General features: G+C 32.9%; 4 protein-coding genes, 1 long non-coding RNA gene and 2 pseudogenes across 13 annotated transcripts; 4 read left to right on the forward strand and 3 right to left on the reverse strand.

The window, feature by feature from the left end:
• Positions 1 to 9,087: 9,087 nt before the first annotated feature.
• On the reverse strand, positions 9,088 to 13,544 carry LOC107646205 (uncharacterized; annotated as a pseudogene). Its single transcript, XR_015886096.1, has 3 exons — positions 13,196 to 13,544; positions 9,450 to 12,070; positions 9,088 to 9,352 (listed from the first exon to the last, which is right to left on the reverse strand). The product of XR_015886096.1 is annotated as an uncharacterized LOC107646205 (transcript).
• Positions 13,545 to 23,469: 9,925 nt separating this feature from the next.
• LOC148554414 (uncharacterized) lies at positions 23,470 to 27,993 on the forward strand. The gene is made up of 3 exons (XR_015885782.1): positions 23,470 to 23,773; positions 23,892 to 24,086; positions 27,867 to 27,993. It is a non-coding gene; the product is annotated as an uncharacterized LOC148554414 (long non-coding RNA).
• Positions 27,994 to 32,328: 4,335 nt separating this feature from the next.
• LOC148554415 (uncharacterized) lies at positions 32,329 to 38,217 on the reverse strand (annotated as a pseudogene).
• A 2,456-nt stretch (positions 38,218 to 40,673) lies between these two features.
• On the forward strand, positions 40,674 to 42,061 carry LOC107645158 (putative aspartic proteinase GIP1). The gene has a single exon (XM_016349121.3). It carries the CDS (start codon positions 40,674 to 40,676, stop codon positions 41,943 to 41,945), a length of 1,272 nt encoding a protein of 423 aa, XP_016204607.1. The 3' UTR covers positions 41,946 to 42,061.
• Positions 42,013 to 44,833, reverse strand: LOC107645159 (uncharacterized). Of its 2 annotated transcripts, none has more exons than XM_088491244.1 (7): positions 44,353 to 44,833; positions 44,060 to 44,142; positions 43,783 to 43,965; positions 43,256 to 43,555; positions 42,875 to 43,036; positions 42,436 to 42,519; positions 42,013 to 42,357 (listed from the first exon to the last, which is right to left on the reverse strand). In XM_088491244.1, exons 1-7 carry the CDS (start codon positions 44,525 to 44,527, stop codon positions 42,250 to 42,252), a joined length of 1,095 nt encoding a protein of 364 aa, XP_088347370.1. In that variant the 5' UTR covers positions 44,528 to 44,833; the 3' UTR covers positions 42,013 to 42,249. The 2 variants fall into 2 exon arrangements, with proteins under 2 accessions (XP_088347370.1, XP_088347371.1); XM_088491245.1 differs by having other exon boundaries at positions 44,389 to 44,661.
• Positions 44,834 to 45,633: 800 nt separating this feature from the next.
• LOC107647868 (transcription factor LRL3-like) lies at positions 45,634 to 48,974 on the forward strand. Of its 7 annotated transcripts, none has more exons than XM_021103715.2 (8): positions 45,634 to 45,706; positions 46,257 to 46,635; positions 46,898 to 46,990; positions 47,082 to 47,216; positions 47,348 to 47,413; positions 47,776 to 47,841; positions 48,220 to 48,279; positions 48,438 to 48,974. In XM_021103715.2, exons 2-8 carry the CDS (start codon positions 46,291 to 46,293, stop codon positions 48,630 to 48,632), a joined length of 960 nt encoding a protein of 319 aa, XP_020959374.1. In that variant the 5' UTR covers positions 45,634 to 45,706; positions 46,257 to 46,290; the 3' UTR covers positions 48,633 to 48,974. The 7 variants fall into 7 exon arrangements, with proteins under 7 accessions (XP_020959374.1, XP_020959375.1, XP_088347774.1 ...); XM_021103716.2 differs by having other exon boundaries at positions 47,082 to 47,207; positions 48,435 to 48,974; XM_088491648.1 differs by having other exon boundaries at positions 47,082 to 47,207.
• Positions 48,975 to 52,466: 3,492 nt separating this feature from the next.
• Positions 52,467 to 53,539, forward strand: LOC107646203 (adenylate isopentenyltransferase 3, chloroplastic-like). Its single transcript, XM_016350407.3, has one exon. It carries the CDS (start codon positions 52,503 to 52,505, stop codon positions 53,454 to 53,456), a length of 954 nt encoding a protein of 317 aa, XP_016205893.1. The 5' UTR covers positions 52,467 to 52,502; the 3' UTR covers positions 53,457 to 53,539.
• The last annotated feature ends 18,550 nt before the right edge of the window (positions 53,540 to 72,089 follow it).

Genomic DNA, 72,089 nt, shown 5'->3' on the forward strand with positions numbered 1-72,089 from the left:
AAAATTTTAATTAATTAAATAATTATATTTTTATTTAATTAATAATTTATATTAATTATTTAATTATATTTCTATTTAATTTGGTCGAAAAGTTTAATTTCCAACGAATTTTAATTATTATTAAATCAATTACTAAACTTATTACATAAATTAATTTTCATGTTAAATTCTGTGACAAATAAACAAATCAACCTCCATTATTATTTAGAGAAATGTTAGAAAGCTATTGTAATTTATTATTTTTTATCATTACTTAATTATTGGCTCAATTCTTTTAATTTAATCTTTTTAATCTAATAATCTAAGAACATACTTTATCCCAAATTTTTAGACATTAATAACTATGTGATGGTCAAAAATAATAAATTCTGATTGTTTTTTAGTATTTTTTATTAAATAATAAACATTTGAATATCTATATAGAACAAATAATTTAATATAAAAATTAATTTCTTTTAACAAAATAAAAGTTTAAACAATGATTTGATAATTAAAATTATTAAAAAACTAAAATAATGTTTCATACAAATTTCCTTAAATATCGATCCAGTCATAAATTAATTAGCAATAACTTACTATGATTAAGACTAGTAATTTTATTCAATCTAAGGCATGATGACGAATAATTTTGCATCCCAAATAAAATCAATTTAATAAAATTTTGTTGAATCAAAGATTATGTTTCAGTAAGGTGAACTTGTTCTATCTATGGTCATCAACATGAACAATATTTACTTGTTTTGTTTTCATCAAAGGCAAGTTTTTAATTTTTTTTGTTATTAGAATCTCTTCCACTGCTAAGTAAAATAGATACCTTGGCCATAATGGTAATGAATTAGTCATGATATTAATGAATAGTAAAAAATTTATAATAGCAATAAATGACATTATAATAATCAGATAAAAATCCGTACGATACGCATAAAAAAAATTATAATATAAATTTAAAAGTGTTATATTATTTATAAATTAATATTAAATTTAAAAATATTGTACAAAGTATTAATTTTGTGATTTGTATATAATTCAATATAGTTATTTAATTAGAAGAGAATATAAAGTGAAATATTATGTATTTTAAAAACAATATATATAGGTATTTAATATTATAATTGTACAAAGTTACATATTTATTTTTTGTTTTTATTTTTATATTATTTGTAGTTAATAGATTTATTAATTTTTTTATGTGATATTTGTTTTATTTTTTTATTTTTTTCTTCCTATCAAAGTTGTTTGTTTGTTCTTTCTCTCGTATGTTTTTGTAGAAATTAGATTTTTTAAAATATTAACTTGTTTGAGTTTTGTATTATATATTCTTTTTATTTTATCTTTGTATATAAATTTTTCATTTGAAGATATCTTTTAGATTTTTTATATTTTTTCTTTTGTAGTATCTTTGATTAATATGAGATTTTCGTCTAAAATTATTAGTATTTGTGTTAGTTTTTATACTTTTTTTTTTAGAAATAGAAACTTTATTTAAATAAATAATATAAATAATATTTTGAATAAGAGAACTTTTTTAGTATTATTTATTTTATTTATCAAAATAAAATAACGGATCTTTTTATTACATAATAAATATAAAAATAGTAACCGATCTTTTTATTTTGTAAAATGAATAAAAAATATTTCAAATAAAAACAGAAGGATTAAAAAATAAGAGTATATATCTATTTTGGTCCTCAAAGAATTTCGGACTAGACACTTTAGTCTCCAACTAAAATTAATTATTTGATTGGTCCCTAACAATTAATTCCGTTAGTCACTTAGGTCCTTAGCTCCGTCAACTCTAACGGAAGACAAAATGGTCCCTGACAACTCTAACAGGGGACAAAATGATCCCTGACAACTCTAACAAGAGACAAAATGATCCATGACCCCTTTATTCGAAAACGACACTATTCTAAAAAATATCGTTTTTGTCCCCAACGTTTGGGGTAAATCCTATTTGTGTCCCCAACATTTAAATCGTCCTATTTGTATCCCTAACATTTGTAAAAGTGATTCAATGTTATCCTGCCGTCAATTACACATCATGAACACTTTAGTTTGAGTTTTAAAAATCTCTTCTTGAAGTTAGAATACAAATATCTGTGATAGAATCGATGATCCACTCTGAAAAATAGCTCATCAATAGTTGAAACTAATTCCTACAATATTTACATAATTCACTTTTCTAGGGACACAATTGAATCTAAACACAAATAGTGGGTATAATATTAAAATCGAATACATCCAAGTGAGACCTAATTGAGAATGAATACATTCAAGTAAAAATAATTAAAAAATATAATCTGATTTGTTAGTATAATTGATAGTAGGATAACATTGAATCACTTTTATAAACGTTAACGATATAAATAGGACGATTTAAACGTTAGGGACACAAATAGGACTTACCCCAAACGTTGAGGACAAAAATGATACTTTACTCGAGTTAAACCCCAAAATGGTCCCTGAGATTGGCGTCGTGTATTAAAATCGTCCCTGAGATTTCAATTGCATCAATTACGTCCCTGAGATTGAAAAAGTGCACCATATTAGTCCCTGACCTATTTTCCATTAACGACGTGATGACATGGCATAATGACGTGGACTGTAAGTGACACGTGTCACTTCATGATTTGGCCACGTGTAATGGTATGATGATGTGGTGTCTGTGACACGTGGCATGCTGACGTGGATGACTGTGCCACGTGTCACAATGTTATTTGACCACGTGTCCGTTTGTGCCACGTGTCGCAACAGTATTCGTTCACGTGTCATCCATTATGTCATCGTTGTATATGCACTAAATTAGTCCCTTACTTTGCATTAAATGACTCATTTTAGTCTCTGAAATTGAATGTTGTGTACCAAATTAGTCCATTCACCAGTTTTTTTCTCATTTTTTTCTATAAATTCAAAATTCTCAATATTTTTGAATGCATTAATTTTAATTCTATTTTTTCACATGTTCTTCAAATAAAATTGTTTTTATAAAATATTTTTTCTCTTGCGAATACCCTAACCGCCGACTTAGAGTTGACATGAAGGCTTCTCAAGCACCTTCACTACCATCTCCGACCTCTTTCAATACTTTTATAAAATATTTTTTCCTTGCAGATACCCCTAATAACCGCTGTATTGGAGTTGACGTGAAGGCATTTCAAGCTTCCCTCATTACCATCTCCGATCTCTTTCGTCTAGACTGCAGAGGTCAAAGATGGTAGTTATGGTACTTGAAGTTCCTTCAATGTAGCTCATTTACACATAACGAAAACGTATATTTCATAAGAAAAAAAATATTTATTTTAGTCATTAATTTATTGTTAAAAACACATATTTTTGTATGAAAAAAATGTGTCTAATCAATCATATAATTATTTTTTTATAATAGCATACTTATATATTACAAAATTTACCAATGTTAAATTATTAAAAAAATTATATAATTAAAACTAAAAAGTAAAATCTTAAAAATTTTTATGAAAGTACTTGTATTTAAACGATATATGAAAAATAGAATTGAAATTAGTGTATCCAAGATATTAAAATTGTATATTTAAAAAATGTAAAAAAATTGGTGAAGGGACTAGTTTGGTGCACGACATTCAATTTCAGGAACTAAAATGAGTCATTTAATGCAAAGTGAGGGAATAATTTGGTGCATATACAACGATGACATAATGGATGACACGTGGACAAATATTGTTGCGACACGTGGCACAAACGGACACGTGGCCAAATAACATTGTGACACGTGGCACAACCATCCACGTAAGCATGCCACGTGTCACTGGTCACCACATCATCATACCATTACACGTGGCCAAATCATGAAGTGACACGTGTCACTTACAGTCCACGTCATCATGCCATGTCATCACATCGTTAATGGAAAATAGGTCAGGGACTAATATAATGCATTTTTTAATCTCAGGGACATAATTGGTACAATTGAAATTTCAAGGACGATTTTAGTGCATGACGCCAATCACAGAGACCATTTTAGGATTTAACTCTACTTTACTCACTAGTGAATTAGTAGATATAAAAATACCTTTTAATTTCTTTTATTTATTAGATATATATAATTATTACAATGCAAGATTAATAAAGATGTTAAGTATATGAATATCTTATTCTTTAATTAAGAAATTTTGGGTTTAAGTTTTGTAAATGGAAAAAAGAATATGTTTTTTATCCATATACATGTGATGAAGACTATTTTAGAAATAAAATAAAAAATATTATGGGTTATCAGAGTTTATTATCTTGGTATTATTTAGTTATCAACTCAATTTTTTAGTTTAATACTCTAACAATATATTTTATCTCATATTTTTAAATATTTATAACTAATTAATAAATAATAAACTCTAATGAGTACTTTTTATAAAAAAATATTAAATCTATCTTTTTCTAATTTCTTTTATTATATCAGATAATACTTTTTATATTATTAAAAATATTATTTGGTTGAATGTCACTTTTCAATTTTATCGATATGATTACTTATTTTTTTTAATCTCAAAACCAAAAATTTTATTTATAATCTATTATATATAATACTTGTGTAATGCTTGAAATAATAATGATAATTTTAATGGTTAATAACATTAGACTAGTCTAATGACAATTATTTTTTTAATTAGACATATATATTTTAACTATTTTCTTAATTTAAACACTAATATATATATATTTCATCACAAAATCTAAATTAAACCACTACACTAGTCTAATGATAAAATCACATCCCTATTTACCGAGGACCATTTTTTTTTCAGAAAAAGAAATCCATAAAAGACCATTAGTTCTAAGTCCTAATATAGCTAAGCTAGCTGAATCAAAAACCATTTATAAGCCATCAACGCTACAATAGTACAACCCATCAAGAAGAGGGACATAAAATTTTTCTGCAACATCCATGTACAACCGACAAAATAGGTCTATTACACACCAAATTCTAAATATTCTAGAAAGCACTTTAGTTATTTCCTCTAACATCTCAACCGTTTCTATTTTTTTATTAGTATCTGGATGGCTATTATTTATTGTATAGCAGTGTACCAGTCAAGTACACTGGCATATGTGAAAGTCTTCCAAATTGTTTATTCTGGAAAAACATATAGATAGTTGTAAATTATAATGTAAAGCTGGCAGATTTGACACATTAATGATATTATATAATTTCCCTAAATGGAAACGTCACATGTGACGCGTTATTCTTATTAGTCTGAGATTGCTTGAAAGAAGAGAAGAAAGCGCCTCTGTTCATAATTTATTTAGTGCAAAGTTCACCGACAGTTTTATAAGATTTCAAGTTTTCAACATATCTTATCCACATCTTATTAGTATGTTCTGGGCTCAATCTCAATCATAAACATCTATAATAAGTTAATAACACAACATAATACTATTAAAACAAATTGTGTGTCAATTAATTATGAAATCTACGTGGCAAATTAAATGAATTGAAGTACATATCATTAATATTTGGTGGGACCACATGATGGGTGTGGAACATTAATACGAACGGTTCCGCTACGTTACCAACAGCATATCTGCCAACTTCTGCCAATTCTTATTTATAATTATGTTTCATGAAAGTGTGTTCGTGGATGTGTCTAATAAAAATATTTTTTTTATAATATTTTCTGGATGTGTCTCTTTATATATGTATTTAAAATAGAGCTGTCAAACGAGCTAGTCCAGCCCATTTAGGCCCAGCCCATTAAGTCCATGGGTTAAACGGGCTAGCCCGTTTAAGCCCACTTTATTCGCGGGCCAGAATTTTCTAACCCAGACCGTTTATGGTCAGCCCGATGGGTTAAACGGGCCAGCCCGTTTATCATTTTATTTTATTTTTTAAAAAATATTTTGACAAAAAATACCACTTTTAGGTCAAAAACTATTAAAAAATAATATATTTTAGTTGATGGGTCAGATTTTCGGGTCGGATCGGGAGAAATATTAGCTAAAAGTGCTACTTTTTTAAAAAAAAAATGTAAAAAAAAATTAAACGGGCCACCCGTTTAGCCCGCGGGCTAGCCCGTTTAACCCGTCATTTTTGTCGGGTTAATCGGGCTCAGCCCGTTTAGCCCGATATTTAAACGGGCTGAATTTTAGAGGCAAAGCCCGCCCATTTAAACGGGTAAACGGGCTGGCCCGATGGGTTTAGCCCATTTTGACGGCCCTAATTTAAAATATATTAATTATTAGACACATCCACAAATACACTTTCATAAAACACAATTATAAATAAGAGTTAACAGAAATTAACAGATAATATGTTGGTACCTATACTTTTCCTAATACGAAACGTCAGTGTGTTAATGAATTCGCATGTGGTCTTACCAATATTGTTAGTTTATACCATAAAGTTTCGTTAGTTCAATAAGATACTTTAGCCATTGAATCCATCAAAATTTATTTTCTATTCGTGTTAAGTAACATCCAAACTGACAAAAAATTGTTTTTTATATAATTACGAAAATATTTAGTAACAAAAAAATATTAAATAAAAATAGTTAAAATTTATTTTATTTAATATTTATTAATTATTGTAATAATTAATAAATATTAAATAAAATAAATTATAGTTATTTTTGGTTAATTTTATTTAATTATCAAATATTTTGAAAATGATTGATGGTGAATCATAATTCATATATAAAGGTACTGATTTTAGTCAAAATGCATGGTGAGCCCATGCTCAACTTAGAGTTTCCACTTTCCAAATAATATATAGAGTGAGACAAATCACTTTATTAATAGCAACATTTAGAAATGAATTTAGAAAATTTTAAATTGGATATTTAGAAATGAAAATGTTTGGTAACTAAAGAAAATCAGTTAAAAACAGCCATAATTTATCTTATTTAGCATTCATTAATTGTTGCGATAATCAATTAATACTAAATAAAGCAAATTTTGGCTGTTTTTTTTATAATTCGACGACTCTGAAAATGCATTTATATCGATTAAAAACATGGCGTAAATTTACAGAATTCTAAAATTGGACAAATTTATAAATTTACTCACAACATGCCTTAATCTTTACCAAATTACAAAAAATCAATGTTACTGTTGTTTGTGCATTATGGACTATTGAACTATTATATATCATCCTTTTTTCCCTAGGTTTCGTCTATTTTATTTGTTTGTAATGCATTAATTTCCATGCTTGTTAATATTTGAACCAATACATATTTGAAGAGAGGCTCCATCATAGCCGTATCAAAAACCCAATATATATTTGAAATTTTGAACCTAATAGTGTCCAAAACAAACATAACGGAGAAAGAAAAAAGATTATGTTATTTCATTTGGAAAAGTATAGGGTACCAACATATTATCTGTCAACTTATTGCCAACAATAATTAATTATTATATTTTAAATACATATATAAAGAGACACATCCAGAAAATATATTTATAAAGACACTTCTATTAAACACAACTATAAAAAAGACATTTTTATTAGATACATCCACGAAGACACTTCTATAAAATATAATTATAAATAAGAGTTGGCAGAAGTTGGCAGAAATTGGCAGATATGCTGTTGGTAACGTAGCGGACCGATTTCATTTATAGAAGAGAATATTACTAGTACAATATAATGCACTGATTCCTTAGTTACTTTCTCAACATATTTCCTCACTTATAAAGTCTGGTATATTAACTCCTTAGCTCATGCAAAATTTAATTAAAACTTAAAAGTAATGTATGCATCACTTTTTCCCTGCGCTACTATTTTCATATGTACCTAGAACGTGTTCAATCACCTATTTTTTCATAACCGATTTCATCAATTTTGGGTTAAAACCATAGAAAACAGTATTTTTATTATTCGGACTTCGTGATGTTATATCCTCTAGTCCTTTTAATAAATAAAAATAAAACATCCCCCTAGCTTTGTTAGAAATTTAACAAAATAAATCCGAATAATTTAGTTATTGAAATTTAAATTGCATAATGACTTGTGATGTTTTAATTCATAAGTCATAAATCGCAGCATAATTTTGCGATTTTTGGACAAATTTTAGCTTTAGCAGGTGTGATCGCAGTAGGTGAGGATATTAATTCTAGTTCTCATTTTTAGTACGGTTTAAGAGTGATTTTAAAAATATTAAGTTGCTCTTATTCAATGCGATTTACATGTATATTGGTAAATTATGGTGCCTCACTGTAATTTACTCTACATAAAAACAAAATATATATGCATAAATAATATTGGATCCAAGAAATTGATTCGTTAATTATTTTTTTTTAATTTATTTAAATAAAAAATCCATAAAATTATAAGGTCTTTCATTCCTAATAATTTGAACCAATAATATTAAGAGGCCAAGGTAATTATCACTCTGACTAATCCATTAGTAAATAGTCTTTCACTTAAATATGGTCATTAATGGCTTTTTGGTAGTAAGCAATAATATTTTGTACAATGATCCAGATGATTTTATGGTTTTTGGTCATGTCAAGAGATCCAACAAAATGTTTACATTAACTTTCATTTTAATACTCCGTTAAACAAAAAGTTAGGCTACTCATTTTAGATATTTTCGAAATCCATAGCTCAATTTGGTTAAGGAGTTTGAACTTTGAACTGTGTTTTCATGGGATTCAAACTTCAATATTAAAGCAAGGAACGAAAAGCATAGGAAGCTGTTACTTGCAAACACACACATATTTATAGGGTGCACAAGGAATCTCTAATTGACAAAGAAAAAGAGTAGATATAATGAAATTAGATAATGCACTAATCTAACTTCCTGTTGAGAAAGCACAACTTTGGCTTTACACTTAATAATAGCAGCAGATACAAGGGGGCCAAACAACTTCTTGAGGTAAACATAAAAATTTTAGAAGTGTAGATGAAAGTTGCCAAGGACTAAACAAGTTAAATGCAATTTTTTTTTCTTTTTTCTTTAAGATTTATATATTCCTAATACTTTCCAATAATCCTGGGTGGAGTGGTAAAGTTTTTGCTAGATCACAAGTTCAAATATCAAAACAGCCTCTCTACTTATGGAGGAAAGTCCATAGTCAATTTATTGTAAAAAAGTAGTACAAAATTCTGTGGTCACTGTAGTTTCGGTTATTAAAGGAGAAACCTTGGTCTCCCAAATGAAAAGTAGACTAATCAATTACCTGAAGAAACACATCTGCATCAGTCTTCACCTGATTCAACTTTGACTGCAACTTTCTTAAGAATTTTCCGTGAAGGATGTACTGCACAAAACACTGTCAATTGTTTCATAATTACATGTCATTCTAACTCATATACAGCAGATCCATACCTATTTACAACAACTTCCTAGTAATCAAATCACAAGGCTTTTCTCTTTCCAACCTGTATAAGCAAACACAATCTCTTGGTCAATAATCAAACAACTATAATTCAGTAAGTCTTCACAAATTACTTAACAGCATATTGGACTGTACTTCACCTTTGGGTATTTACTTGATATACTTTAAGACTTCGGACAAACCCAAACTCAAACCGTCTATACTGATTGATTACTTTTGAAATTGAACCTTTCTAGCTTTCACACGTTCAAAAGCCGAGATGAGATTAGAGTCTGGTGTCATTCCTTTGGAAGACATTTCCTTAAACAGTGGATCAGCTTTCTCCATAGCACTATATGTTACAGTATCTGGTTGTAATCCTCTGTCAACCATTTCATCGAAGAGGCGAACAGCATCTTTAAATTTAGCCGCCCTTATTTTACTATCAATCAAAACAGTGTAAGTAACAACATCTGGAGTTATTTCCATCTGCTGCATCTCTCCCAAAATGTCCCATGTTCTTTTTAAATTTGGAGACAAGGAATGCCTTTTTAAATTTGCTTTCAAGTTCCCATCAAGTAGAACTGTATACGTAACGAAATCAGGTTTTATCCCTTCTCTCTTCATATCCTCAAAGAGTTCATGGGCCTTTTGCAAGTTGTTCATCCTACAATATGTATTTATCATAATTGTGTAAGTTATTAAATCAGGCGTAAATCCTTTCTTGATGAATAAGTGAAACAAAGAACGAGCATATTCCAATTTCCCATCTTGGTACATAGCAGCTATTGCTTTAGAATACATTATTTTGCTAAGTCCCTCGTTAAGAGGCATCACTGTGTCTAGCAGCATAATAGCTTCGCGGATGTCATCTGCCTTGCAGAGTTTATCAAGTAACTTAAAACAGGAATCTTTAGAAATATTTCCTTGGTTTGACAGATCAAGGAATAGGTCATAGGATTTTTTGATAAGGTTTGCTTCACAATAGCCATTCACCATGGCGAAATAGACTTCAATGCTCTTATCTTCCAAGCGGTTAAAATATTTCTCGGCTTCCACACCTTCTCTGCTGAACATAAACCTTCAATGATCATCTTGTGTGTAATGGAGTTTGGCTTCACACCTTGAGTCTCCATATTCTTCAAAAGCTGAATTACTACCCCAGCCAAGCCATTTCTAGACAAACCAGCGGCAATTACATTATATGTGACAATATCAGGCTTCAAACCTCTCTTTTCCATTTCTTTGAACATAGCAGAGGCTTCATCAACTTTACCCTGAAGGAAGTATCCATTTATAAGGGTTGTATAGTGCTTAATATCTAAAACCATACGCTTAGCTTTCATGTCTTCCACCATGTCCACTGCATCGTCCACTTTCTCCAACTTACACAAAGCGCTGAATACAATGTTGTAGGCCACCTCATCAAGAAATATGCCTGATTCCTTCGATTCTTTGAACATCACATCCACCTGGCTAGTATAGCCCATCTCAAGATGCACTGAAGGATGTAGCTAACAATCACACAATTCGTTTTTATACCTCTTGATTGCATGTCTTCATGTAGGACTAAAGCTTTTTGCAAATTATGACTTTTACAGTACCCATAGATCAATGCTGAAAAAACATCCTGACAAACCAGCCCCTTCTCTTCCATATCTAAAAACACTCTCTCGGCTTCATCAAACTTCATCTCACGGCAAAATCCCCAGACAACGACTATGTAAGCATAAGGGTCTACAGGGACATTCACCCTTCTACATGCTTGGAGGACTTCATATCCCGAATCGGACATCATATTGTTGCAAAGCCCCTCAATATAAGCCGTGTAACAATACGAATTAGGCCTTACCCCGGCTTCTTCCATCTCCTTGAACACATGAAATGCCTCTTCCAGTTCACACTTCTTACAGAATGCCTTTATCACAATAGCATAAGTGTAATGGTTAGGACACAAACCCAGTCTCTTGAGTTGCATATAAATTGCCAACGCCATATCAACCTTACCATCCTCAACCATCCTATTTATAAGAAAGTTACAAATAAGGATATTCGGCACAACACCGCGCCTCCTAGTTCGGAACAAGAAATAAATGGCCTCGTCAAACATTTTAAGAACAGTACAAGCTTTAACATACGCATCAATCGCTCTAAGCATGTAATTGTGATTCCCACCATTAACACCACCATCATCCAATAGTAACTCAAACAAGTCATGGATTTCAAATGAAGGGTGCTGTTTAGACTGCAATAAGATCAAGAAACACGGAATTCAACCTTCTATTCAAGCCCCAGTAGCAGAAAATCCTGATGATTGCTGCATAGGTTGAAATGTTCTCAGGGAACCCCACAAATTGTTGTTGCTCCAGTTGAGTGAAGAATGAAAATGCAAGAGAAGGATCGTTATGCAAACTTTTCACAATGTGAAAACTTTCTTCTTTCATGTTGTCGTTGGTGATATTATTGCTGCTACAATAAGATGATGACGAAGAAGAATCCTCGCTTTCACTGAAATCGGTGTGTGAAACATTGAAGTGTGCAAGTGCAGCAGTTGAAGCAAACTTGAATTTGAACTTGAAGCTGTGAGTGAACTTGGTGATGGGGAACTTGAAGCCAAGCGACATCGAAGATTAATATTGAGCAACACCAACAACAAAACTCCGTTTTGTTCTGACAACAAAAACTGTGGCAGAGAGAGAGAGAGACAAAGCACCAGGTATTTAGAGTAACTGGTTAGGGAAATCAAGCTTCCGAAAACTGGACTAGACACTAGACATCAAACCTGGCAAGAAGAAATAAATATCAAATTGCAGACTGCAAGTTAAAGATATTCTGGTATGTAGTATTAGTTCTAATACAACAATCTAACAGCAAAACTTGATCATACTCAATTGCCATAATACCATCTATAGAATGAATCAAAATTTTGTACAACCTCAATTTTTGGCTTTACAACAGAAAACGTGCTTCAATGATAATCATACAATACAAAATCTTGTGCTGAAAATAAGCTAATGCAAAATAATCCAATGATTTTTTGTTTCTTTTCTTGCCTAATGTTCCAAATATACTACTTCTTGGCTCTATTATCAATGCCTAATCCAATTTTCTTTAACAAGCATACATAGTTTAACCTTTAGAACAAGTTCAGATTCATAGGAATTGGTATAAATAAAAACTATCAGCAGCAGCAGCAACAATAGATAACTAAATTAGAAGCAACCACAACACTTATAGCAGCTACAATTCAATAATGCACTGCAAGGATTCAGCTAAGCAGAAGCAACCGCACATCATTATCAGCTAAAAGCTAAGTAGCAAAAAAGAGAAAGCAGAGCAGCATATTGGTTCAACTAATGAATCACTAGTTGAACCGCTAGAATTGGTTCCACCTAAATAAACAATATAAAATAATCAAAAACCTAGAATCAAAATATAAAATACATATCTTTACTAATATTTTAAGAAAATCAGGTCTCAAAATCTAAAAATAACTAATAAAAAGACATAAAATTAATCAATACTAATACAATAGCATCTTAATTTGACACAATAAGAATAACAATCTATGAACTATATCCAATGGTGTTTCTAATGATGTATTTGACGAAACCATCCTAAAACAATATGAAACAGCAACAATATAAATCAGCAATTATCCTAAATTCACATAACCTAATCAACCTATCCCTATCCAACAATATAAATTATAAATTCACAGCAACCCAACAACATAGCACAGCAACAAAAACAATAATAAACACCAAATCAGTAAAAGAAAAAACAGCAATCCACCATTAAACCTATATATTACACTGCCAAAAATCAATAATTTATAATCAATAAGTATAAGGAAAAGTATAGGTAACCAACAACATTTTTGAACAACTAAAATAAAAAAACATACCTGACCGGCTGAATCTGATGCAGAACGCGGGCAAAGAAGAGAGGAACCAAGCTGTCCAAGCAAAGCGAAGCAGAGACTAGCGAGGGCGAGGCAGCAGCGACGGTGAGCTACGCCCGGACGAGGGCGCGACGACGAGGACGAGAGACGCAGACCAGGTGAACCACAGACAGAGGGCGATGACGCAGACCAGGCGAGCCACTGACGGAGGGCGACGTGGCATTGACGGAGACGTGGTGAGAGCCGGGGAGACGAGGCAGAGGAGCCGGCAAAACGTGGCAGCAACCGTGCAGTTGGGGTGGCCGGTAGTTTTCTTGTGAGTGTGAGACTGAGAGAGGGCCTTTGGTATGGAGGCTTGTGAGTTTGAGAGAGTTAGGGGGCCTTCCAGCAATTAGGTTTTTTATTTATTTTTTTTTTCTTTTTAAAACTTCCAAAATCTCTTTTTGGCGCGGGGGTGATTTTTTTAACGAATCCAAACCGGCCGGTTCAAATCAGTTTCTACCGTTTTTTTTGTCCAGTCAGATACCTAAATTTAATCGGCTTAGTAACTGGTTTTTCAATTTTCCAGTCCAACAGGTTAGTTCTATCCTTCTAACAACTGTGATTGAAATTACCATATTTCATGTTAAAATTACTAAAAAAAAAAATTCATGTTAAAAACCTTTTGTCAATTTAGGTAAATATTTTTTACTAAGGAACTATGTTTGGAATTTTAAGAATTCTCAATTTCATCCATATTAAATCATTGAAAAAAAAAAGTTGAATACATACTTTAATTCGACAACAAGAGAATTTGGTTCTTGTAATTCTTTGATCTTCCTCAATCAAAACTTTTTGATGGGACTGAATCGTAACTCTTATGAAAAAAGAGTTACAGAAGCAATTTTGATATGTTGGAATCAAAATCCTAAGATCACTATTTATATTTGAGTATGACATCTGTTTCAAATAAAATAGTATCTCCGATTTTATTTTTATTTAATTTTAAATAAAAATTAAAAATAATTTATTTAATTCATTATTTATAACAATAAATAAAATTATCATTATATAAATTATTTAAATTTGAGTTGATTTTGTATGATTCTTTTAACTTTGTTAATTTTACATCAATGATCATTTTTAGTAAGGAAACATCCTAATTTGTGCCCTAATTTTTCAATTCTTATTGGGGGCTAAAGGGAAGGTATATTAAATATTTGGTGCGAATTTGTTTCGTGCGATTGTGTGGAAAATAATAATAATAATAATAGAAAAAGTCCAGACTGTATATGTATTGTATTTTAAAAATTAAAACATATTTTAAAAAGATAATCAATGATAAATTGTAATTGAGATTAATATCAATAATTAATTTTTATAATTATTTTTATATTACTAAAAATTATATATAGTATTTGTTTTGGTATAAAAAAGTTGTGATTCATAATATTTTTGTGAAATTATATTGTATAGACATAAGATTAATTATTTAACAAATTAAATTTTAATTAATATATTTTATTTTTTACTCTTATTTTTATTCATTAATTGTTTTACTTTTTATATTTACAATAAATATTGAATATAAAAAAATATTGATTATTATATATTTTATTTATTTAGAGTCATAATTAAATTTAATATAATTATAACAAGTATCTACCATTAATGGTAACATGATACTATAATTTTAAGTTGTATAATATAATAAAAAAGAATGTAACAATTTATATCTGTTTTCTATATAACAATAATATTATATATATTTATATTTCTCCTCTTTTAGCTCTTTCCTAAAAATATTGGCGTATAATTAATGTAGATAACATATATACTGAGCAAGTATCTCCATTGAATTAATCATAAAGGTTAATAAAATATAATGACATAATTTTACCTAATTGTGACAAGTATCTCTATTAAAAATATTGGCTAATTATTACTGTGTATAATTCATGTGTGTGTATATATATATATAATAAGTAATAGTGAATTTTTACAATTATTTATCATTTAGAGAATTCATAATTTGGACATTGTTCTTTTTTTATTTTTTATTTTTCATACTTAATGGCTACTAGCTACGATTCTATCAATAGTGTTACCTATGGTAGATTATGTGATGAAAAAATTTAGAAAATAAAGGCAAGAATTATAAGGTTATGGAAAGTCTCATCCAAATTTGACAAGGGCATGACGGCTTACATAGAAATGGTTATAATGGATGTTAAAGTTAGTTGATTATTTTTCATAATTCTTTAAGTGATGCTAGGTTCAATTTATAAATTTTTTTGTTCATATTTTAAATTTATTTGATAAGTAAATCCTTACAATCAAAGACACTGCCATTTAATAGTTTTATAAGTGCTAATAGTTTTTATATTTAATTTATTTTACAGTGTGATAAAATTTATTGTTCAATCAAGAATTATTTGGCAAAGATATTTGAGAATGAACTGATTGAGTGGAAGGTCTACATCTTCTCAGATTTTGTGATTGAGGAATCAAGCGGAATTTATCTTATGACTGCACACGTGTGTAGAATAACTTTTAAGAAGGAGTCACGTATAATAAATATGGTTGATGATCGTAAAATTTTTGACAATCATTTTAATTTTTTTGCTCATGCTGATATATTGAAACAAACAAATGAACAATCTAACTTATTTGGTACGTAATTAATTTGTATTAATCTACACAAAATTATTTTTTATTTTAATTTTTGCCAAAAAATGATATAACAGCATCATTTTATCGATAATATAAATTTTAATAGTTTATTTATGCAAATGTTTAAAATTGTATTATGACTTTTTTAAAGGTATATCCTTTAATATAAAATAAATTGGTAAAATTTTTTTAATTTATAAGTAATTTATTATGTTATTTATTTATTTGTCCTTAATTTAATACTTTTATTTTTTTTTAATTAGATGTTATTGGACTCTTAACTGAAAAAGAAGAGCTTATATCATGATTAAAAATAGGAAGAAGTGACCACTACATTGTGGTTGATCTTCATGATTTGGAGTATATGAAATTTTAATATTTTACAATGAGATTTTATTTTGTAACAATTATCTATATATATGCAAAATATTTTATCTTTTTTATTATATATTACTACTTATTTCTCTTAATTCTTACTTTTATTTAGAAATAAGAAAAAATAAGGTGCATACTGTGAGATCAATTTACAACCCAATTGTTCAATTATCTACATAATCACCAAATAATCGAATACATACTTATTCTCCAATTTGCAAAATTTAACAAAGGCATTGGTAAACATATTGGTTTACCTTTTATTTAACATATTTGTTTATGTTCTATTTATAATCATATTATATCTATTTTTACGAATATATCTTTTTAGAAAATACTCTTAGTATTAGCATATGGTGTATTAAATAAATATTAGTGGTTATAAATTATGCAAATGTTTAAAATTGTATTGCGACTTTTTTAAAGGTATATCATTTTATTAATATATTATTAGTTTTACCATTTAATATAAAATAAATTGGTAAAATTTCTTTAATTTATAAGTAATTTATTATATTATTCATTTATTTGTCCTTAATTTGATACTTTTAATTTTTTTTTAAATTAGATGTTATTGGACTCTTGATCGAAAAAAAAGAGCTTATATATCATGATTAAAAATAGGAAGAAGTGACAATTACATTGTGGTTATCTTCATGATTTGGAGTACGTGAAATTTTAATATTCCACAATAAGATTTTGTTTGTAACAATTATCTATGCATATGCAAAATATGTTATCTTTTTTATTATATATTACTATTTATTTTACTTATTCTTGCTTTTATTTATAAATGAGAAAAAATAAGGTGCTGGAGATCAATTTACAACTCAATTATTCAATTATCTATATGATCACCAAACAACCAAATACATACTTATTCTCCAATTTATAAAATTTAATAAAGGCATTGATAAACATATTGGTTTAACTTTTTATTTAACATATTTATTTATGTTATATTTGTAATCATATTATATCTATTTTTATGAATATATATTTTTAGAAATATTTTTAGTATTAGCATATGTTGTATTAAATAAATATTAATGATTTTTAATTATTTATTATTTATTAGAAAAATTTGTACATTAAAATTGTTTAATAATTTGTTGTTCATTTTAAGCTAATTTTGATATGTTCTTACTTTACGATAAAAACAACATATAAAAATTTGGCAAAGCAGAGAGTAGCAAGGGCAAGGCAGCAGCAACGGTGAGCTACGCCCGAACAAGGGCGCGACGACGAAGATGAGAGACGCACGGGCGAGACGCAGACCAGGCGAACCACAGACAGAGGACGACGACGCAGACTAGGCGAGTCACAGACGGAGGGCGACGACGCAGTGACGGAGACGCGGTGAGAGCATGCGAGACAAGGCAGAGGAGCCGGCAAACGTGACAGCAACCGTGCAGTTGGGGTGGCTGGTGGTTTTCTTGTGAGCGTGAGAGACTGAGAGAGGGCCTTTGGTATAGAGGCTGAGTGAGTTTGAGAGAGTTAGGGGCCTTCGAGCAATTAGGATTTTTTTTTCTTTTTAAAACTTCCAAAACCTCGTTTTGACGCGAGGGTGATTTTCTTAAAAAATTCGAATTAGCCGGTTCAAATCAATTTCTATAATTTTTTTTTGTCCGGTCAGATACTTCAATCGAATCAACTTAGTAATTAATTTTTCAATTTCTAGTCCAACTGGCTAGTTCGATCCTTCTCACAACTATGATTGAAATTACCATACTTCATGTTAAAATTAAAAAAAAAATCAAGTTAAAAATCTTTTGTCAATTTAAGTAAATATTTTTAACTAAGTATACCGTTGAAATTATAAAAATCTTCATTCTTATCCATATTAAATTATTATACAAAAAAGTTGAATACATACTTTAATTCGAGAGCATGATTGAGAGAGTTTGACTCTTGTAATTATGATTTTTCTTAACCAGAATTTTTTTTTGAGGAGACTTAATCGTAACTCTTATGAAAAAAGAATTATAGAGGCAATTTTGATATGTTGGGATCAAAACTAAGTCACTATTTATATTTGAGTATTGTATCTATTAAATTCTAAAATTTAAATAAAATAATATTTCTAATTTTATTCTCATTTAATTCCAAATAAAAAATAATAATGATTTATTTACTTCAGTATTTATAACAATAAATAAGATTATCATTATATAAATTATTTAATTTAAGATAGCTTAATTTGTGATTATAGTTAATATATATTATCTTTGTTCCACCGCGCTCCTCCCCTTCAGTAGCGTCAGCCCCTCCCGTCGGACTCTGTCCCCTTTGTGTGCTCATCAGTTTGCTCTTTTTTAGATATTCTTTTAGCTGTTATTGTTGCCACTTAATATGTAAACTATGATTTTTTAATACTGTGTTTGTTTTTTACTTTTTACGTGAATATATATTTTTTTTTCAATTAAATTTATTAATACAAATTTTTTTATTGTTATATTTATATTTAATATTATAATTTTATTTCATAAAAAATAAAATTATTATACATTTGTTTGTTTTGATCTCTATTTTAATATCATTTCATATGAAGCTATACCTATTTAATTAATGGGTTTTGCTTTCGTTTGATTGGCATTCCTGAATTATGAGGAAATTATAAATAGGTTCAGCTAAAGCAATTATGTGATTTGGAAATGTCAGTGTCTTACACATAACTTTATATCATGATTCGATTGCAATCTGTTTGGCTAATTGTCTTCGATGTTATCTCTTTTCTGGATCAGACCCCATTTCTTTGAACATGTTAATATAACTACATTTCTTCGTTGATTTTCATTTTCTATTATACTGAGTTATAGCTCAAGAAAAATCATAATCATGTGAAAATATGTGGATCACTATTATTATTAATACACGTGAATTCTTGATCAATTTTATCTTTTTAAGTAAATTTGGAAAACATTCATATGGTGCAGTTAAGTTGGAGGGAGGAAACACTCTGTTGCACATAGTTTAATAAAGGTTTAATTACTCTATTGGTCCTTATAATTTCGCGAAATTTTCAATTAGGTCTCAATACTTTTTTTTCTTTTTATTGGGTCCCTGCACCAATTTTTTTTTCAATTAAGTCCCTATATTTTTTTTTTCCTTTTATTTGAATTCCTGCACCAATTTTTTTTTTAGTTGGGTCTTTATACAATTAAGCCAATTACTACTAAGAGGATTTAATTGAAGAAAAAAATTTGGTGCAGAGACCCGATTAAAAGAAAAAAAAGTATAGGGATCTAATTGAAAATTTCGTGAAACTATAGGGACCAATAGAGTAATTAAACCTTTAATAAATTTTATTTTTAAGTAATCTTTTATTTGCCAACCGACATCAAGTTACCTTAAAATTTGGTATTTTTTTTAAATATATTTTTTTAAATATATATTTTTTTGTGATTTTTTAAAAGGATTATTAGTTGTTAATAAAAAAATTATAAAAAAATATATACTTAACGAAAAATCACTAAATTTTAAAGATAATAATATCTTATTTTTTAATCATGCTTACAAAAAATTATATCAAAATTCAATCTTTAATGTATTTTTGTGAGAAATACATATTTAATATTAGATAATTTTGCAAAAAAACTAACATTAAATATGTATTTCTCAAAAAATATATTAAAAATTGAATTTTACTGTAATTTTTTGCAAGCATGATTAGAAAAATAAAATATTATTATTTTTAATATTTAGTAGTTTTTTGTTAAGTATATATTATTTTGTGATTTTTTTAAAAGTATTATTGGTTGTTAATAAAAAAATTATAAAAAAATATATATTTAACGAAAAATCACCAAATTTTAAGTATAATAATATATTTTTTTTATTCATGCTTACAAAAAATTATATCAAAATTTAATCTCTAAAATATTTTTTTTAAAATATATATTTACTGTTGGATATTTTTGTTGTGTTTTTAAATTATTTCAATACATTTTTGTCAAATAGTAAAATTTGAGTGTATTTTTGTCCGCATTTAAATAATTCGAGGACATTTTTGGTGGTTAACCCTACTTTTTATATTTATCGCATGAATAGTCATAAAAAAAAAAGGAGGATGGCGCAGAAGTTAGGTTTCATAGACCAAATTGGATCCAAAATACAAATCTTGTCATGTCAGTTAGCCATTGCAGCGTCCACGTGGTAGGAAGCGTGCCACTTTAGTACTCTGTTTGCTGAGTTATCATCGGAATGGGTCGATGGACTAAATTGGTGTCCGAATTTGAATTTAAAGGACCACTATAAAGTAATTTTGAATCTCGAGACTGAAATAGGTAATTGCATGAATTTCTCATACCAAAATAGGAATTTAGTCTATTAAGTAACTACTTTTGTTAAAAATATTATTATATAATATAATTTTTTATCAAATATTTTAAAAAATATAATTTATTTAAAATCTTTTATATAATACATGAAAATATTATTTTTTAAATTTTTTTTTAGAAAAACTGAATAAATAATATGTATCAACTACATATATGTATCATATGTGTGTATGTAACTGTGACTAATATAAGATTGATATATATTTTTTATTTTTTAAATTCTCTAATATATATATGACACCTTATAACTCTCTCATTTGATCTTTTTTATTCATATTTATTTTGTGGTAATATTAAAAAGATAATAATTTAAAATTATTTTTTAAATTTAATATTTATAATTTTATATATATAATATTTATAATTATATATTTATAATAAGATTATTTTTTATTTTTTATTATTTTCAAATATTTCCTAATTTTTTATCTAAAATTTTTATTCTCTAATTCGACTAAACTTTTATATATATATACGAAAAATTGGTGTATAAATATCTTTTGCAAAATATTTTTTATCATATATAATTTATTAAAAATACATTTTGTTTGCTTTGATCTCTATTTTAATATCATTTCATATGAAGCTATATCTATTTAATTAATGGGTTTTGCTTTCGTATGATTGGCATTCCTGGATTATGAGGAAATTATAAATAGGTTCGGCTAAAGCAATTATGTGATTTGGAAATGTCAGTGTCTTACACATAACTTTATATCATGATTGGATTGCATTCTGTTTGGCTAATTGTCTTCGATGTTATCTCTTTTCTGAATCACACCCCTTTTCTTTGAACATGTTAATATAACTACATTTCATCATTGATTTTCATTTTCTATTATATTGAGTTATAGCTCAAGAAAAATCATAATCATGTGAAAATATGTGGATCACTATTATTATTAATATACGTGAATCCTTGATCAATTTTATCTTTTAAGTAAATTTGGAAAACATTCGTATGGTGCAGTTAAGTTGGAGGGAGGAAACACTCCGTTGAACACAGTTTAATAAATGTTTAATTACTCTGTTAGTCTTTAATAAATGTTTAATATTGTTTTCGTTAAAAAAATTTTTTTTACTATAATATTATAAAATATCAACTTTGCGACTAAATATCGAAAAATTATTTAACATTTGTTTAATAGAAAAAATATATTATTTTGTTAAAAAAAAATAAATGTATTACTCATATAATATTACCAAAATATTGAAATAAAAAAATACTTTTAAATTACTATACTTTTAGATATATTAATTACATTTATTTATTAGAAATTTGATTAAATAATATATTTCAAGATTTAAATATCTAAATATATTAATGTTAATTTTTTTTATTATTTTACTATATTATTTTGCCTATATTTCTAAAATTTTCTAGATCCGTTACTGTATGTGATGCTTGAAAAGACTACTCAAAATAGTTAACGCGGGTTATAGAATGGTTACAAAGGACAAAAACTATTAATTAAACTTCATTCTTTAACCATGCATAATTATAATACAAAATAAATTTTAACCTTGGAGAAGCTATATCTAAAAGCCATACCTAAAATGTGTTTCTCAAATTGCAAGGTAAATGAAATAGAAAAGCAGATTGGTTTTTGAATGGGGATTCAATTTACAAAAAAGAAGTAAAAACTATTAATTAAACTTTATTCTTTATCCATGTTTAATTATTGTGCTAAAAGAAATTTTAATAATAAAAAATGTTAGGTAAATGAAATAGAAGATTATATTGGTTTTAAAAAAAAAAAGTGAATTGAAGATTAAAAAAAAATCATGTAGTGATGATATTTTTGAATTGGCATAGATTTCTTATGAATCTAAAGCAATTTGTTGGTGACTTTGCATTTCTCTGCACGTAATGGGTAAATGTATTATTATAAAAAAAATCTAAACAAGGTTTAAGAGTATAGGCTATTATGTTGCTGACTAATTATGGTAGCAATCTCAATACTTTTAACATATTTCTATGACAAATTAGTGCCCGAACTTAAATATAAAGGATCACTATAAGTAATTTTGAATCTCGGAAACTGAAATAGATAATTGCGTGAATCTCAGAGACCAAAATAAGAATTTAGTCTATTAAGTAACTACTTTTGTTAAAAATATTATTATATAATATAATTTTTTATCAAATATTTGTAAAAATATAATTTATTTAAATTCTTTTATATAATACATGAAAATATTATTTTTTTAAATTTTTTTAGAAAAACTGAATAAATAATATGTATCAACTACGTATATGTATCATATGTGTGTATGTAACCGTGACTAATATAAGATTGATATATATTCTTTTATTTTTTAAATTCTCTAATATATATATGCCACCTTATGACTCTCTCATTTAATCTTTTTTATTCATATTTATTTTGTGGTAATATTAAAAAGATAATAATTTAAAATTATTTTTTAAATTTAATATTTATATTTTTATATATATAATATTTATAATTATATATTTATAATAAGATTATTTTTTATTTTTTATTATTTTTAAATATTTTTTTAGTTAAATTTTTTATTCTCTAATTTGACCAGACTTTTATATATATATACAAAAAATTAGTGTATAAATATTTTTGCAAAATATTTGTTATATATACAAAAAATTGGTGTATAAATATCTTTTGTAAAATATTTTTTATCATATATAATTTATTAAAAATATATTTTATTAAATTAAAAAATAAAACATATAATTTTTCAATTTTAATGTAATAAATTTAATATTGTATCTGATTCTAATGTTATTATATTATTATAATTATTTAATATATATATATATATACAAAGGCGGAAGTTTTTTGTTCTAAAAAAATATAAAATAAATAAATACAAAAAATATAAATATCTACATGCCTCCCTTGCCTCCCTCCCAATCCCGTTTCGCGCTGCTCCTCTATCCATACCCTTCAATCGGATCTGCCATGCAACCTCCGTCGGATTCTTGGGTTGAAGATCGCTACCCACTCTCCAGTATACCTCCTTTTGAATCTCTGCCCGGTCGACTTCGCCTCCTCCTATGTCCTTATCTGCTCTATCAGAGACTATCTTGTGGCTTTTGTTGGTGGGTAGGTGCATTGCTATGAGGCGATGTTGCTCCTTGATTATCGCTGATGGCTTGTCTCGGGTTTCCGTTTCCACCCCTCCAAGTAACGTTTCTTCAATCTGCCATTCTTGATGCAATTCTTGATAGGTGATTGAATCGAAATTGTTATTGGCTGGATTCTGTATTACTTGATTCTGTATATTTTGAATATGCTGAATTGTTGCGAGACTTGCTTCTGATCTGATTGTATTCCTTAATTGAGTAGATGGGTTCATTGTCCATTGTCTCTCAAGATTATTCCCCACTGCCATCGCTGCCAGTTGGTGAGCTAATTTGTTGCCATCCCTTGAAATCCAGATAACTTCCACATCTGGAGCCTCTTCCAGTAGTTGGAGAATATCTCGAATGATAGCATCTGTTTTCGCTATAGGCGTTCTAGCCTTGATTGCCTGAACCAGAGGTAAGCTGTTAGTTTCAATTATGCAATTGGGTATCTGAAGATTCTTAATGAGTATGAGTGCTTCTCTGTATGCTTGAATTTTCGCAATTAATGGTGATATTGTCTTAAATATTACTGTTGTCCCAGTTATGATTTTTCCTACCTAAATCCCCTCATTCATGCTTCAAGGCCTATTAACTTTGTTAATTTTACATCTGATCCTTTTCAAGCTTTTTTTTTTTTTTTTTTTCTTGGGTTGGTTTTGTATGATTTCTTTAATTTTGTTAATTTTACATCAATGATCCATCCTGATTTGTGCCCTAATTTTATAATACTTATTTATAATGTTCTAAATATTTGGTATATAACATCCTGATTTGGTATTTTACATTAAGGAACTCTAAAATATTTAACTACACATATTTTTAAGGAACTCTTTTTCTTGCATAATTTTAATTGTTAATTTTTTTTAATTTTATATTCAATATGTTAAATCATATTTTGTTCCATTATTTTTAAAAAAAAAATTATTTTCATTTTCATTATTTTTTACTATTCTCCATACACATATTTATCATTATTTTTTTAATTAAGTGAAATAAAGATAGGTAGAGAGTACTACATGTACTCCATAGAACAACAAAAAAGACAGCATGAGTAGAAATTATGTGTAGAATAAAAAAGTAACTGTACAAAGAATAAAAAAATTAACTAATAATTATATTTTTGCCCAAATTTTAAGACAACAATTATATTGAACACTATTTATCAATAAGATTAAGATGAAAAAGTGAAAATTGGACACCAAACTCTCCTATTTCCTTTATATATTGTTATAGATATTTAATTTAAAGTATATTAAGATATTATAATAATATCTATAACAATATCATTTAGGACAATTATAGAAAGTTTATCAAATCAAAACCTAAGAAATAATTATTATTAATTAAATAATTATTATTACTTGGACCATGTTATTATTGAGTATGGAATAAATTTGTTATTAACATGAAAATTTATTATAAAAGATAATTCATATTAAATGATATACTAACTACATAAATTTATTAATGGGATATATAACTTAACATGAAAATTTATTGTAAAAGATAATTCATATTAAATGATATACTAACTACATAAACTTATTAATGGAATATATAACTTAACTTTCATTGGTATCCTGTCAACTGTAATTAATCAGAACAAACATATAAATATAGTTTTACACTTTTATTTAATGACGAAAAACAAAATATATATTAGATGAAGTGAGAAAGATGCATGAAAAGATGATGAAAAGATGGCTGAAAAACGAAGGAAGTTTTTCTAGTAAAGTAAAAGAGAATAAGGGAAGAAAGAGATCATTATTATAGAAGTTACGTGAATTTATAAAATAAGAGAGAACGTAAATGAAGATGAAGTAGACAGTGAGAGTATTGTAATGCGGATAACTGACGTGGGGTTAGGGACGGGTTTATTCTTGAAGAAGTGTAAAAATTTGAAAATTTTTTAATAGTTCTTGATAATATAAGTTAGTTGCTCCAGTACAAAACTAATTTTGCCCCCATAACAAACTAATATAGGTTATTGGCAACTTTTGTAAATAGTTTCATGTTTGAAATAAGATTGAATAGTAATTTTAGCCTTTTGATTGGTTGAAAAAATAAAAAATCTACCTCTAAAATCATACATTAGGTGCTGTGATATTAGATTTATTGAAATCCTCCAAAATTTTGAAATTTTAAACATAAAACTATCTTTAGTAATTGCTTGGTTAGATAATTTAAAAAATAATCATATTTTACAAATTACAATATTATAATATAATTATAAAAATTATTATCATACTATATATATTTGTTCTCACTGTCAAATTTTTTTAGATCCGTCACTGAGTGGGGTAGGTTATTAAGAAAGATAAAAATAGAAAAACGTTTTGGACACCAAAACATGTTTTTTCATTATATATTGTTATAGATGATACGATTAGAAATCAGAGAATCAGACAATTGGTACTGGATTTGCAAAATCCCCCCCCCCCCTAACTTATCCGGGGATTTATTTTTAATTTTTTAATTTAAATTTTGAATGATAAAAAAATCTAATTCAAATAGTAATAAATTATATTTATTTTATCTTTTAAATCCTATCGCAAAACTTTTTTTTGGTGACTAAACTTTTTTGTATTAAATGAAAAAAAAAAGTACAGTTAAAGTAAAAATAAATAAAATAATAACATTTTTAAAAATTATTAATTAAAATACATGAGACAAAAATTTAATATAAATTAAAATAAAATTAATTTATTTATTTCAGTTAAATCAAATAATTAATATAATTAATTAGTTATAATTAATATAATTAAATATAATATTAAATAATTTGATATTTATTTTAATTAGATTAAATTAATAATTAATTAATCAACCTATTTAAATGAATCAAATAAAATAAATTAAAAAATATCTTTAAAAATATGTCACATCAACGATGCTATTAATTAAAGAAATCTAATTTTGATCATATATAATAAATATAATAAATTTTATCTTTTAAATTAATTCAAATTATATCACAAAATCTTTTTGTATTATAATGGAAAAAAATAATTCAACTTTGGCGCATAGAAAAGCGTCGTTGTGTTTGCTGTAGCCTGTATAGCATCACTTTTATGAAATACGCTTAGAGGTTTTTAATTTAGGGTTTCTTCAATGCCTCCTTCAATAAAAGCACTTTTTCATTTAACCATTTTTTCTACTAGATGTGCTTGTTGGTACGGGGAAAAAAGTTTTTGGATAAATAGTATAACACATGCATAACAAAGCCGATGACATGGGATTGCTTCGATTTGATATCATGATTATCATCTCAAACCCAAATTATTACTTATAACACTTTTATTATAATTCGCGAACTATCTATCCCGATAACTTGAAGTTTTAGCTAAAGCATAGGAATAATTTTACAAAAATATTATTTATACATCAAATTAAAATTAATAATTAAAATTAATCATCAATATTTTTAAAATGTATTATGTTAAAACCTGTATTACCCTTCAAGACTTGCTTGTTTTTAAAGAATTTAAAAATATTAAAATTTAAAAATAAATTAAAAAAATATATTACTCAATAACAATGTTTCTGCAAGGATATACTAAATGCAGCATTGAAAAATCAATCAACTTATCTAGTCAGATGTTTATCATAAAGGTATACAAATATTTTATGTTAGAGACTAATTAAATCAACACTAATTATTGCATTTGATTCAATGGTTAAACCTTGAATAATTGAAGAAAGAGATCTTTAAAAACAAATTTCACAAATTTTAAATGATTTATTTGATGCTCATTATCAATTACTCTATATACGATATAGTAAAACATTAGTATATTCCCAAGTACTCTCAGGTATCTTATGATTTGTGATTGACAGTAACAATATCTTTATGAATTATAAATGAAGAATAAAGATTTGAATATAATAGATAATTAAAAAAATATATATTTAAAAAAAATAAAAAATAATCTAAAAATATATTTATCTCTTCGTAAAAAAAATTTAATCTCTTTTTTAAAATATTATAAAATTAATCTTTCTAAATAATTTTAACTTTAAAAATCTTTTTTAATAATTAAATCTTTCTAATAGTCCTTTTTAATAATTTTCTCTTTATTATATATCATCTCTAGATCCATCTAGTATACAGATCTATTTTCATACAGATTTACATATTTTTGTTTTTATTGTATCTGCTGTGAACACGTGGTGTTTCTTCTTGGCCTGGAAGCAGCAAGCTATTAGGAAGCTGGCAAGGCTCACTAGAGGGTTGGGTTGACCTGGCTGCATAGCTTCATTCAAAATGGGATTTTGTTGTAGAGAATTCCATTAGTGTCATAGTTAGGCCTTTTGAATTGTGCCCAAAAAAGAGTTGATATGAATCCAACACAAACAAGAGTTGAGATGAAGACATAATGGGTTACATGATATTTAAATAAAAATAAATAAATAAAGCATTAATATATTTTTAATTAAATGTTGACTTATTTTAATATAAATTTTCTGTCATGATTTTTTAACCTTAGATAAATTCGTATTTTTATTGTGTCTTCTATAAATATTTAGGTATTATTTTAATAAGATGAGATATATCTTTATTTTTATTTAGTAGAGAATTAAAGATTGTATTTTTTTTTACTAAAGATACGAAGATTCGAACCCGCAACCTCTTAGATGAGTACAGAGAGATTATGCCATTTGAGCTATTACTTATTGGCCTAAAGATTGTATTTTTAATAGTGCAATAATGATCAATTGTGATACATAATTCTTCTTGAGAGATTTCCACTTACCATATGTTCACTTAAAAAAATTATTTATATGATTATTTATCCTTTATTTCAGAAAATAATTATTTATATAATTAACTATCATTCGCTTTGAAAAATAATTATGCTCATAATTCATTATTATTCATTTCAAAAAATATTTATCTATATGATTAATTATCATTCACTTTGGAAAATAATATTAATATTAAATAAAATGTCATATATAAAAAATAAATAATATAAATAAACCAAATAAAAATAATAGTGTAACAAATAAGAGATAAAATAAGAAGGAAAGAGAAACAACAATCTAAAAAATTTTGTGAAACCACCGAAGAAATAAAAAAAATGGCATACGAGTTTCTTAAAAAAAAGAAAATAAAAATATTGGCTGAGAAAAGAATTTTTTTTTAGAAAGAACCTAGTTAAATTTTTGCATCTAAAATAGATAATAAATATAGATATATAATTTTAAATATTAACGTTTTTAAAATAAAATGGTCTTTTTTATGAAATTAAAAGTAGTGTAAAAATAAAATAAAAAAAAGATATAAAAGCTAGTAGAATAATTAAATTCTTTATAAAAATTAAATCCAATTTTGTATAATTATATTTGTAACTATAAAATAGGAATAGTCGTTAAATTATCTAACTACTAACAAAAGAGAGATTCTATGGTGCTTACCAAGAAAATCAACATGTTATGTTGTCCTTATGTGTTAATTTTTGATTGGAGACTATTTTTTTTAAATGAAAAAGAGAAAAGAAAGATTAAATTAAAGTAATATAATAAAAATTTTATTATAATAGTTTATTATAATAATAAAAATTTTGAGAAATATTTTAAATAAATTAATTAAATATTTTATTTATCAAAATATATTATTATAAGAATATTTATTAATTAATGTAATATTATTTATTCCATTTATATTATAAAAAAATAAATAAAATAATATAAAAAATATTTAAAAAGTCTACTAATGTCTGAAATAATAATAATAATAATAATAATAATAATAATAATAATAATAATAATAATAATAATAATAATAAGTATAAAATTAATTAAAATAATAAATATTTTTTATTTTTTATTATAAAATTGTTAAAACATAAACTTAGATGAGTTACGTAAATTGATTTTACTTTTTAAAATAATCTAAAATAAACTATAAATACTGTCTTTTTAATTATCCAATAATCTATCATGAAAATTAAATAGATATATAAATATTTCATTTACAAATTTAAATAAAATTGACTAAAAAAAATTTAATATATATCTTGTTTACATCCTAAGTACGACAAAACAAAAAAAAAGCTCTACGAGAAATTAATACTTAGCTCTAAACTATTGATCTTATATAATTTTTTTAGCGTTGTTATTTGTACAAATGTAATATGAGTCATCGTTTTATTTTTTTATCATAAAAAATAATTGAACTTAAATAATTTGATTAATCATTATAAATTTTAATATAAAAGATTTAAGCATTAATATTTTAATTCATAAAATATATAAATTAATATAATTTTAATAAATAATAATTTATTTTTTTTTATTTATGATGGTGCTATGGATGCAGCAATACTAACTTGATTAAAATTCTTACAGTCATAGAAGGACATTTAATTTAATTTTTTTTAGGATCTAAACGAGATACGTATTAAATTTTTTTAGTCAATTTTATTTAAAATGTAAATGAGATACTTATATATCTATTTAATTTTTATGATAGACTATTGGATAATTAAAAGGGCCCTAATTAAAAAACAGTATTTATAGTTTATTTTGGATTATTTTAAAAAGTAAAATCAATTTACATAACTCATCTAAATTTATGTTTTAACAATTTTATAATAAAAAATATCAAATATTTATTATTTTAATTAATTTTATACTTATTATTATTATTTCAGATATTAATAGACTTTCTTAATATTTTGTTTATATTATTTTATTTATTTTATTTATAGTGTAAACAAAATATATGTATATACGTCTTATTTTTAATATAAATGGAATAAATAATATTACATTAATTAATAAATATTCTTATAATAATATATTTTGATAAATAAAATATTTAATTTATTTATTTAAAAAATTTCTCAAAATTTTTATTATTATAATAAACTATTATAATAAAATTTTTATTATATTACTTTAATTTAATCTTTCTTTTCTCTTTTTTATTTAAAAAAAATAACCTCCAATCAACAATTAACACATAAGAACAATATAACATGTTGATTTTTTTGGTAAGTACCATAGAATCTCCCCTAACAAAAAACACTAAAATATTAAGGTTGGTATAGTAACATATACTTCAGAATTCTATTATTCTTATTTTAAAAAAATTAAATAAAATTTTCATTGTAAATATAATCAAACGTGTATGTTATGTATTTGACTATTTGCTATTAAACAATAACGTAAAATTTATTTAGTCAATTTTGTTAGATTTTTAATATAAAAACTAACAACCATTAACTATCCTTCTAAAAATTATTTTAAAACAACAATTATTTTTTTAACAAACTCCCAATTCAAGTAAATTCATATTCAATTTCTAGATCGACACCATGGCTTCAACCATGTCTGCAACTTAATTCATTTTCTTCAGTTACATCCAACCAAATAATATTTTCATTCTACTATAATATTTGCAGCTACAAAAGATTAAGTAAAAAAGATGATTTACAGATTTATAATAAAAAATTAATTTACGATAATAAATATACAAATCATACAACTCCTATCCCTCTTACAAATTATAATCTTAATGGGGAGGAAAGAATAATAATAACTAAACTAATACCTTTATGGTGGATTCTATGATGCCTTTTATTGTGGTGCCTAAATTGCCTAACTTGTTTTTATAAGTAAAAAATAAAATGTATAAAATAAAAATAAAATATTTAAAATTTATTAAATATTATTTCTTTACCTTTTTTAGGAAGTTAGGCACCATGTCTTAGGCACCATAGCATTCACCTACATTCATATCACACTAAACTCAAAAACTCTTCATAAGCTTTTTTGTTCGTTTCCTGAAAAGAGAAATCTGTAGTCCAGGGACGGATTCAATGGGGACAAGTAGTGGCCTTGCCTCCCCTCCCAAACAAATTTTAAAAGCTCATATACTATTATAATAGATATCTTGTATAGAATAAAATTTAATAATGTAGTGATAGTAAAAAGAGTTATTCTTCTTGCCAATGAGTTATAATTTAAATGGCATAGTCTCTCCATACTCAATTAAGAGGTTATGGGTTTGAGTCTCCATATTTTTAGTTAAAAAAAATTTATTATTCTTTATGTAATGTTACGGATCCGAGCCACGGATCCTGGACCCGGGACTGCACCCAACCCCGGCTTCCCGGGTCCGATCCGCACCTCGCTCAGAAGGCCCAAAAACCGGCCCTCAGGAGCTCCTAACCAACTTTCGAATTCATCCGTCCATCTTATCTTAGCCAGATAAGATAAGATAAGATACTCGTCATCACCTATAAATAGAGGACCCAAGTCCCTCCAGGTATTCATTCATTCCACACATTTTACACCTCTCAGATCCATTTTGCAGGTACCTCCCCCCATTGTTCTTCGCCTCGACCCGCAGATTCCTGATCCATCCTTCAACCCGTACCAGAGACATCTTGTACATGTAATAAGGTTTAAATTTTTCTACATATATTTATATTATTTGTATTTTATTATTTGTATTTTTTATTTAATTCAGATTTTTTTTATATTTTTTTCTGGGCAAAACACCATAATAAGCCACCATCACTTCAAATTTACGTATATCAGCCAAAATGAAAATCGATTCAGCAATAAGCCAAATCGTATTTTAATGTAATTCGAACCAGGCTAGTTCGAACTGCATTTAGGAGTAAATCGAACCAGGCCAGTTCGAATTAGCAAGAAAGAGTTGAAGGTAAATCGAACCAGGCTGGTTCGAACTATCATTGCATGTAATTCGAACCAAGCTAGTTCGAATTATAGGTAAGTTAGGTCCTCAAGTAATTCGAACCACCCTGGTTCGAATTACACTTAAGCTGGGTTCTTAGTAATTCGAGCCACCCTGGTTCGAATTACTAGTGATTGGGCTATATAAGGAGTTCGAATCAGCCTCATTCGAACCATTCTCACCTTCCCCTACCCCACCAAATCTCAGAGAAAACGACCCAGATTCTCTCCGACAAAGACCTGAACGGAATACTCTGCTGATGGGGGACGATCCGGCACGGTTATATCGCTTGGACGGAGTCGCCCATATAGCTGGGGTCATCAACGAAGAGGTTAGTACGGAAATAACTTTGTTCTACCGGTACATGTGAGTTAGTGGTTTTGCATGCGGGTTAGATGGTGGTTTAGTTGGTGGTTTATGTTAGTGGTTTATGTTAGTGGTTTCTGTTAATGGTTTATGTTAGTGGTTTATGTTAGTGGTTTATGTTAGTGGTTTTGCATGCGGGTTAGATGGTGGTTTATGTTAGTGGTTTATGTTAGTGGTTTATGTTAGTGGTTTATGTTGGTGGTTTATCTTGGTGGTTTATGTATGTGGTTTATGTAAGTGGTTTACGTTAACGGTTTATGTTAGTGGTTTATGTTAGTGGTTTATGTTAGCGGTTTAGTTGTGGTTGTTTAATGTTAGATCTTTCATGTCAGTGGTTTATGCTGGTTTCTTATGTTAGTTGTTTATGCAAGTGGTTCTCGTTCATGGATTTTTAAGCGCTTATATTTAGTACGATTTTTTGGTTTATCAATTATCGTGTTGATTATGTTTGTCACTGGTAATTAAGTTGGTTCTAATAGTGCGGGACATTTCTTCCGCAGCCTCAGCGATGCATCAGGAGCATGCGGCGGCAACAGAGCATGCTCCTCGATGACAGATACGTTCCGTACCTGCAGATGGCAGGTCTTTACCATCTTGCAAGGCTGAACGATAGATGGTTCCGGTTGGACGAGGCCCTTGTCAGTGCGTTCGTCGAGCGATGGCGTCCGGAGACGCACACGTTTCATATGCCGTCCGGAGAGTGCACGATCACACTCCAGGACGTGGCATACCAGCTGGGTTTGCCAGTGGACGGGCGTTACGTCAGCGGCTGCCTATCAGAGTTCCAGATATACATCGAGGGTGGCCGTCCAGCCTGGGTTTGGTTCGAGGAGTTGCTTGGAGTGGTACCTCCTCCTAGCCAGGTTCAGAAGTACGCGGTCAACTGCAGCTGGTTTCAGGAGACTTTTGGTGAGTGCCCGGAGGGAGCTGATGAGGATACTGTGCGTCGATATGCCCGTGCGTACATCATGATGTTGTTGGGCACGCAGCTTTTTGCGGACAAGTCCGGCAACCGCATTCACATCAGATGGCTTCCGTTTGTAGCTAGGCTGGAGGAGATGGGGACCTACAGCTGGGGTTCTGCAGCACTGGCATGGTTGTACCGGTGCATGTGCCGAGTGACGAACATAAATGTTATCAAGCTAGCGGGCCCACTTCAGCTACTTCAGTCATGGATTTTCTGGCGATTTCCTCGGTTTAGGCCTGCAGGATTTGAGACGTTCAGCTGGCCATTGACCTCGAGGTACTGTACTAAGCTTTGTCTATTTCAATTTACTATACATAACTACGTGTTCATTTATAATGTATTGGATACCCTAAGCACACATTTAAGTAGCGGTAAGACATGTGCATGATGCAGGTGGTCAGGCTACATCCCTTCCAGTAGCGAGAAGGATCCTAGAGTTCAGATGTGGAGGCTCTGGATAGACCGGTTGCAGGATAGAGAGGTCAATATGTTACTTAGTAAGTTTCTTTATTTAACCACGCTTTACGAGTTGGGTTCATGAGTTGCCCTGACACTGTATAGTTCTTGGTGTAGTTTATCTGGATGCCGTACAGCAGCCCCGACGTACTTCAGGTCGTGCATCCCGAGGTTTTGGAGCCTCGGCATATGGTGCTGTGGCGGTCTGTTACATCGCTTATCTACTTTGCCGTCATAGAGTGGCATCAGATAGATAGGGTTCTTCCGCAGTTTGGAGGGGTGTAGCCCCGTCCACATCCCGCCCTGAACATCGACTTTCTGATGTCGAAGGACGGCAGAGGCGGCGATCGATGGTTCCCGTCCCATTTGCAGAAGTGGCATCTCTATTGGGACTCCCGTACGGAGAGCGTGCTGAGGTTCGATGTTGTTGCTGACCCTGAGGACGATGACGATGATCAGCATGGGCCTGAGGGGGGGATGGTGCAGGGGCGGATGCAGTTGCTGGTGTTAGTACCCAGGATGGGGTGCACAGAGGTGAGTGGTATGGCTCAGGGATGGGTGACGGGGCTGAGCCTAGTGACGCTGGACTTGGGTCGGGTCCTTTTGGACATTACTTTATTGGAGTACCCACCGACGACCAGCCTCAGCAGGACGGTACTCCATGGGTTATCCCCGGATCACAGTGGCAGGACTTCCTTGGCGCAGATACGCTTGATGCGGACTTCGGCAGTCCACGGTTTCTAGAGGAGCTTACGGCTATCATGCAGGAGGACGAGCCGGGCAGGAGGCGTGCTCAGACCCCCGGCACGCAGGCACCCTTAGATGTTGATCTGAACGAGCCTGCTACGACACCTGTTGGTGATCAGTTTGGTTTGGGAGGTACCCCACATTCCGCCTACACCGCTGCATCACAGTCTGTCGCCGGGCCGTCTGCCGCGCCTGTCCATTTTACGCCACCCGCACAGCCTGCCCCGCATGAGGACGCAGATGAGATAGAGGATGAGGAGCCGTTTATCCGCAGAGGTCAGAGGCCACGGGTACCCCGTCGTTGTGGGACAGGCTCCCACTTGTTTAGATGATTTACTTTTCATGTATTTTGGACGTTAGGGTTCATTCATGTACCTGACACATGTGGATTACTGTTGTTACTTTAGAGCTATTTTTCCTTGTTGTTTCTTCATCTTATTGTACTTAAAAATCTGGTATTTACCTAGTGGATTAGTGAATATGTATTATCATTGAATCATATAACACTTTAGTTATCAACTTTTGCATTTATGGGATTTCTAGCTATATTCAAATTCAGATGCAACTTTTTCATTACTAGAAGGTAAAAAGATCAACAGATTACATAAGTCCTCTAACATAACATGTAACAGAAAAAATAAAAATCAATAAGCACTAACACTAACAACATCGCTACTACTGGCCCCCCGTGTGAGACGGTCCTTCAACATGTGGGCAACTCCGCCGGGTATGTCCGGGTTGGCGACAAAGGCCACACCTCTTTGGCCGGTTCGGATCTGCCTCGTCCATATTCGTCCGTATCCTAGTGGATCTCGGACGACCCTCTCTCGCACGCCTCTTGGCAGGGTCCGGAATCACGGTGGGCCCGTCGTAAGGTGGCCAGAAGCCCTCCAGTATCGGCGGTGTGAATCCCATCTGGTACACACTGAACACTGAACTAATCTGATACACGCTGTGAACATAAGAGGACCAGGTAACCCGTGAGTAGGCGCAGCATGCAAGTGCGTGCTGGCACGGAAAATGAAGCGCCTGGAAGTACCCGCAGTCACAGGTCCGAGAGGCAAGCGATACTCTGTAGGTATCCAATGAGAAAGAGCCCGTCGGAGTGGTCTCGGCTATGGTGAACTCGGAGTTATCCCGGTCATACAAAGTCACCGTGAAGCACCTCGCGGTCTTCAAGTTGGCCTCTATACACTTCACCAAGTACTGACTGAATTGCTGTCCGGTTCCCATCTGGGCCTCAGCCTCTCTCCCCTTGCGAACAAAGAGTTCCGCAAGCCTTCCATATGTTGCCTTCACCAAAGAGCATACAGGGAGGTTTCTGACACCCTTCAGGATTGAGTTCACACACTCCGAGATATTCGTCGTCATGTGACCGAATCTCCGTCCCTCGTCACGATGCTGAGTCCACAAGGAATAATCAATCCGGTTCGCCCACTCACACATCGCCGGGTCTTCAGACCGAAGAATATCAAACCAGTAATCAAACTCAACCTCGGTCTTGGCATATGCGGCATTCACTAGAAGCCTACGTGCGTCTTTGCCCTTGAAGGTAAGGGCAAAATTAGCCGCTACGTGTCGAATGCAGAATACACGGTATGCAGATGGAGGTAACCAACCTCCGTCCGGAGCCTCAAGCGCAGCCTTGATGCCGTTATGCCTGTCCGATATAACCAGAAGACCGGGCTGCGGTGTCACATGCTGTCTAAGGTGGGAGAGAAAGAATGACCAAGACTCTGCATTCTCACCTTCTACTAGTGCGAATGCAACAGGTAGAATGTTGGAGTTCCCGTCCTGTGCAATCGCGATGAGCAAAGTACCCCTGTACTTCCCATACAGATGGGTGCCGTCAATGCTAACTAGGGGCTTGCAATGGCGAAATGCCTGGATGAGCAGTGGAAACGTCCAGAAAAGTCTGTGGAAAAAAGCTTGAGACTCGTCTACTTGTCCACTAACTCGAACGGGGCTCGTCCGTAGGATTGCAACAGTACCGGGCATCGTCAATTGAACTCCTAAAACCCACCTGGGGAGCTCGTTGTATGACTCATCCCAGTCACCGTATACAAGGGCAATTGCCTTCTGCTTCGCCATCTAAACCCTCCTGTAACTCAGCCTAAACCCGAAGTGTGCTGCCGTGGCATTTAGGAGCACCTTGATGCTGACGGATGCATCAGCCCTAACCATTGGCATAACGAACGCCGAAATCACATGATAATCCAAGCTCCTGTGGTCACTCGAGATGGAGGTCGCAAGACAAGTGTGAGGTCCATTGTACCGTTTGACCTCCCAAATGCCCTTGCGCTTCCGCAGACTCAGTCGAATCAACCATGTGCACCCATTCCCAAACTCAGAACACTTGCCCACATAACGGCGATGATCAGACTCCACAACCTTGTACTGTACCCCTCGCTGGATGCTGTAAGTCTTCACACTTAACAGGGCCTCATCTTTATCCTGAAATTGCTGACCAACCTGGAACTCTGTCAAACCAGCAGTCCCTTCAGCATCTCTAGCTCCGAATCCAACAGAGTGCCCTGAAACACCCTCTTGCCTCATGGCATCCAGGTCCAAAGAGGAAAAATGTGGTGGATACTGCTGTGTGCCAGAACTAGAACCACCGACCGCCAATGCAGGCTCAGTCGCTCCAACCTCGTCGCCGCTGTCATCCTCAATCATATCCAGCTCGACGTCGTCCTCCTCTACATCACCCAACACTCCGTCTCCGACGCCAACCGGTGGAACTCCCTGTAAAGCGTTCGGCAGAATATCAACTGATCCTACCACGTCGCCTACTCCATCATTGAGATCAACAGCAAAAGACGGGGAGGCGACTGGTTGGACCGCTGGCTCGTACACAGGGACGGACGAAGAAGCAACGGCAGGCCTGGAACTGGAACCGGCTGCCGCGGCTTCAGTGGTGGCATTTCGGTTCGAACCCCCTGAGCTGGATACCACATCAACCAGCTTTGCCAACAACTCTGGTGTCCTCACCTCGGGAAACTGCCTCCGACATAGAAACATGACTTGCAGGTCCTCATCACTACTAATCGTGAAGCAATCATACTTCACGGTATCCTGCAAGACAGTGATTGGAATGCGATAGAAAAACTTCTTCACTCGCTTCGCACCTTCCAGACCAAGTTTCATCAGCACAGATCTAACAAGGTCACCATAGCTCGTCGTTGGTTTCACGACAATACAGAGAAGATCCTTATCTGTAAACTTCACACCGGAGCGAGTTTTTCTCTTAATGGATCATCTGTGGTGAACCAAAACCACAAAACTCTCCTCACTAGCCATCTTACACCCTCTATGAGAGCAACTCACGTTTACAACCATATATATACTGCACTGTCTACCACTAAATCGAACCGGACTGGTTCGAATTCGGTTTGGGTAATTCGAACCACCCTGGTTCGAATTACTTGATGCAGCGTCTCCCCATATAATTCGAACCAGCTTGGTTCGAATTATGTGCTGCAATTTCCTCCCCTGTAATTCGAACCACCCTGGTTCGATTTACTTGAATCAACTTCTCTCTTAGTAATTCGAACCACCCTGGTTCGAATTATTCATGAATGGAGTTCGAACCATGCTGGTTTGAATTATATAAATATAGGGTTTGACTCATTGCTGAAACGAATTTCACTTTGGCTCATTTAGGTAATTTACAACTTCCCTTGGTTTATTCTAGTTTTTTGCCCTTTTTTTCTTAAGATTAATTTTAATATTTATAATCATATAAAAATACTTTAATATTATTTATGATAATATTATTTTTTTCTAATTTTATTTAGTTGTTTTTCTTTTATTCTTTTTAATTAATTTTTACCCCTATTATTATATAAAAATACTTTAATATATTTTAAATTCACATAACAAAATTGTTAATGCAATTAACTTATATTATTTTATGTCATATTTTTTAATAATATAAAACATAAAAATATAATTTACTGTCACATAAATATTTAATAAAAAAATTAATTAATAAAATATTTAAAAATATATAATTTTATATTTTATTAGATATAAAACCATAAAAAATTATGAAAAAAGTATAAAAACTGAAATAATTTTTTTATTTGACAAGTATTTATTAATTTTTAAATTAAAAAACTAATTATAATTATATCTATTATTAAATATATAGTATTATATTTGATTATACAATATTTTAATTTTTGTCCCCTCCACTTTTAGATTCCTGGATCCGTTTGATGGGATAATCGGAATTAAATTTAAAAAATAAAAATAATCGTTTGTCAATTATTAGTAGAGATTGATGGGAATAGTAGGAAGATAATTGAAACGGTTATCTCTCACGTTATCTCCCATTATCCACTATCCACGTGAGAGATAACCGTTTTAAGTCTCTCCCACTATCTCATCAATCTCTCCTAACAATTGGCAAACGGTTATTTTTATTTTTCAAATTCAAATCAATCCAATTGGATTATAATTTAAATAAAATTTTTTCATGTATTCTTTTTTAGTTCTAATTGATCAAACATATCCATTTTAAAGTCACCAAAAAAAACATATCCATTTTAAAAAATTTTAAATTTAATTATGATCCAATTGGATTGATTTACATTTGAAAAATAAAAATAACTGTTTGCCAATTGTTAGAAGACATTGATGTGATAGTGGAAAGATAATTGAAACGGTTATCTCTCACGTGTGGAGAGTGGGAGATAACGTAAAAGATAACCGTTTCCATTCTCTACCCAGTACCCACTTTCCATCAACCTTTTTAGTACTAATTGATCAAACATATCTATTTTAATCCCATCTATTAATTTTGTTATGCTAATTGCATGCTAAAAGTTTGGATTATTGATAATATTAATATTTTTATTATTTTCAATTTTTTAAAAAAAATACATGTATTTATTTCGTTTACCGTATAAACGAGATATTTATCTCATTTACAGTATAAACGCAAAATGTGTATATCTCATTATTTACAGTGTAAACGAAATAAAAGAGAAATATTTATTTCGATAAATATTTTTTTAATTATTTATTTTGATAATTATTATAATTAATTAATTTTTTGGTTTCCCACGCGGTACTGAGCTCCATTTAAGGGTTGTTTGCCGCTGGCCAATGGGTTGCTGCATGCACAAGGCGGGATTCGAACCCCCGACACTTGCTTAAGCGGACTAGTGAGCTAACCACTAGACCAACCCAACTTGGTTTATAATTAATTAATTTATTTAAATAAAAAATCCACTTGCATTAACCAAGGTCTTATTGCAATTTTTTTGTCTCCAAACCCAATCATTGCAACAGCATGCTTAGCTCCAACAATTTATTTCGAGATTCCAAACTGAGCCATTCACCGTTCCAGCTTCACCGGCTCCGCACTGTTCCGCAGAAACTTGCAAGCTGCTTCCAGCCGCAACGCTCATGGACACCTGTTACCTCTACCTTCTTCCTATCCAAATATCTGTAACTCACAATCTGTACACTATAATTATCCATCATCCCTTTTTCCTTAGGTTTCGTCAATTTTGTATTTTTTTTTTGTAATGCATTAATTTCCATGCTTGTTATAGTTGGTATACATATGTTGTGTATTAATTAAGATGTACCTTAAGCAGGTAACATACAAGACAGGCTCCATCTCAACACATGTTTGAACCTAATAGTGTCCCACACGAACGACAACCACTTCTTCTTTATCCTCCTCCTGCTGCTTCTTCTACATGGTTCCACCACTCCCCAAATTAAAACACTAAATTCCAAAAATGCTTCTTCTTCCACCGCCATTCCTGTTCCTCATCTTCCTCATTCTCCGAACAGTAACACCACTACTCCTCTCCCCAATCTCAAAAGACCCCACCACCCAACTCTACACCCTCTCCGTCTACGTTCAAACCCCACTCCAACCCACCACCCTCCACCTCCACCTTGGCTCCTCCCTCACCTGGCTCCTCTGCAACAACTACAACCACCGCATTCCCTGCAACTCCTCTCTCTGTGCCACCTTCAACTCCGGCGGCGCCTGCTCCAACAACACCTGCTCCTTCTTCCCTGAAAACCCCATCACCAGAAAGACTCTCCTCTCCACCGCCAACCTCGACACCCTCGCTTTTCCCACCTCGGACGGGTCAACTCAGGGTCCACTCGTCCAAATCAAAGACTTCGTCTTCTCCTGCTCCACGGCCCAATTACTCCAAGGCCTGGCCCAAAACGCCACTGGTCTAGCCGCTTTGGGCCGAAACAACCTCTCTCTCCCGGCCCAAATAAGCGCCTCTTTGTCCACCACTCGTTGCTTCGCTCTCTGCTTACCCGCTTCAACCCAGAGTCCCGGCGCGGCTATCTTCGCTTCGACCGGACCGTACATTTTTAATTCTAAAATTGACCTCTCCAAATCTCTTGTTTACACTCCACTCATTGTGAACCCCGTTGCGGACACTGTTATCTCTTACAACGGACAACCGTCCGATGAGTATTTCGTTAACGTGACTTCAATTCGGATCAACGGTAAGGATGTTCCCATCAACGCGTCGATCCTGGCCATTGATCAGGACGGGTTAGGTGGGACCAAGATAAGCACGTCAGAGCCGTACACCGTAATGGAAAGTTCTGTATTCAAACGGTTCGTAGAGCTGTTTGTGAATGAGTCATTGGCTTTTAACTTGACGGCGACGGAAGCCGTTGAGCCGTTCGGGGTGTGTTACCGTGAGGGGGACCTCAGTGAGACGCGCGTTGGACCCGCGGTGCCGACCGTGGATTTGGTGATGCACAGCGATGACGTGTTTTGGAGAATATTCGGGGGGAATTCGATGGTGAGGATTGAAAAGGAAGGGGTGGGTATGGGTTTGTGGTGTTTGGGTTTTGTTGATGGTGGGGCGCATAGGAGGACCAGCGTTGTTATTGGAGGGCATCAGTTGGAGGATAATCTCGTGCAGTTTGATCTTGATTCCAATAGATTTGGGTTCAGCTCATCGCTGTTGCTTCAAGCCACAACTTGTTCTAATCTTAATATCTCTAATTTTGTCAACAATAGAATATAGTTTGCAATTGTGTATAATACTTTGTAATTGTAATTACTAAATTGTGTAATTAAATAAGAGCATGCGATAACTAATGAAGTAATGTATTATATTGTTATTAATTCCACTCAACAAAAGCAACTACAATGGCCTTGTTATATAGTTCAGCAACTCAAACAAGATTGACTAGCTAGCAAAACTGATAATTCTTTCATGAAATCTCAATAACTCTGAATCAAGGAGATAAAAATTAACCAACACATATTGGGGCCATGCCAAGCACTTATTTTGTAACAACAACATTAGGAGTTTAGGACTACTAGGACTAGACCAGAATAGAGCCTTCCATGACGGTAACAGCCTTACCTCGCAAAAGCACCCTTTGGTTCTGCTCGTCAAGATGAATTTTCAAAACTCCTCCTCTTGATGAGGCCTGTGCAAATAAAAGTGACTTGAGTTGTTGAGTAAAACAATGACAATTTATAATCCCAGAGAGTTAAGAGGAGAGTACCTGATAAGCATTGAAATCACACTTTTGCAACTTCTTGCTCCAATAGGTAGCTAGGCTACAATGTGCACTCCCGCAAACAGGATCCTAACAGAAAATATTCAGCATTTGTAACAAAAGTGTAAGGGTCACAATAAAGTTTAAAGGTGGAAAAGTGAGTGTGGACATAGAATATGCAAGTTTGGATGTCCAAAAATATTTCCATGTAGAATTAGGTATTAATAATATCACATTCTAGATTTTAACTTAGAAACACTTAAAGAAGGGAATTAGATTCAGTCACCAAAAAAAAAGAAGGGAATTAGGCATCTGAAATCTGCAGTTATCACTATTATTGAGTTCACAATCAAGTTTTGATCTTCATCTATTAAGCAATGAGGAGGACATGGAGTCAATCACCAATTCTATTGGAGGAACATAATGTTCTTATCATTCATATTACCTCGTTGATTCCGAGTTTAGGGCTGAAGAATCGACTGAAGAAATCAAATCCTGACTCTGAAGGAGCAGACCCCGTAACAATTAACCCCCTTCCAGGATATTTGACTATTTCATCAATTTGTGGCTGTACTTCTTTCACAGCTGCTCCAGATTCGAGTACAACCTAGAAGAACATGGCATGCTTCATATCAGCATATTTTAAGTGCTTACAAGTTACAAATTACTCAAAAACATAAATCCCTACTTGTTAGATTTTCAGGCAAGAATAGAGATATATACTGCAGCAACGGTTCTTGCCACAGTATCACAAGCAAATTAAAATCATAATGTCAATCGAAAAACTAGAGCAATGAAAGAGGAAAAAAAAAGATTTAGTAGTTACAAATATGTCATTTGTATTCTTTGTCTTCTTTACTTCAACTATGGAAGCAGCCTTAACGTTCAACGCTGCAGAAACTTGTGAAATCTCAGGAGAGTTTAATTCTACAGGATGGTCAGCAGGAAAACCAAATTCCATATAAAATCCATCATCAGTTTCACCATTATTAACACTCTTTGCCGGGATTTTCTTGACAGTCAATACTCCAGCTAGCGTTTCGAATTCAATGACATCGGAATCCACCAGGCCAGATGAGAACACAGCGTGTGACGCCGCCAATGTGGCGTGGCCACAAAGATCAACCTGCAAAAAATAAACCCTTAATCAAGAACTTGCCACGCAGTCTTCATTACTTGGTTCAGGGAAATGATGCTAAAATTACGAAAGCGATAGAGAAGTTGAAATAACCTAAGATACAAAATATAAAATTACATTTAGACAAGATTGACCAGAAAGAGTATCGTTGACTATCGAAGAGCCACAGAAATCAGGAAATTGGAATGTGAAAGTGAGTTTGTGAGATGAATGACCTCGGTAAGAGGAGTGAAGAATCTGATAGTGAAACGGGAGTCAGAGATCTTATTTAAGAAACAAGTCTCGGAGATGTTGAACTCAGCAGCCACAGCTTGCTTCCATTGGCGATCTCTTTCTTCATCTAACAAACAAACTGCAGCAGGATTTCCCTTGAATGCTGACTCAGTGAACGCGTCCACCTGCACTTCCACGTCACCTTATAATATCTAACTGCATCTGCATCTGCATCATAATGAATATATAACAAGCATACATACACACTAACACACATACCACTGAGTACTTGACAGGTTCCTTTGCCATCGAAAGATTTTCTGAAGCCAGAGATGAAGATGAAGCACAACGCTGTCTCAACTCTGAAGAGTAAAGTCACTAAAGTCAAACACTGTTTAATTTTATTGAATTAGAAAGCCTTGAAAAGCAGTTCACATTTTACAATGCTTATTATTCATATTTGAACACTAATCTGCACTAAAAATGTAATTAAATTTTCCCCTTATATTAGTTTCTTATTTCGAAATATTATATATTTTATAAATAAATGAGTCGAATTGTATTTCACTGACTTGGTATTTGAAATAATAAACCGGATCGGATCGAACCGAAATGAATGGGTGAGACTCGGAGAACTTGATGCAAAACCGGTGGCAACGCGAGTTTGCTAAACCGGACCAATTCAAATCTGGTAGAAGAAATAAAAGGCAGATGCAGCTTCAGTGCCCCTCTGCCGGAAGCTATCATTTCCTTGCGGAGGCTGCCACGGCCGCCGTCGCCAAGATACTCTGAGAGTGGAGAGTGGAGAAGTTGAGGGAGAAAGAAAAGAGATTGACAGTTGTCGAGTGATTAGGGCTAAACAATTCTAGTGGAGTTGCAACATTTGGGCCCTAACTCTTTCACTCATGTTATATGGGCTTTTTTTGGGTTGTTCAATAAGTTAACATCACAAAGAATGGAAAAAAAATCAAGGAGAAGAGATACTTTGGACTTCGGAGGACATCTTAGTATCTTACATTCTTACTAACCCAAGAGATATATGTTTCTTATTTCAAAAAAAAAAAAAAAAATATATATATATATATATATATATATATATACTAAAATGTTGTGGGTAATGTTATGGTGTTGTAGGGTAAAAATATTATTTATATATTAAATCAGTTATTAAAATTAATTATTATATATTTATGTATATAACTATATTATGTGTGTACTAAAATCAATCAGTAGTATATAATATATATTAAAATATAAAATATATATAAAAATAAATTAAATAATATATATATTTATATATAAATATATAGTGACTGAATTTGATGTATAAATAATATTTTTATTATGTATAAATATATATGTATTTTAATTTATTTTTAGTGTATATTTTATACTAATGACTAATTTTAGTATATAACTAACATGGTTAATTCTAAATTGTATCTTGAATAAAATGAAAATTATTTTTTTATATAGTATAAAAAATCACAAAAAAAAAATCACACATATACACAAAAGTTCCATTCCTTCAATAATATTTCTTATTTCACAATGAATTAAGCAAGTTCTCCTGGTTTCTATATATGATCACTTGATATAGCCAATTCTAATATGAAATCAAGGGATTCCTTGGGGCTTAAGCATTGGTGCATCACAAAGTTAATATAAGATTATTCATATAAACTCATGTTTAAATTTAAAAACATGCATGACTGGTCTTAGAGCCCTTAGTATGAACATGAATTTCATGCAAGGTACAATCAGTTACAAGCACAGGGATAGAACCGCCATTTCAGTGGATCGTGCCATCGAGAATAAACAGTACAAAATAGTTGGCAGCTTTTAACAGAAACAGAGCACGCTTCCCCCTCTTCTCTTCTTCCTTCTCATTCTGATTTTCTCTCTGCAACTTTTCCATTCCAATCGGTAAGCATCTTTCTATTCTCTTCTTTTTTCTTTTTATCAATTTTCCTCCATCAACCGCATGTGATGCTAGCTACTAGTTACTTTCTTCTGAGTTCTACTTCACTGAATTCTGGCTCAAACGTAATTCAGAACTTAACTCGCTCTCCATTTGTTTTCACAGTTTTCATTGAGTTTCAAGTTCTCGTTTTTCCTTCAGAAAACTAAAGACCTGGCTTTCATTATTTTATTTTGTTACTTTTGCACAGAAAATTCGAAACTGCAATGAGTTTACAAATTCGCCACCGGAATGTTCAAAATCGTAGTCAAAAGGGTTCGAGTAGTTTCTCAAAAAATCAGTACATTTTCCTTCACAAAATTTCATCTTTAAAATTCCTAGTTCTTAATTTTTCTAATTCAACGTACAATTTGGTGATTAGCCTTAAGAACAATCATGCAGAAGAACAGTGTTCAACTTTTATGACTAATGGTTTTAGCTTTTATAGTACTTTAGATTATGTACCTAATTTAATGATAAAGCTGTGTTCATTTCAATATATAGTTTTAATTGCAGGTAATATAAAAATCAGGTGAATTTTTTGGTTGTAATGGAATCGAAAATGTCCTTTACTTCTGGAGGAACCAGTTGCCATGTTACTGGTTCAGCTGCTGAGGATGATTCAAACATGCAAGATGCTGTTGCAACTGAAGAAGGGAGTGGGAGCCAATGGAGTTTCCTCCCAAAACCATCTCATCATAACTATGTTCAGTATCTGACTGAATCCTCAAACTATCTGCCTAAGACTGAGGATATGATTGGGAGCAATTATGCAGCTCTTGGATTTGGAAACGATGGCAATGGAACAAACATGAACTTCTTTTGTAATGATCCTGGAAAAGCTTATGCCTTTAAAACTGAAGTTCATTCTTCCAATGAAGTTGACATTGGCAAGGTAAGAAAGTAAGCAACACTGAATGTGTATTTGGATTATCAATTGCAAAACTAAGTTGAGTGAATAGGAATAGTTATATTTTATGGCAACATGATTTTCGTTTGAAAAAGTTTCCTACAAGAAGTGATTTTCACATAAATGTTGTTTGTATAGTAATATTAGAGAGCAAAAATTTCACAATACTTGTACTCTAGTTTCCTTAAATGTACATGGAAATATGGAATGATGATACCCAAAGAAAGAGTTTATTCTGTGTTTTCAGCAAGTGGGGTATTGGAGACCTGCTGAGAGTGAAGTCCAGCAGGAAGCAATGCAATTTGAAAGTACTCAACATCATCACCCTCTCTATCCTGAGGTCAGTTAATGCTTTAACCAGCATAATATATTTTATAATTTTTATCATTTGAAAAACTTTATAATAATGATTTCTGTTAATCTTGTCCTAGAGTCCTGCTTCATGGACACCAGAAGCAATTGGAGATAATCCTAATGTTTCACGGCTTGATCCATCGGTATTGGCTGGCACACCTAGTTTCCTTCCTAAACCAGCAAGACAGAAAGCCAGTGACCGAGTAAGTCAAGTATGCCACTATTAGTTTTCTCCAGGCATTCCAAATTTGAAGATCACATGCTGAATTCAAAATTTGGATATTGCAATGTTTTTAACTTTTAACACAATTTATCTTTATTAACCATGAATTCTACATCATAGCAACGCAGGCAACGAATTGCCGATAATCTGAAAGCACTACACGACTTGCTTCCAAATCAAGCAGAGGTAATTTGTAGTAAGTTGTCACTGCAACATTAATCAGTGTGATGTTCCCTTTGACTCCTTAAACTAATTTAAAAAATGTAAACAAAAACTCTTTCTAGTGTTGCAAGTATTTGCAGAAACATTGTCATGGTATGTATTAATCTATCATCCTTTATTGGTAGGTTCTGCTTTAAGAACACGGAATACTCCTAACATTGAATAGATAATCTTGGAAAGTAATAACATCTTGATTCTTGCATGCATGAAAACAAAACGGGTCTTTCAAAAATATCTTACCATTCTTATCTGTGAGCAATACTTTGGCTGATCATATATACTTAATGCCATCACATTTCTATGGACAATTGATTTTTAATCTGTAGGGTAGTCAAGCTTATATACTGGACGACATTATCGACCATGTTAAATATTTGCAGCTTCAGTTAAAGGTACCTATTAACTCTGGATCGTCTCAATTTTCTCAGCCTCAATCAGTCTCATACATATATAACAGTTTTGCTTATAATTATCATTGTACTACCATATCAAATGCATTAACATGATGTCACAATGAACAAACTAGAACCTTGGCTGCATGTGAACACAAAATGAGGTTCAATGATTTCTTTCCCCTTGAAAGAATTATCCATCATTTAGGAAAAATAATAAATCGGGGCCATACCATCAGACCAAAGTGGAGATAATTAAAATAAAGCAAAGGACCATTTTGCAGTGTTTACTAACAGAACAGCTGGTTTGGTCAAGTATATAGACTTAACTTGAATTTGTCAACGTGCAAATTAAAACATAGCATATGTTCCTTACAGGAACTAAGTGGAAGTAGACTACAAGCTGAATCAACTGCTATACCACTGGTTTTCCATGAGGTATATTTCTTGTCCTTAACCTTAGAAGATAATAATGTACACAAAATCATTATGAATTCATGTGCTAGCCCAAATTCTGCCCCATAGAAATATCAAATATCTGCCACTCCAGAGTGCCAAATTCACGGACTGAATATCTTGTTTTGTTTGATTAGCAGGGTTATGGGCATTATATTGACCAGCAGAAGCTGAATGAACCACTTGAAGAGATGATGGGGAAACTTCTTGAAGAGAATCCTGCATCTGCCAGTCAGCTTCTGGAGAACAATGGTCTTGTCCTGCTGCCTATGGAGTTGGTTCAAGACTTGCACCAATCCATGCAAATCTTCGGCAACGGCAATGCACTTGTCTGAGTTCGATTGTCCGGCCGGCAAGCACCGTAAATATCAGAGACAATTTGACAACATTAGTAGCTTACTAGCTCTAGGTATTAGTATATGATCATCATTTGAATTGAAGCCTAGCTTATCTGGAAAAACCAATTAACCATGGCTTTTAAATGAATGTAGCCATCTTCTTTCGTTTCATATGGAAAGTTTAGAAACTCTTGTTTGATCATCACGTTTAATCAGATTTGGCGTGTTATGAAATTGACAAATTTTAGTTTGGCTATGAATCACTGTTTGTCTATAGACTATACTATATAACCTTTAATTACTACACTGCAAGAAGATATTGGAATGTGCATTGACATGTATATATTTGGTTTATGTCAAAAGCATAATCTAACTTTCTCAGTACTATCTCTAACTCGATTTTATGTATTGCTTACGAATCTTGTATTCTCTAAAGAAATACTTAGTAATATACACAAATATGTAGTGATAGATTTGGTGTCACTGAATTTTAGCGTACACATAATTTTTTTTTGAATATTTTAATACCAAAAGGTTGATTTGATTAATTAAATATCTAAAGGAATAACTTATCCGTTCTTGTACTAATGCCTATCCAGTAAGACATTCATGCTACAGTTTATTGCAATCACAAAAATATGGGAAGAAACGAAGAAATGTTGTAGACATGATTTTTTTTTTCCCCTTTGAAAGCTATTGTTTGATTTGTGCTACTACTGATATTTTAATCAAATTTGACTCTAAAGCCAAGTTGATTCACCAAAATATAGCTATAAGAATCCGAAGCCATGTCACCAATAATAGAGTTTAGATTCTATTTTTCTTGGAGTAACATCTATCAATGTCAACCTTAAAACTGGAGATCCACATCTATGAATCAGCTCTGACCCATAATTGCCGACCAAACCAAATTGAAAAGTTGGAAGCAACTTGGGAAAATAACACAGCTGAGTTTTTAAGCAAATAAGTTTTTTAAAAAAAATAGTAATTTCTATGCACTAAAATGATTTTATATATACATCCCGCCTTACATATTATCAAAAATATCATTTAAAAGAATAAATTTAATTCGATAACAATAAAAAAAAAAACCTTCTTTTAAAAATAAAATAAAGCCGTATTGTTCGGAGTGTGTTCCAATTCAAACAAGGAATCCATTGCTTTTATCCTATAAGAACCAAAGTCACTGAGTCAGTTCAATCTTTTAAGTTTCCGGAAACTGTCCCTTCAATTTCATCATAACAATCATTTTTACAAGGTTATCGTTCTCTATATTCGTGGAACTTTGATGGCGCATAAAATCAATTTGATCATTATGAGAATTGAGAACGCATGCTCCATGAACAGATAACACACGTACGGTCTCATAATAAGCTATCTTCTACATACGCACACTATTTAATTTTTTGAGTAAAACTAGAACATTTGTTTGGTCGTGAAGACAATATTTAAATCATTATTTTATTTTTGGTAATTTTTTATTGTATAAATTTTAAGTGGAAAAAATAAAATCATACGATCATGTATCATATTTATTTAATTTTATCAAGTGTTAAAAGGGGTTGAGAAAATTCATTCTCTAGCTAACAAATTAGTGTACTAAAAAAAAGGTGTTTGCCTTGTCAAATAGGGGTGGCAACGGAGCGAGTAGGGGCAGTTTTTGCTCTATTCGACCCCGTCCCGCCGTACAACAACCTGTATAGAACTCGCCACGCTACTATCCGCGAGTTGTAAAACGTTGAACCCTAACCCGCTCATGCGGGTACCCGCCCCGCCTTGCCCGGCTGCCCCTATCCGCTCCTATAATTATTAAAATCCAATAAATAAAATTAAATTTCAAAATTTATATAACCATCATCACATACATAACATAAATTAAAGTAAAAATTTAAATATGATACAATATTATTAATCATTTATTAATTATTTTACATATATTATACATATTATATATTAAAATTATATATATTATAGTATATTTATGTTAGTAGTTATAATATTTTAAAAATATTGTTAAAATTAAAATAATACTTTTATTATTTAGTAATATTTTTTAAAAAATGTTACAAAAAAAATTATTAAAATATAAAAAAATATAATTTTAATTTTAATAACACTCTTTATATAGCTAACATAATCACCGTAAATATATCTATATATATATGAGGATTAAATTTAGTATATAATGTATATAATAGAGGATTAAATTGAAACAAATATCAAATGATAATTAATTAATTAATTTTTAATAATTTTTAATAATGTCAAGTCTAACTATTAAAAATGGCCAATACAAGTGTTCACTTTCATGATTTGGATACGTGTAGAAAAGTTGTTTTAATCCCTTGATACAGTCTAGTAGAAATTAAAGAACCTTTATACTCAATATTCCTATGGTTCTCTTGGTTCTCTGATTTTCCAATTCGGGATTTGTCTCTTCTAATGTTTTGTTTATTCTCAATGAAAAAGTAAGACGAAAAGACACAGAAAACCTTTAATACGTATACAAAAGACAAAAAATTCAACACAAAAAGAATGAAATACCAGAATATTAAAACCTTATCATATATATAGCTATATATTCTCTCTGCAATTTGCACCTCTAGGTGGCTTCTTTTTCCACTAACAAAAGAACCTACCGTGACCACTGATGATGTATTACAAATGTGAAATATATACATATATTTTAAACAAACAAATATGCTATTTATTATTTTATCACCTACAAAACAAATTGCTTTTCAAAAAAATATATATTATTGCTTGCATTATATTCTATATAAATAATTAATTTAATAACTAATTATTTATGTACAAGTAATATCAAATGACGTATTTGTGAATAATTTATACTATTTAATTAAAAAATAACTACTTGGAGCAAAAATTGATTTGTAGTGATCTAAAAATTACTAGTTCAAGTCGAAAAAATAAGGAGATGCTCCCATAAAGATGTGTAAAATGTCTTTTTGTAAAGACATTTACGTTTCGCATTATTATTGGACGTATGAATGAATCGGTTATTTTTAAATTTTTTAACAAATTAGAATAAAATCGATTTTTTTCATAACAATAACAATAAATTTAATTTTTTTAAGGATTTAATTGTATTTTTAAAATTTTAGGGATTTAAATGTCTGAAAAATAAAAAGTCAGAGATATAATTGTTTTTTTATAAAAAATTTAAAGATATTCGGTTTAGATGGTATAATTCGATTGGATCAAATCGGGTCTAATAATTATAATGCAGACAATTGTGTTTATTATTGTTGCTATAATAAACCAATTTTATTCTGGTTTATAATAAAAAATGAATTATTAACCGATTTTAATAAGAATATCCAACAATAACATGACATGTGTAAACGAATGTCTTTAAAAAAAAGACATTTTTAGTATTTTTATTAAAGTGGTCTCCAACAAATAATTATGTAATTATCAGATTAGAATATGTACATTATACTTTTTAAATGTTGTTTTTAATGCAGAATGCTTGTGTATTATACTGATTTTTTTTTTTAATTTTTAATTTTTTAAAGATCTAGGTTCATTAGGCCACAACAGGACCAGTAACATTTTATATGCAGCATAAAAGCAAAGTACAAATATTTGCAGAATATTTTTGTGTAGACCCCCATCTAATTCCTACTACTTCATAATCTTAGAACAAATCAATGTGGAAAGTGATAGTCTCTTCAATATTGAAGTAGTATTGATGATATCCCTTTCATCTTGCATTCCCTTCTCTATAAATAGTCAACAAAATCTTCTTTACACTCTCAAGTCTCAAAACACATTACACTAAAAGAGAGAGTTACATATATACACTTCAAAATAATCACAATAACATTCTAATTAATCATTACCATGACCATATCAATGGTGTTGTGCAATCCATCAACACAACCAATCATAAATGTTCCTTGCAATGGTCCAAAACTGATCAACGCTAAGCAGAAAGAGAAGGTGGTTTTGGTCATGGGAGCAACCGGGACCGGAAAATCACGGCTCTCCATCGACCTTGGAACATGTTTTCCATCGGAAATCATCAACTCCGACAAAATTCAAGCCTATGAAGGACTAGAAATAGCCACAAACAAGGTCACAAAGGAAGAACAACGAGGCGTGCCACATCATTTGTTAGGGATACACAATCCCTACTCTGAGTTCACGGCCAATGATTTCTGCGACATGGCCTCGTTGGCCATGGAATCAATCATTGGCCGCGAACAACTCCCGATCATAGTCGGGGGGTCGAATTCCTATGTGGAAGCATTAGTGGAAAGATTTGGATCAAGGTATGATTGGTTTTTTCTTTGGTTGGATGTATCAATGCCAGTTCTTCATTCCTATGTATCAAGAAGAGTGGATGAGATGGTTGAGAAGGGAATGGTGAATGAATTAAGACCCTTTTTCAGTCCCAACGGGGATTACACAAAAGGGATAAGAAAGGCAATTGGGGTGCCGGAATTCGACATGTTCTTTCGAAGTGAAGCGACAACATGGGATGAGAGAAGGAAGCAGAGGTTGTTTGATGAGGCGATCAGCGGAGTGAAGAAGAACACGTGCACATTGGCGTGCAAGCAGTTTGAGAGGATTGAGAGGCTTAGGAATGTGAAGAGATGGAACATGCAGCGTGTGTGTGCCACAAGAGTGTTCGAAATGCATGGAAATGGTGATGATGATGAAGCAGATGAAGCGTGGAGGAAGATTGTGGCAGAGCCAAGTGCGAGATTAGTGGCACAGTTTCTATACAATGAAGCCATTAATAATAATAATAATAATTATTCTGGGATTAGTTCGCGTGCCAGGTTCTTCTAAGATTAAGAGTGTAACATGCAGAGTTGTGAAACGTTGACCACTTTTCTTTTGAGTTTTGATTTTAGTGTGCCCTGTTTAAGTCCAACACTGATGATGGTGAAAATTTGAGAGAGTAAATTTTATATAAAATTAATCTTTATACAAAATCAAATTCAACTGAATTTTATTGATTAAAATGATGATGCACGAGTGTAATGATAAGGTGCCACTCCCTTTGATGAGAGTAAAAATTTTTCATAAATTGGTTTAGATATAGCTCGTTATTTTAGTAATCTTTTTTTTTTTCCGGATGGAACGAGTTATATTTCAATTGCAGAAGAATAAAGAGAATGAATACTTACATAAATACTTTGACGTTCGAATCAGTTTGTACAAAAATAATACTATACTATAGGTCTTGCTTTTTTCTTTGTGTTTATCTCCTTTATAATTATACTAATAATGATAAATAAAATTGTTTAAAGTGGTTTATAATGGTTTATTACATTCATCTAACATTAATATGAAGAGTTAAATCTTAAAATGGTTTCTGAGATTGGCGTTATGCACTAAAATCGTTTCTGAGATTCTAATAGTACTAATTACGTTTTTGAGATTGAAAAAAATACACCATATTAGTCCTTGACCCATTTTCCTTTAGCAACGTGATGACATGGCATGATGATGTGGACAGTAAGTGACACGTGTCACTTCATGATTTAGCCACATGTAATGGTATGATGATGTGGTGACCAGTGACACGTGGCATGCTGACGTGAATGGTTGTGCCACGTGTCACAATGTTTTTTGGCCGCATGTCCGTTTGTGCCACGTGTCGCAACAGTATTCGTTCACGTGTCATCCATTATATCATCACTCTATATGCACCAAATTAGTCTTCACTTTACATTAAGTGACTCATTTTAGTCACTGAAATTGAATGTCGTGTACCAAACTAGTCCATTTACCAATTTTTTCTCATTTTTTTAATTTAAAATTTTAATATCTTAGATACACTAATTTTAATTCTATTTTTTCATATATCGTTTAAATACAAGTGCTTTCATAAAATTTTTTAAGATTTTAGTTTTAATTACATAATTTTTTTAATAATTTAACATTGGTAAATTTTGTAATATATAAGTATGTTATTATAAAAAAATAATTATATGATTGATTAGACACATTTTTTCATAAAAAAACATGTGTTTTTAACAGGAAATTAATAATTAAAATAAACATTTTTTTCTTATGAAATGAGCTAGATTGAAGGCACTTCAAGCACCCTCACTACCATCTTTGACTTCTGTAATCTAGACGAAAGAGGCCGAAGATGGTAACGATGGAAGTTTGAAATGCCTTCACGTCAACTCCAAGACGGCGGTTATTAGGGGTATCCGCAAGAAAAAAATATTTTATAAAAGTACTAAAAGAGGTCGGAGATGGTAGTGAAGGTGTTTGAAAAGCCTTCACGTCAACTCCAAGTCGGCGGTTAGGGTATTCGCAAGAGAAAAATATTTTATAAAAACACTTTTATTTGAAGAACATGTGAAAAAATAGAACTGAACTTAATACATTAAAAAATATTGAGAATTTTGAATTTATAGAAAAAATGAGAAAAAATTGGTGAAGGGACTAGTTTGGTGCCCGACATTTAATTTCAGGGACTAAAATGAGTCCCTTAATACAAAGTCAGGGACTAATTTGATGCATATAGAACGATGACATAATGGATGATACATAGACGAATACTGTTGCGACACGTGGCACAACCATCCACGTCAGCATGCCACGTGTTACTGGTCACCACATCATCATACCATTACACGTGGTCAAGTCATGAAGTGACACGTGTCACTTACAGTTCATGTCATCATGCCATGTCATCATGTCGCTAATGAAAAAAGGATCAGGGATTAATATGGTGCATTTTTTTCAATCTCAAAGACGTAATTGGTACAATTAGAATCTCAGAGACGATTTTAATGTATAACGCGAAATTATTTTGGGGTTTAACTCTTAATATGAATTATCAATTTATAATGCATACGAGGCCAAGTTATAACGCATAACTATCTTATAATATTTTTAACGGGTATATCAGAAGTGATATAAATAAAATAAAAAACAATTTTACCGAATAGTAGACAACTATATCTTTTGTAAATAAAAAAGAAAGAAAATGAAATTTTAGGGTAAGCGACATTTTCTCAATTATTTGTTAACTGCTAAATGGGCCCCATAAATTATTGGTTACTCTTTTTAATTTATATTATTATCGACCTGTGAACCAATCTATCAATCAATCCACATTATTTCTCAATAATCTACTCATCATTAGTCCCGCGAACGCAGAGGTAATAATTGAGATTTTTGTTTTTTCCTTCAGAAAAAAAAAAGATTTAAGAAAAGGTATTAATATCTAAAATTGAATGAATCTAATTCAATTTCAAAATTTAACTGTAAGAATAAAAGTTTTCTTATACTTAAAAATACTATGGATATTATATTCTTAATCCACATAAAACTTGTAATACTAATAAAGTTTGATTGGTGAGTTATAGTATATGATGCATGAACACTAGTATAGATACTGGACACAATACAATATATAATATACGGATACATCAATTTAAAATTTTTATAAAATATAAAAACACGACATATATATAAAATATAAAGTATTTTTTTAGATAAATTGTAATGATATTTTAGTATTTTATTAATATTAAAATATAAATTAATTTTTTAATTATTTTTAGAGAAAATGACAAATTGATCTTTAATTTTTTAGTTTGCAGACATTTAAATTCTTTAGGATTTAAAAATACATTTAAATCTCTGATCTCTTCAAAATTTGGACATATCAACCCTTGAGTCTAATTTGTCCAATTTTAAAAACTCTCTCACATGTGTATCTGTATCAACCAGGTCAGTACAACGGGAGTCGCGTTTGATTTTTCTGTTAAGTCTGATAGACCCAAGTGAACACGAGGGATCAATAAGTCCATATTTTGAAAAGGTTAAGGACTTAAATGTATTTTCAAATCCTCGAGAATCTAAATGTCTGTGGATCAAAAGGTCAACAACCTATTTGTCCTTTTTTCCTATTTTTAATATCCTTTTTAATTATATAAAGTATTTAAAATATTTTTTGTTTTAATAATTAATAATATATTATTTCTAAACTCATTTCAAGAATACAAATTAAGAATAAAGGTTGGATGCGTGATGGTATTTAGGTGTGACAAAGTGTGTTTAGATAATTTTTTTTATTTTTTATTAGAACATGGTTGAACACATAAGACATGCGTATAAGACGAATGTCGATGAATGACGTGTCTAAAATGTATCCGACACGTAGATACAACAAATAAAAAATATGTCCGAAGATTGTGGTAAAAATGGCAATAATAATAGTAATGGCTCCTATGGTGGTAGAGATGGTGGGTGGCATTGGAAAGGACAATGGAGGGTGGTGGTGACAACCACAATGATGGTGGCAATGGTTGTAGTTGTGGATGGGAACACCAATACAACATTGGTGGTTGTGGTGACATTAATGGGCACCATATATACCTAGAGGAAGAGGGAAGAGGACATTTGTGTGTAATAAGGTAATTTTGTCAAGACAAAATGTTAAAAGATTATTCAATATAATTACTTCTAATTCAATATAGGTTGTTTGATAACCTTTATGTGTAAGTGTAATCATATATCCTATACCAAATATATTATATTATGAGAAAAAAATTTAATTTAATATTTAATAATTTGTATATTAGATAATTTTATCATGTATGTTATATTTTTTATAGGGGTGTCCGCGGATCGGATCGGATTGGATATGGCCAAAAATTCGATCTGATCCGCACAATTTCCATCGGATCGGATCGGATATGATATCCGCACTTTTTAGTATCGGATCTGATTCGATCCGATCCGTACATTTGCGGATCGGATCGGATCGGATATCGGATATATCCGCATAATTAAACCTTCTTTTTTTAATCATATTTCTATGTAAAAGAATTCGATAAAAATATTTCTTTCATACTTTTAAACTTATTTATTCCTAAAATATTTTTAATCAAACTCTCTCTAAATAACAAAAATAAAATAATACAATATATGAATAATAATTACTAACTAAAACATACAGACAAGTAAATATAATACCAAACATATATATTTATTTATTTTTTAATTATTATAGTGCGGATCTGCGGATCCGCGGATCGGATATGCGGATGTAGAGCAGATATCCGCGATCCGATCCGCAAAGGGTGCGGATCGGATCGAATCCGATCCGATCAATTTGTGGATCGGATCGTATCTGCAATTTTCGGATCGGATGCGGATATTTACCACGGATCTGCGGATACGATCCGATCCATAGACACCCCTAATTTTTTACATTGATAGTTCTTAATTATAAAAATATTGGACAAAATAAATTTTTAAAATTTAAAATAATAAAATATTTTTTTATCATTGTCTTTTCATACATGCAAAGACAAAATTTAATATATTTATTTATTTAATTGATGCAAGATAATTTTTTCCCAATAAAAAATTATTAGAGATAAATTTATTAATTTTAGATTCAAATTTTCAATTGTAATATAAATTGATAAAAGACCAAAATTTCACAACGAAGAGGGGCCAAATTAAAAAACTATTTTAAAATTAAAAAATTTAAGATTATTTATACTTTGATAAAAAAAAAAAAAGTTATCTTGATTAGTAATTACTAATTAGAAAAAAATAAAAATAGAAATTTTGAATAATGGGCCGTGACTCCAATCCCATTGTGGAGACCAAATTGGGTTACTACTACTGTTTGTTTTAGTTGTTGGCGATGGGCTTCTTGATACCACTGTGGAAACAGTGTTAGGCACCTATATCCTACCTTCTACTTCTGTCTGCCAGATTCATAATCTTATTTGGACCTTTTAGGACTATAAAACGTTATTTTTAATTAACAAAAAATTGCTATTGTAATTTTGTATACATAAGTTGGCCTGAATTTTCAGCTTTTTTTGGAGTTTTTTTTTTTATATAGGTTTAGGACATGACAAAAATAAATTTCGAATTTGATTTAATTTGTATTTGGTTTGGTGAAAACTCAGATGCAGTCGACTTCACGTGAAGTTGATAGTTGAGAGCTGCTAGATGAAAATTTAGTCAAATCAGTCAAATCATTTAACCACTCTCAATTATCAATTTTACGTGAAGTCGATTGCACCTGAGTTTCCACCGTTTGGTTTACATTCAACCAATTACTATTATAAGTTTATGACGCTTTTTGCTATTACGTTATATACGTTCAAATTGAAAAGAATTAGGATTCACAAAATCTCATATCTTTCAAATTCATAATGCTAAGTTTTGCTCGGACCCTTTGATCTCACTCGCTATAATGGTTGGAAAGAGTGATTGGGATAAGCAGACGATGCATTGTATCGTTGTCATCCTGAAGTACTGGAGATCCACCCCTGTGGTATCAGAGCCTCAGGTTGATACGAGGAAGAAGAAGGTATTACTAGTAAAAGCAAGTAAGAGAGAATCACTAAACATAATCATGGATCTCACAAACTCATCAAGTTCTTCTCAACCTATACATCACTCTACCCCGCTGAGCATAGACCGATTACCCGCCAGTTTAAAGAAAACTCTTGGAAATAAGATTGATCAGTTGGTAGAATTCACTCATGTTCCAGAAGACTCTCGTACCCCGGCCACTGAATACCCTCTCATAAGTCCTTACTCTTTCTACCACAGACAAAAGAAATCAACCCTCACTTCTATTCGCCATCTCATCCATAGAAACCCTTCTCCTCCTCCCAAAGAAGTCATCCAGTCCTCTAATCTCCAACAGTGTGGTTTAAAAGCCACTACTGCCGAACAATACATCACCTTAGAAATCCCACAAGAACTCATCCAAAACTACCAAAACCAAGGCTACACTCATATGCATCTAGGGGCAGTCAGGCTCATTCTTACCCTTCATGGAAGGAGATCTCTTCCGGTAACAGCCAAAGTTGCTCTTTTAGATACTACTTTCAAAGAATACCAACATGCCTTGATCGGAGCATTAGTAACAACACTCTCAAATGGAAGTGTCATTCTTACTATAGCTCCTAATTTCACCATGAGATTATCAGATCCTACGATAAGTCAAAGACTGAAAATCCAAATACAATTGGTAGGAGTAATTCAGGACTCTAATGCTGAACAGGCCACTCTACATCACCAAGTCCTCTACAGAGTCCAAGATCATGCTCTTGATCTTAATCTCCCAAACACTACCGGAGAAGCCCTATTCATGTTCACAGACAGTGCTGGAGGACCTGCAATAGTAAATATTCCAAGGATGATCACTACTGAAGAACTTGCTTCTATCATTCCGTTGGAATGGATTACTGATTATGAGAAAGCTTTCCCAAAAGAACAGGTTGATGTTCATACTACAGCACCTCCAACTATTACCCATAATAGTGATGGAACGGTGACGACTGTTTTTCAGAAACCTGGAATGACCAAACAAAGTTCACTGCGAAGATCATCCTTCAGAAGGATCAATATGATTTCTCCTGTTCAGGTGCAAACAACTCATGATCAAAATGATCCACCAGTGCATTTCTATGAGAATGGAAAACCTGTTTACGTCTCTCACGTGAATGGCCACTTCATTTGGGATGTTGATCCCTCTATGTGTGATTCTGACTGTGACTGTGCTAATCAATGGAGTGACACTGATGATGAAGATTATGCTAGAAGACGGAGGAACAAGAAAAAGAAGAAGAAGTCGTTACAAGCCCCATGCTCCTATAAAAGACCTGAGCCTCCTGATGATGCTGAATCAGCTCCAATGCTCAGAAAGAAACCAATGATCAAGAGGACGAAACTGTCTAGGAAAAGCTTCACAGATTATCCTTTTCAGCCAGACGATACAATCCCATGTATAGCCACCCTCAGATCTTATGAGGAAGAATTCCCACCTTTAGTGATCCAAACTGATGAAAAGAAAATCACAAGGAGACCTTATGTGATACCTCAAGGAATCACTCCACATGGACATCAAGCTACAACTCCTCAAGAAGAAGTGCTCAATTGGCATACAGATAATGCAGTCAGCCAAAATAAAGTACTGCTCCGAATAGATCACACTCTTGATACTCTTGTAGAGAAAACTGAGGGTCTCTCAGTACAATTAAGTTCTATGGCAGAACAAGTGGCTGAACTCAAAGATCGACTTTCTGCACAAGCTTTTCAACTTGATCAAGAACTCAAGGCCTACATTGACAATCGTTACTTTGGCCCAGAATTCCAAAAGAAGAACAGAGAATTGGATCAAGTCAAAGCTCAACTTCGACAAATTGAGATGGACAAAAGCAAAACTTAGCATTATAACATTGAGTCCCTTTTCCACTATGAGAAATTCCCGTGGATCTGATCCATGCCATGTTCTGATGAGCAGGATCCTCTTAAAGAGGCAAGCTCAGAGCATACTTTTATGGCACTGGACTGAGGAAGAAGGAAATAGCACTAGCTAAGCTTTCAGAGAGAGAAAGAGAATTCAGAACATTTTGAGAGATAGGAAAAGTGGATATATTACAATGTTTCTTGAGATCTGATTACAACTGGGGTGAGCACCTCCTTATATAGAGGCCTCTAGATAGAAGCGAAATCTAAACAAGCCTATCATACAATGCCACCTGGAGGATAAGGATAAGCCTTATCTTTTTTGGCATTTTCTAAGCGTGTGACTGAGGTCACTTTATTCTAGCACACTCATAATTATACATAGTGGGAACAACAGTGTTCTAATAAAGAGACGGTTTGAAATAATCTTCTGGTAGGGTCCCATCACCGTCTGAGAAGGATGAATCAGAAGCTAGATTGACAGCTCTGAAATCCGTATCTGGGTCTTGGAGGTAGAGAAACGGGTCTTCAGTGTTTTCTTCATTTGGATCTTGGGCATCTTGCAGATATGGGTCATATGGGTCTGATTTTGGGCCTTCAGCATCATCGGGTATTCCTGCATCAATTCTAGTTGGGCTTGGTGGTAAAGCATACACTCTTCCACCTGGATCTTCAGAATTCAGATCTTCTTCAGAATATCTGCCTGGAACTTGTGTGGACGTACTGGGCTGGTCCGTTGGAGCATAAAAGGAGTATTGTCCAAACTGGTTGATTATTCCTGAAGTTATAAATCTGGACTGAAACTCTTGGAGAGTTATCGGTGGGACATCCGATTGAAATGGGAGTCCTTCAACTACATCTTTTTCTCCATATAGTCCAGGTTGCCAAAGTTGACAAAGGTATTTGGCCAAGGCATTCAGGATTGTCTTTTCATCTGTGGGCCATATGGTAGAATATCCAACAATTTCGACCCTGTTCTTGGTATGTGTCCTCTCATTATGTGCTTTACATCCAGAAAAATAGTCTCTCTGTAAAGTGACAAAACAACAGAATTTTCGCTTTGTCTTGGAGGATTTATCCCATAATTGGTGCTGCTCGATCATGTTATATAACATTCCTCTCCATGCTCCAAGTGGTGCATACATAGCAAATAACCTGACTAGATGAGACTGTGCTTGAGTACTGTTACACAGAATGTGATATACTGGGAAGAGTGGTATTATAATAGCACATGGATATAGGGAAGACAGAGCCCAGATATACCACATCATCTCTTCTGGTATAGGTCCTTGGATTATTGGTATAGTGCAAAAAGGGGTATCCATGTCAAAGTACTTTGGATTTGGATGTATTTGGGTTATGGTAAGGAGCTGGTGTAGCCAGTAGAACAAAGTTTGCCTGGCTAAACAGACTATTTGAAACAGTGTCTGGGGTCTTGCTTTGAAAGGAAAAGGACCAATTTTTCTTCTGTATGGGTTATTACGAAGTGGACAATCAGGAAATGGGATGGTGTATGAAGGGTTGTAGGTGCTCATGGTGCAAATGTAATGGATTGGTTTAGGGAGTGATTCTACTGGTTTGGGGGGTGGTTCTTTGGTTGGCCTAGATAGGAAATCTGCAAGTGTGTTTTGGTGTCCTTTGATGTGCCTTACTTCGAATTTATAGCGAGAGAACCAGTCCTTCCATCTTAGCAATTGAGAGTCTGGCAGGATTTTTTTCTTGATTTCTAGCATTGATGGGAAAGAGGTGTTATCCATTTCCACAGTGAAATGATAAGAACTGAGGTGGAAATTGAATTTTTCTATCCCTCTTTTGACAGCAAGAATCTCTTTGTAAGTGGCATGGTAATGTTTTTCAGATTCTTTGAACTGTCCACTAGCATGCGCGCAATAGTGTCTTGTCCCATCAATCTCTTCAAGTAGCACAGCTCCCCAGAATTCATCACTAGCATCTGTCTGCAATATTCTTTTTCCTGTGCTGGGAATCTTTAAAGGTGGGGGGTCTTGTGCTATCTTCTTCAGGGTTTTGACAGCTGTGGTTTGCTCAGGTCCCCATGGTGGGGGCTTCTTCTTTAGGAGTTTTGACAGCTGGCTGGTGTGTCTGGTCACATCTGGGATAAAGTCTCTGATGTAGTTGACGATTCCCAAGAATTGTTGGACTTGTTTGACTGTCAAGTTTTCATCAGGAAAATGGATTAATTCTTTGGCAAGGTGATCCCCTGGTTGGAAAAATCCATTTTCGAAAATCATCCCAAGGAATTCAATTTTTGTCTTAGCAATAGAGCTCTTTTTTGCTGATAGCATGATTCCCTGGTCTTTGATGATCTGAGTGAATTGGGCCAGGAGTGCCCTGTGGGCTTCGCTGTCTTTTGAGAACAGTAAGATGTCATCAATGTAGATGAGTGTGGAGTGTAGTATGGGCTCAAAGATTTTGGTCATTGCTTTTTGGAAGAGAGAGGGGGCTACTTTGAGTCCAAATGGCATTACTGTCCATTGGTATTGGGCTTCAGGTATACAGAACGCTGTTTTATACCTATCTTCAGGATGGAGCCCAATTTGCCAAAATCCAGCTTTCAAGTCAAACTTGCTGAATAATTTTGCTCCACTTAATCTTTGTGTAATAACTGAGATTCTTGGTAGAGGAAACTTGTCGTCTTGTAAGAAGACATTAAGTGGCTTATAATCAATGACAAGCCTCTTTTTCCCTCTATTTTGCTCAGCTCTTTTTTCAACATAGAATGCTTGACATGCCCAGTTGGAGTTGGTTGGTTCAATGAGTCCTTGAACAAGAAGGGCTGCACATTCAGCTCTTGCCAACTTAAGATCTTCAGGGTTCATTCCTGAATGCGTGGCCTTTGTAGGGTTGATGTCTTCATTCTTTTTGAAGGGGAGTCGGACATAAAATTCTGGATTTTTCCATAAAGGAGCAGGGTGGTTGAATTGATCATGACTATCACAGCAAGCACTGAGGAGTAGCTGTTGGATCTCCTTATATTCTTCTGGAGCTTCTTGGATTTCGAGGATACTTTGTATCCCTGTAAAAGGCAAAAACTGCCCTTTGTAACTCAGACCAGTGGGTTTGATGTGTAGCCCATGAGTTCGGAAGAAGGCATCGAATCCGAACAGAACATCTTTGTCAGGGAGGTAGCTTCCCAGCACTCTAAGCCAAGTGGTCTGGCCCGCAAATATCTCCAGTCCAACTGGTTTTTTGGAGATGAGATTGATGGTGAAGACTTCACTGTTAGCTGCTGCAAATTTCTTGGAAAAAGGTGCCCACATTTCTTTTGGTAAGACATGTGGTTTTACGACAGTAGCACAAGATCCAGTGTCCATTAATGCAACGGCCTTTATTGGTTTATCATAGACAGATGTTTTGACTTTTAGATCAAAATGAGGTCTAGGAGTACCATCAATCTGTTTTACTCCTAAAGATCCGAGATACCCAAGTTCTTCTTCTGGCATACTCGTTCCTTTAGGAATTCTTGTGGTGATGGAAGCGATAGATGATATGGTAAAGATAGACCTTTTTGGTGGGAGGTCTTCTTCTGAACTATTCTCTTCTGAGTCAGAGTCCTGGAAAACGTATTCAGTTTCATCATCTTTGCTTCTCTGTTCCTCAAGTACTGACTCTAGATCTTCCTCATCACCAATGGAGGCAGCATCCATTAAAGACTGGAGCATTTTTATTTCCTTCTTTGTCTTGTGAGGACATGACTTAGCAAAGTGTCCTTGTTTTCCACAAATGAAGCATTTGTTTGACTTGGTATGGGGTTTCCTCCTTTTGAAGTAACGGTATTTTTGCTTGCTTCTTCTCCTTCTGAATGCTTTCTGATGAAATGTATTGGTTGATGATCGCCAATGCATCTTTTTCTTTGGCTTGCATTCACACATACTTGACTCTTTGCACTTAATTTTCAGATGGGATTTGCTGCATGCTCCTTTGAGTTTGCCTGAGTTTTTGTTAAGCTGTTTGAACATTTGTTGTTGTTCACACAACTTGTCCAAGGCGGCTAGGGCTAACTGGTATATTTCTCCAATGGTTGTGGTAGCCACTTCTTTGCGAAGAGTCATCATCATTCGCTGTATTTCAGGCTGAAGCTCATCTGGCAAGGATGCTATAAAGACTTGCTTAAGTGGCGGATTATTATTTCCTCCAAGAGGATAATATTTAGCAGCCATCTTTTTGTAGTGTTTTTCCAAGTCTTTTCTGTTGAGGGAACAACACTTCATCTCAAAGTATTCTTGAGAATTTCTTTTTTGGATAATTGCAATGTCTCCTAGAAATTCTTGATGTATTATCCCCAGAAATTGTGAAGAGGTACCATTGATGAGCTGGAGTCTTTCATACTCAGAAAGGTTAGTTGCCCATTCTCGGAGATTGCCAGTCATCCGATTTATAAAATCTGCAAGGACTTGTCTGCTTGTGAGATTTGGGTTGGCCATGTTGGTCTGAATCCAAGCACTAAATTCATTCAACCTTTCTCTGTATCTTGCTGGTGGGACATCATCAAAAGTGAACCATTTATTGGGAGTTTTAACTTCAATTGGGCTTATATGATCGTGATTAGCTGAAGTCTCTGGTTCATCCCTTTCAGAAGTTATCTCTTCCTCCTCTTCCTCTACAGGGTTGACCATGGCTATTGCTGAAAGATCTGCTTCATAATCTCCTTCAGACTCCTCATCTTCTTGTTCACTGGTCTCAGTAGTCTCATCTTCTGATTCTTCAGTAATTTCTTCACTGGGTGATTGAGTATCCAGAGTAAGGGTATATATTGATCGTCCTGGAGCAGGAGACCCTTCTTTGATGCCCTTATCTTTCATAGGGACATTGGAAGATGCTTCGTCTCTAAAAAAATTTCTTGGTTTCCAAGGAGGATGATGTCTAGATTGAGATTGTGGTGGCCTAGGCAAGGACGAATGATGCCGTCCTTGAGGAGAAATAGATCTTTTAGTGTTTGCTTGCCTGGCCAAATGGTAGGTGGATTTGAAGATGGAGTCATAATCTGGGGTTTCTGGTGGTGAATATGTGGAAGGGAATAAGACAGGTGAATATGAGGGGTATGGTTTGGCATACATGGATAATGGGTCTATGGACAGCGTCTGGGGTACAGTTGTTTTGCTTTTGTCCATCTCAATTTGTCGAAGTTGAGCTTTGACTTGATCCAATTCTCTGTTCTTCTTTTGGAATTCTGGGCCAAAGTAACGATTGTCAATGTAGGCCTTGAGTTCTTGATCAAGTTGAAAAGCTTGTGCAGAAAGTCGATCTTTGAGTTCAGCCACTTGTTCTGCCATAGAACTTAATTGTACTGAGAGACCCTCAGTTTTCTCTACAAGAGTATCAAGAGTGTGATCTATTCGGAGCAGTACTTTATTTTGGCTGACTGCATTATCTGTATGCCAATTGAGCACTTCTTCTTGAGGAGTTGTAGCTTGATGTCCATGTGGAGTGATTCCTTGAGGTATCACATAAGGTCTCCTTGTGATTTTCTTTTCATCAGTTTGGATCACTAAAGGTGGGAATTCTTCCTCATAAGATCTGAGGGTGGCTATACATGGGATTGTATCGTCTGGCTGAAAAGGATAATCTGTGAAGCTTTTCCTAGACAGTTTCGTCCTCTTGATCATTGGTTTCTTTCTGAGCATTGGAGCTGATTCAGCATCATCAGGAGGCTCAGGTCTTTTATAGGAGCATGGGGCTTGTAACGACTTCTTCTTCTTTTTCTTGTTCCTCCGTCTTCTAGCATAATCTTCATCATCAGTGTCACTCCATTGATTAGCACAGTCACAGTCAGAATCACACATAGAGGGATCAACATCCCAAATGAAGTGGCCATTCACGTGAGAGACGTAAACAGGTTTTCCATTCTCATAGAAATGCACTGGTGGATCATTTTGATCATGAGTTGTTTGCACCTGAACAGGAGAAATCATATTGATCCTTCTGAAGGATGATCTTCGCAGTGAACTTTGTTTGGTCATTCCAGGTTTCTGAAAAACAGTCGTCACCGTTCCATCACTATTATGGGTAATAGTTGGAGGTGCTGTAGTATGAACATCAACCTGTTCTTTTGGGAAAGCTTTCTCATAATCAGTAATCCATTCCAACGGAATGATAGAAGCAAGTTCTTCAGTAGTGATCATCCTTGGAATATTTACTATTGCAGGTCCTCCAGCACTGTCTGTGAACATGAATAGGGCTTCTCCGGTAGTGTTTGGGAGATTAAGATCAAGAGCATGATCTTGGACTCTGTAGAGGACTTGGTGATGTAGAGTGGCCTGTTCAGCATTAGAGTCCTGAATTACTCCTACCAATTGTATTTGGATTTTCAGTCTTTGACTTATCGTAGGATCTGATAATCTCATGGTGAAATTAGGAGCTATAGTAAGAATGACACTTCCATTTGAGAGTGTTGTTACTAATGCTCCGATCAAGGCATGTTGGTATTCTTTGAAAGTAGTATCTAAAAGAGCAACTTTGGCTGTTACCGGAAGAGATCTCCTTCCATGAAGGGTAAGAATGAGCCTGACTGCCCCTAGATGCATATGAGTGTAGCCTTGGTTTTGGTAGTTTTGGATGAGTTCTTGTGGGATTTCTAAGGTGATGTATTGTTCGGCAGTAGTGGCTTTTAAACCACACTGTTGGAGATTAGAGGACTGGATGACTTCTTTGGGAGGAGGAGAAGGGTTTCTATGGATGAGATGGCGAATAGAAGTGAGGGTTGATTTCTTTTGTCTGTGGTAGAAAGAGTAAGGACTTATGAGAGGGTATTCAGTGGCCGGGGTACGAGAGTCTTCTGGAACATGAGTGAATTCTACCAACTGATCAATCTTATTTCCAAGAGTTTTCTTTAAACTGGCGGGTAATCGGTCTATGCTCAGCGGGGTAGAGTGATGTATAGGTTGAGAAGAACTTGATGACAACCACAGGGGTGGATCTCCAGTACTTCAGGATGACAACGATACAATGCATCGTCTGCTTATCCCAATCACTCTTTCCAACCATTATAGCGAGTGAGATCAAAGGGTCCGAGCAAAACTTAGCATTATAACATTGAGTCCCTTTTCCACTATGAGAAATTCCCGTGGATCTGATCCATGCCATGTTCTGATGAGCAGGATCCTCTTAAAGAGGCAAGCTCAGAGCATACTTTTATGGCACTGGACTGAGGAAGAAGGAAATAGCACTAGCTAAGCTTTCAGAGAGAGAAAGAGAATTCAGAACATTTTGAGAGATAGGAAAAGTGGATATATTACAATGTTTCTTGAGATCTGATTACAACTGGGGTGAGCACCTCCTTATATAGAGGCCTCTAGATAGAAGCGAAATCTAAACAAGCCTATCATACAATGCCACCTGGAGGATAAGGATAAGCCTTATCTTTTTTGGCATTTTCTAAGCGTGTGACTGAGGTCACTTTATTCTAGCACACTCATAATTATACATAGTGGGAACAACAGTGTTCTAATAAAGAGACGGTTTGAAATAATCTTCTGGTAGGGTCCCATCACCGTCTGAGAAGGATGAATCAGAAGCTAGATTGACAGCTCTGAAATCCGTATCTGGGTCTTGGAGGTAGAGAAACGGGTCTTCAGTGTTTTCTTCATTTGGATCTTGGGCATCTTGCAGATATGGGTCATATGGGTCTGATTTTGGGCCTTCAGCATCATCGGGTATTCCTGCATCAATTCTAGTTGGGCTTGGTGGTAAAGCATACACTCTTCCACCTGGATCTTCAGAATTCAGATCTTCTTCAGAATATCTGCCTGGAACTTGTGTGGACGTACTGGGCTGGTCCGTTGGAGCATAAAAGGAGTATTGTCCAAACTGGTTGATTATTCCTGAAGTTATAAATCTGGACTGAAACTCTTGGAGAGTTATCGGTGGGACATCCGATTGAAATGGGAGTCCTTCAACTACATCTTTTTCTCCATATAGTCCAGGTTGCCAAAGTTGACAAAGGTATTTGGCCAAGGCATTCAGGATTGTCTTTTCATCTGTGGGCCATATGGTAGAATATCCAACAATTTCGACCCTGTTCTTGGTATGTGTCCTCTCATTATGTGCTTTACATCCAGAAAAATAATCTCTCTGTAAAGTGACAAAACAACAGAATTTTCGCTTTGTCTTGGAGGATTTATCCCATAATTGGTGCTGCTCGATCATGTTATATAACATTCCTCTCCATGCTCCAAGTGGTGCATACATAGCAAATAACCTGACTAGATGAGACTGTGCTTGAGTACTGTTACACAGAATGTGATATACTGGGAAGAGTGGTATTATAATAGCACATGGATATAGGGAAGACAGAGCCCAGATATACCACATCATCTCTTCTGGTATAGGTCCTTGGATTATTGGTATAGTGCAAAAAGGGGTATCCATGTCAAAGTACTTTGGATTTGGATGTATTTGGGTTATGGTAAGGAGCTGGTGTAGCCAGTAGAACAAAGTTTGCCTGGCTAAACAGACTATTTGAAACAGTGTCTGGGGTCTTGCTTTGAAAGGAAAAGGACCAATTTTTCTTCTGTATGGGTTATTACGAAGTGGACAATCAGGAAATGGGATGGTGTATGAAGGGTTGTAGGTGCTCATGGTGCAAATGTAATGGATTGGTTTAGGGAGTGATTCTACTGGTTTGGGGGGTGGTTCTTTGGTTGGCCTAGATAGGAAATCTGCAAGTGTGTTTTGGTGTCCTTTGATGTGCCTTACTTCGAATTTATAGCGAGAGAACCAGTCCTTCCATCTTAGCAATTGAGAGTCTGGCAGGATTTTTTTCTTGATTTCTAGCATTGATGGGAAAGAGGTGTTATCCATTTCCACAGTGAAATGATAAGAACTGAGGTGGAAATTGAATTTTTCTATCCCTCTTTTGACAGCAAGAATCTCTTTGTAAGTGGCATGGTAATGTTTTTCAGATTCTTTGAACTGTCCACTAGCATGCGCGCAATAGTGTCTTGTCCCATCAATCTCTTCAAGTAGCACAGCTCCCCAGAATTCATCACTAGCATCTGTCTGCAATATTCTTTTTCCTGTGCTGGGAATCTTTAAAGGTGGGGGGTCTTGTGCTATCTTCTTCAGGGTTTTGACAGCTGTGGTTTGCTCAGGTCCCCATGGTGGGGGCTTCTTCTTTAGGAGTTTTGACAGCTGGCTGGTGTGTCTGGTCACATCTGGGATAAAGTCTCTGATGTAGTTGACGATTCCCAAGAATTGTTGGACTTGTTTGACTGTCAAGTTTTCATCAGGAAAATGGATTAATTCTTTGGCAAGGTGATCCCCTGGTTGGAAAAATCCATTTTCGAAAATCATCCCAAGGAATTCAATTTTTGTCTTAGCAATAGAGCTCTTTTTTGCTGATAGCATGATTCCCTGGTCTTTGATGATCTGAGTGAATTGGGCCAGGAGTGCCCTGTGGGCTTCGCTGTCTTTTGAGAACAGTAAGATGTCATCAATGTAGATGAGTGTGGAGTGTAGTATGGGCTCAAAGATTTTGGTCATTGCTTTTTGGAAGAGAGAGGGGGCTACTTTGAGTCCAAATGGCATTACTGTCCATTGGTATTGGGCTTCAGGTATACAGAACGCTGTTTTATACCTATCTTCAGGATGGAGCCCAATTTGCCAAAATCCAGCTTTCAAGTCAAACTTGCTGAATAATTTTGCTCCACTTAATCTTTGTGTAATAACTGAGATTCTTGGTAGAGGAAACTTGTCGTCTTGTAAGAAGACATTAAGTGGCTTATAATCAATGACAAGCCTCTTTTTCCCTCTATTTTGCTCAGCTCTTTTTTCAACATAGAATGCTTGACATGCCCAGTTGGAGTTGGTTGGTTCAATGAGTCCTTGAACAAGAAGGGCTGCACATTCAGCTCTTGCCAACTTAAGATCTTCAGGGTTCATTCCTGAATGCGTGGCCTTTGTAGGGTTGATGTCTTCATTCTTTTTGAAGGGGAGTCGGACATAAAATTCTGGATTTTTCCATAAAGGAGCAGGGTGGTTGAATTGATCATGACTATCACAGCAAGCACTGAGGAGTAGCTGTTGGATCTCCTTATATTCTTCTGGAGCTTCTTGGATTTCGAGGATACTTTGTATCCCTGTAAAAGGCAAAAACTGCCCTTTGTAACTCAGACCAGTGGGTTTGATGTGTAGCCCATGAGTTCGGAAGAAGGCATCGAATCCGAACAGAACATCTTTGTCAGGGAGGTAGCTTCCCAGCACTCTAAGCCAAGTGGTCTGGCCCGCAAATATCTCCAGTCCAACTGGTTTTTTGGAGATGAGATTGATGGTGAAGACTTCACTGTTAGCTGCTGCAAATTTCTTGGAAAAAGGTGCCCACATTTCTTTTGGTAAGACATGTGGTTTTACGACAGTAGCACAAGATCCAGTGTCCATTAATGCAACGGCCTTTATTGGTTTATCATAGACAGATGTTTTGACTTTTAGATCAAAATGAGGTCTAGGAGTACCATCAATCTGTTTTACTCCTAAAGATCCGAGATACCCAAGTTCTTCTTCTGGCATACTCGTTCCTTTAGGAATTCTTGTGGTGATGGAAGCGATAGATGATATGGTAAAGATAGACCTTTTTGGTGGGAGGTCTTCTTCTGAACTATTCTCTTCTGAGTCAGAGTCCTGGAAAACGTATTCAGTTTCATCATCTTTGCTTCTCTGTTCCTCAAGTACTGACTCTAGATCTTCCTCATCACCAATGGAGGCAGCATCCATTAAAGACTGGAGCATTTTTATTTCCTTCTTTGTCTTGTGAGGACATGACTTAGCAAAGTGTCCTTGTTTTCCACAAATGAAGCATTTGTTTGACTTGGTATGGGGTTTCCTCCTTTTGAAGTAACGGTATTTTTGCTTGCTTCTTCTCCTTCTGAATGCTTTCTGATGAAATGTATTGGTTGATGATCGCCAATGCATCTTTTTCTTTGGCTTGCATTCACACATACTTGACTCTTTGCACTTAATTTTCAGATGGGATTTGCTGCATGCTCCTTTGAGTTTGCCTGAGTTTTTGTTAAGCTGTTTGAACATTTGTTGTTGTTCACACAACTTGTCCAAGGCGGCTAGGGCTAACTGGTATATTTCTCCAATGGTTGTGGTAGCCACTTCTTTGCGAAGAGTCATCATCATTCGCTGTATTTCAGGCTGAAGCTCATCTGGCAAGGATGCTATAAAGACTTGCTTAAGTGGCGGATTATTATTTCCTCCAAGAGGATAATA

The sequence above is a fragment of the Arachis ipaensis genome, chromosome B6, assembly GCF_059453495.1.
Source record: "Arachis ipaensis isolate K30076 ecotype BB chromosome B6, ASM5945349v1, whole genome shotgun sequence".
Taxonomy (NCBI): domain Eukaryota; kingdom Viridiplantae; phylum Streptophyta; class Magnoliopsida; order Fabales; family Fabaceae; genus Arachis; species Arachis ipaensis.

Bases quoted from the DNA above. Each gene is read 5' to 3' on its own strand.
- LOC107647868 (XM_021103713.2), top strand. From the start codon at position 46,291: ATGGAATCGAAAATGTCCTTTACTTCTGGAGGAACCAGTTGCCATGTT. The intron at 46,991-47,081 runs GTCAGTTAATGC...ATCTTGTCCTAG, and splicing joins ATCACCCTCTCTATCCTGAG to AGTCCTGCTTCATGGACACC. The intron at 47,842-48,219 runs GTACCTATTAAC...TGTTCCTTACAG, and splicing joins ATTTGCAGCTTCAGTTAAAG to GAACTAAGTGGAAGTAGACT.
- LOC107645158 (XM_016349121.3), top strand. From the start codon at position 40,674: ATGCTTCTTCTTCCACCGCCATTCCTGTTCCTCATCTTCCTCATTCTC.
- LOC107645159 (XM_088491244.1), bottom strand. From the start codon at position 44,527: ATGATAGCTTCCGGCAGAGGGGCACTGAAGCTGCATCTGCCTTTTATT. The intron at 43,556-43,782 runs GTCATTCATCTC...TATTTTTTGCAG, and splicing joins TCTTCACTCCTCTTACCGAG to GTTGATCTTTGTGGCCACGC. The intron at 42,520-42,874 runs GTAATATGAATG...ATTTTCTGTTAG, and splicing joins CTAAACTCGGAATCAACGAG to GATCCTGTTTGCGGGAGTGC.
- LOC107646203 (XM_016350407.3), top strand. From the start codon at position 52,503: ATGACCATATCAATGGTGTTGTGCAATCCATCAACACAACCAATCATA.